The 59,829-nt window shown below is 43.7% G+C and overlaps 11 protein-coding genes across 11 annotated transcripts; 6 read left to right on the top strand and 5 right to left on the bottom strand.

The window, feature by feature from the left end:
- Positions 1-24,931: 24,931 nt before the first annotated feature.
- Positions 24,932-26,962, top strand: INS49_005943 (uncharacterized protein; the record flags this gene model as incomplete). The annotated part of the gene is made up of 5 exons (XM_043166718.1): positions 24,932-25,070; positions 25,156-25,237; positions 25,303-25,883; positions 25,966-26,678; positions 26,732-26,962. 5 exons carry the CDS (start codon positions 24,932-24,934, stop codon positions 26,960-26,962), a joined length of 1,746 nt encoding a protein of 581 aa, XP_043027862.1.
- A 599-nt stretch (positions 26,963-27,561) lies between these two features.
- INS49_005942 (uncharacterized protein) lies at positions 27,562-28,566 on the bottom strand (the record flags this gene model as incomplete). The annotated part of the gene is made up of 2 exons (XM_043166717.1): positions 27,562-28,120; positions 28,190-28,566. The coding sequence occupies 2 exons, from the start codon at positions 28,564-28,566 to the stop codon at positions 27,562-27,564; spliced, it is 936 nt and encodes a 311-aa protein (XP_043027861.1).
- A 515-nt stretch (positions 28,567-29,081) lies between these two features.
- INS49_005941 (uncharacterized protein) lies at positions 29,082-34,037 on the top strand (the record flags this gene model as incomplete). Its single annotated transcript, XM_043166716.1, has 4 exons — positions 29,082-31,433; positions 31,999-33,001; positions 33,065-33,131; positions 33,197-34,037. 4 exons carry the CDS (start codon positions 29,082-29,084, stop codon positions 34,035-34,037), a joined length of 4,263 nt encoding a protein of 1,420 aa, XP_043027860.1.
- A 1,361-nt stretch (positions 34,038-35,398) lies between these two features.
- On the bottom strand, positions 35,399-37,729 carry INS49_005940 (uncharacterized protein; the record flags this gene model as incomplete). The annotated part of the gene is made up of 4 exons (XM_043166715.1): positions 35,399-35,464; positions 35,673-36,357; positions 36,423-37,570; positions 37,640-37,729. 4 exons carry the CDS (start codon positions 37,727-37,729, stop codon positions 35,399-35,401), a joined length of 1,989 nt encoding a protein of 662 aa, XP_043027859.1.
- A 1,138-nt stretch (positions 37,730-38,867) lies between these two features.
- INS49_005939 (uncharacterized protein) lies at positions 38,868-41,116 on the top strand (the record flags this gene model as incomplete). The annotated part of the gene is made up of 2 exons (XM_043166714.1): positions 38,868-39,627; positions 40,536-41,116. The coding sequence occupies 2 exons, from the start codon at positions 38,868-38,870 to the stop codon at positions 41,114-41,116; spliced, it is 1,341 nt and encodes a 446-aa protein (XP_043027858.1).
- A 533-nt stretch (positions 41,117-41,649) lies between these two features.
- On the top strand, positions 41,650-44,882 carry INS49_005938 (uncharacterized protein; the record flags this gene model as incomplete). The annotated part of the gene is made up of 2 exons (XM_043166713.1): positions 41,650-43,366; positions 43,426-44,882. 2 exons carry the CDS (start codon positions 41,650-41,652, stop codon positions 44,880-44,882), a joined length of 3,174 nt encoding a protein of 1,057 aa, XP_043027857.1.
- An 805-nt stretch (positions 44,883-45,687) lies between these two features.
- Positions 45,688-47,018, bottom strand: INS49_005937 (uncharacterized protein; the record flags this gene model as incomplete). Its single annotated transcript, XM_043166712.1, has 2 exons — positions 45,688-46,864; positions 47,014-47,018. 2 exons carry the CDS (start codon positions 47,016-47,018, stop codon positions 45,688-45,690), a joined length of 1,182 nt encoding a protein of 393 aa, XP_043027856.1.
- Positions 47,019-47,711: 693 nt separating this feature from the next.
- INS49_005936 (uncharacterized protein) lies at positions 47,712-48,881 on the bottom strand (the record flags this gene model as incomplete). Its single annotated transcript, XM_043166711.1, has 1 exon — positions 47,712-48,881. The coding sequence occupies one exon, from the start codon at positions 48,879-48,881 to the stop codon at positions 47,712-47,714; it is 1,170 nt and encodes a 389-aa protein (XP_043027855.1).
- Positions 48,882-50,826: 1,945 nt separating this feature from the next.
- INS49_005935 (uncharacterized protein) lies at positions 50,827-54,618 on the top strand (the record flags this gene model as incomplete). Its single annotated transcript, XM_043166710.1, has 4 exons — positions 50,827-50,901; positions 51,326-51,382; positions 51,572-54,008; positions 54,065-54,618. 4 exons carry the CDS (start codon positions 50,827-50,829, stop codon positions 54,616-54,618), a joined length of 3,123 nt encoding a protein of 1,040 aa, XP_043027854.1.
- A 613-nt stretch (positions 54,619-55,231) lies between these two features.
- On the top strand, positions 55,232-58,343 carry INS49_005934 (uncharacterized protein; the record flags this gene model as incomplete). Its single annotated transcript, XM_043166709.1, has 6 exons — positions 55,232-55,504; positions 55,581-55,671; positions 55,747-56,110; positions 56,164-57,493; positions 57,559-57,629; positions 57,704-58,343. 6 exons carry the CDS (start codon positions 55,232-55,234, stop codon positions 58,341-58,343), a joined length of 2,769 nt encoding a protein of 922 aa, XP_043027853.1.
- A 172-nt stretch (positions 58,344-58,515) lies between these two features.
- INS49_005933 (uncharacterized protein) lies at positions 58,516-58,827 on the bottom strand (the record flags this gene model as incomplete). The annotated part of the gene is made up of 1 exon (XM_043166708.1): positions 58,516-58,827. The coding sequence occupies one exon, from the start codon at positions 58,825-58,827 to the stop codon at positions 58,516-58,518; it is 312 nt and encodes a 103-aa protein (XP_043027852.1).
- Between the last annotated feature and the right edge of the window lie 1,002 nt (positions 58,828-59,829).

Here is a 59,829-nt window from a genome sequence, read left to right as displayed (position 1 = left end):
TTACTTAATTCTTTTATAAGGCAATTATATAGCTAAGATATATAGTTATAGCTATTATAATAATAGAAATAAAGGTTTGAAATTTAATGTTTTTTATGAATTTAAGGTAAATTTATAGGGAATTTCTTTATTTAATTATATATATAGTGAATTTACCATAAAATTATATATTTACGGTGAATTTACTATAAAAATATCGTGAATTTATAAGTGCCTATAAATTTATAGCGAATTTACTGTAGATTTACCGTAACCCATCCATACTGCATTAATTAATATGCTTTAAGTTTTATTTATATTTATTATTAAGAAAGGTAAATAAAAAAGATCCTTATATATGCTAAGATAAGCATTTCTTGCTAATTTTAAAATATCTTATAATATAAAATTTAAGTTATAAGCTTATTTAATTAAAATTTAGCTTAATAAGTTTTAAATTATATAAAAGTTTATACCTTATTATATATTAAATATTTAAAATTAAGTTATTAAATTAATTTATATTAAAGGTATTATTTTCCTTATACCTTTTTTATAATTAATAATAATCTTAATATATTATAATTTAAATAATAATTATTAAATAATTTCTCTTTATAATAAAAGCTTATTTCTTATTTTAATTACTTTTATATTATTAATCTTAATAAAAGGAATTAATATAAATATTTAAATAGCTTTATTAATTTCATTAAGCTTTAATTAAATAATAAATATTTAAGTAATAATATTAATAGCAATTTTAAGCATCTTAAAGTATATAATTTTAATTAAAAAAGCCTTAGCTTAATCTTATACCTTTTAATTATTCTTTCCTTAGTTTTCTTTAAAATAGTTTTTAATAAACTTAGCAATATGCTATTTATAAAATATTTTATTAATTTATTTTAATTTTAATATAAATTCCTTATTAAATTTTTATATTTTATTCTTTAAGGCAGCTATTAAATATTTATAAATAAGCGCTTTAGCATTTTTATTTATATTATTATTTCTATTTCTTAATATAAGATTATTTTATAATAAGTAATAGTTTTTAATTTTATTAAAAATTACTATTATTTAATAATTAAGCATATAAATAAATATAATAATAAATTTATAATTTTTTATTAATTTATATTATTAATATTTTATAAATAAGGTATAATTATAATATAAAGATTTTTTAAATAAAAATGTAATATTTTAAAAATTAAAAAGTTATTAAATTATAAGGGCTATAATATACTAAGTTTTTAATTCTTTATATTTATAAAACATCCCTTTTATATTAAAGAAATTAAAAGTAAGAAAGGCTTAATATTATCTTATTAAATTTATTAATTTAATTAATTTTCTTAGCTTAAGGTAAAAATTAATGCTTAAGAAATATTCTTATATTATCTTTATAAGCTTATTATTAAATATTATTTATTTTATATTAAAAAATAATAATTAATTAAAAATTTAAGTTTATTAAATATTATTTAAGTAAACCTTATTTATAATAATTTTTATTTTAAAAGGATTTTTAAAAAAGTTAATATTTATTTTTTAAATAAAGTTTTATTAATTTTATATATTTATAATATTTAAAAATTATAATGCTTTGCTAAGCAAATTTTTAAAGTTATTAAAATAAGGAAGTTTTATAATTATTAATATTAAATTATCTTTTTTTAAATTAATAAGCTTAATTATTAAAATTAAGGCATTAAGGTTTTAAGATATTTCATAATATAAGGGTAATTAAAATCGCTTTTTTACTTTGCCTTTTTAATTAAAAGATATTTTAGCTTTTAATTATAAGGAAAAAAGGCAAAGAAAATAAGTAATAAAGTAAAAAGTAAATAATAAAAATTAAATAATAAAGAAGAAAGATATAATAATAAAAAGAGTTTTATATTCTTAGGAATTGCTATATAAGTAATTAAGGTAAAGAGGATTGGAAATAAAAAAAAATATAATTAATATTTAGCTATAGCTTAAGGTAGCTTTTATAAATAATTATTGCTTATCCTTAAATAAGAATTAAGTAAGAGAAAAGATTAATATATTAAAAGTGCTTTTTTATTAAAATAGCTAAGTAATAGCTAACCTTTAACTTTTAATTAATAATTATATAAAGGTAAGAAAAAAAAAAGAAATAAAAAAAAAGGGCTTAGCTATAAATAAATAAGTATAGTAATATATATAAGTTTAAAGTAATAAAAGCTAATAACTTACTACCCTTAAGTTAAATAATTACATTAATTAAAAAAAGGAGTAATAAGGAGGCTTATAAATTATTATTAAAAGCTATTAATTTATTATTTTATTAATAATTAAAGTAAAAGGGTATATAATTTCCTATTTCTCTTAAATAGCAGCTAATTATAAAGTATTCTTTTTTTAATTTATAAGTTTATTAAGCATAAGCTAAAATAAGTTATTTAGCTAAAATTCCTTTATAATAAAAAAATAAATAACTTTTTTATAAGCAAAAGATTAAAGGTAAGTAACTTTTTTTAAGCAATAAACTAATCTTAATTAAAAGCAAGGTAGTAAATTATTTCTTTTAATAATAAGATGGCTTATTATTAGCATTGCTTACCTCTTTTTATTATAATAACTTTATATATATAAATTTCCTTTTCTTCTTTAAGTTCTTTTTTTTTCCTTTTTTTTTAATATCTTTTTAACTTTAATTAGCCTTTAAATTAAGTTAAAATTAAAGCAAAATATTATAATCCTTTTATTTTTAAATATTTTTTTATAATAATATCTTTATTAATAAACCTTTTTTAATTAAAGTTAAGAAGTTTAATATAAAAGGATTTCTATTTTTTATCTTAAGCTATTTATTATAATTTATAAGTTAAGTAAGTCTTAATTAAGGGTATTTATATTTTCTTTAAGCTAAAAGGCATTCTTAATAAAGGTTAATTTATTAAAACTATCCTTTATAATGCTTTTATAAAAAGTATTTATATATATAAAATTATTAATATTAAATAAAATTAATACCTTATTTAATAATTTACCAATCCTACCTTTAAAAAGATAATTAAGAAATTATTTAATAAATTTCTTAATAAGCTATAAAAAAAATAGTTTTTAAAGAATATTAAAAATTTAATTAAAAGCTATATAAATATTATTATTATTAAGAAAAGTAATAAGGTTTTTTATAAAAAGTATATAATAGCAATATATAATTACTTTAATTATTATTATTAAGTAACTTTATTTATAGCTTTTTATAGCTATTAAAATGCTTTTTTTTTATAAATATTACTTAAAGCATATAGGTTACAACTTCTCCTTAATTATAAATAAAAACATCCTTATTATAATTTCCGTTTTTAATTACTGCTCTTTATATAATTTTTATAATAATACTTATATTAATTATATTTATTATATTAAGGAATTTAATTATACCTTTAATAAATATAATAATATAAAGAAGGTATAAAAAGTAATAATAATTAAATAAATAAAGTTTAAGGGTATGCTTAACTTAGTAATTATTATTAATAAGATAATATAGCTTAAAGGAATAATTAGCTTTAATATTATTTAAAATAAAAAGATTAATATTATTTAAAGCTAATAATTATAACCTTATAATATAAAATTCCTATTATATTAATTATATAAATAAGCTTTTAATAAAGTATAAATAGTAATTAAAATAAAAGGAAAAAGGGAAAAAGTAAATTAAGTTATTAAAAAGAAAAAAAAAGTTTTTAATTTTAATAAGAAAATAATAAATAAATATATAATAAATTTTATAATATATTTTTTAAAAATATAATATTTCTTATTTAAACCTAAAGCTAAATTTAATTAAGTAAATAAATATATATAAAAAGAAATTTTATATTATAATAAATAATATATATATATATATATATAAAAAAGATAACCCTTTCCTTTAAATAAATACTTAAGCTAAGATTTAAAAGTATTGCTAAGTTAATTATATTAAAAACATTAAGGGTTATTTAATTAAAGCAAAGAAATGTTAATAAATTATAAAGATTTATTTTTTAAGTTTCTTTACTTTATATATAAGCATATTATAAATTTAGCATTTTAAATATTAAAATTTAAAAAATTTAATAAATTTAACCTTATAAATAATTAATATACTTAAGTAATAAATAAATATATATTTAATTAATTTTAATAATAATTAAAGTTAAGATTATTTAAAATAGGGTTAAATAAATTAAAATTTATTAAAATATTTAAAAAAAAGTTATTATTATTTATAATATTTATAAGGTTAATTTTTTAAAATAAATAAGGTTTAAGTTTTTATATCTTAAAATAATTAATAAATCTTTTTAATTATTTTAATAAAAATATACTTAAAAGGTAAATATTATTAAGTATTTAATGTTAAGAATTGTGCACTTAAAGCCATAGGGAATAGAATTGCTTAATAGACTAGTTTAAACAGGCTGGCGCAACCTTTTAATGCACTATTCTTAATAAATGGTAGCTATAATGGTTATCTTGGCTAGTAGCTTGGCTTATTGCTATCTATGCTAAGGTTGCAAGTTTGATTTTCACTATGCATGGGTTTTAAGCGCCGTTAAGATAGTGTAACGGGAAGCACGTTGCGTTTATAGCGCGGAGACTAGGGTTTAACTCTTGCTTAGTGGTTATTTAGCGTTGCTAGTGGGAGAATATAGATGATAGGCTGTGTTTGGGGCGCGGCGGCGCTAAACTAGCGGTACCTGGAAGGCCCTATAATAGCTTATGCGGACGTAAGTTACTTTGTCCGTGGTGCCCTAATTGTTAGGAATTGTGCATCTGAAGCTATAAGGAATAGAATTGCTTAATAGACCAGTCTGGACAGGCTGGCGCAACCTTTTAGTGCATTGTTCCTAATATTTAAAGTTTATAAATATTATTATAATAAATTTTATAAATAATAAAAGAATTAAATTAATAATAAGTTAGTTTTTAAAATAAAGAATAATTAACCTTTCTTTATTTATTAATAAGCAAAACTAAGTTATCCTTTTTTAAGGAAATAAATTAAGGGAAATTATAATATATATTTTATTATATAGCTTTTTTTTTATAATTAAAGATTAATTTAATTATTATTTTTATATTTTATAAAAGATTAAAAAATAATTAAAGTTAAGAATTAAAAGCATTTTAAGTAAATATATTTAAAGTTTAGGCTTAAATATATTATATAAAAATAATAATCTTAATTAAAATAATTAATTTAAAGCTATAAAAAAGATAAAAGAAACTTTTTTTATAAAATTTCTTAAATAAAGTTTAATTAATAAAGAAAGTATAAAATAAGATTTATACTTAGCCTTTAATCCCTTTATTAAGCATTTTTTTAATAATAGCAATAATAATAAAATATTTATGCTTAATAATATTATTAATATAAGGGTTATATGCTAAGATTATAATCTTTTTAACTTTAATTATTAAGAGATATTAAGCTAATTAATTTATATTTTTTTATTTTTTATTTATTATTATTTTTATTAAAAGCCCTTATTTAAGAAGGAATTTTTAAATAAAGAACTTTTTAATGCTTTTTAAATTTATTACTTTAAAAGGCATAGCTTTAATTTATCTTATTAAGTTATATTATTCTTTAATTAGCTTATTATATCTTTAATTAAAAAATAAATATTAAATATTAATATAAATTTTAATAAATAATTAATTTAGCATAATTAAAATAATTTTATTATTATAAATTTAAGTATTTTACTTATTATAATAAAAATAGTTAATAATAGCCTTTTTAATATTAATATATATTTCTTTTTAATAATATATAACTTAAATTTAAAAATAAATAATATTTCTTTTATAATATTTAAAAGGAGTATAATAGTTTTTAATAATCTTTTACCTTTAATTAAAATTATTTATAACTTATTATTATAATAAATCCTTTTTAAATTATCTTTAAAAAGTTTCTTTATAAATAAAGAAATAATAAGTTTTTTTATAAAAGAATAATTATTGCTATAATATTAAGCCTTTAGGATAAGTTTTATAATAAAGATATTAAGTAATTTTAAATAATTCTTTTAATTAAAAATAATTATTAAGTAGTAATAATTCTTAATTAAATAATTAAATTTAAGATAATTAATTAAGGAAAGCATTATATTAATTTTTAATATTTTTTTTTAAATTTATAATTTACTTTATTAAATAGCCTTAATGGCTTTTTAAAAAGTATATTTATAATAATATTCTTAAAGCCTTTAATATAATAAATAATAAAATTATATATTTTAATTATTATTAGTTATTTTATAATATAAATGCTTAATATATTTAAAGTAAATTCCTTAAGTTGCTAAATTAAAATATTTAAATTTATCTTTAAGATAAAGTAAATATTATAAATATAAAAGCATAAATACTTAATTATATATAAAATAGCTTTGCATTTTTACTTTATTATATTATATAACTTTTTAGCCTTTATTTAAGTATTACTTTTATATTAAATTAAGTATTATATTTTATTTTTAATTTATATAAAGTATATACTTTATCTTTTAAAACTTATATTTATTATAAAAATAATTTTATTATTAAAATAATTAATATTAATTAAGTATGGCTTTAAAGTAATTATAATTTTAAAAGTATTTATAACTTTTTAATAATTTAAGGTTTATTAATAAAATATATCTTTTTTTAAAAGATTAAATAATAACTTAATAATTATTTTATAAAAAGGCATTTATTTTTTATAAAAGTTTATTAAGCTTAAAAAGAATTTAAGCTTTATTATATTTTTATAAATAATTTACTTATTAATTTTAATAATTTTTTTATTTAATAAAAAGTAATTAAGTATTTTATAAATATAGCTAATAATATTAGCTTATTGCTTATATTATTTTAATTTAATAATATTAATTACCCTTTTAACTAGCTTAAAATTATAAAGAATATTATTAAGATTTTTAATATACTTAATTATATATTTTTAAATCTTTAATAAGGTAAGTATTTCTTTATTTTTATAATTTATTTTTAAGTTTTTAATAATAATATTATTAAAAAAAAGTTTATATATTATAGGAATTAAGTTATAAAAAATTTAAATTATATATTATATAAATTAAGTAATAAAATTTATAGCTTTTATAAATAAGTTATATTATTAAAATAATTTAATTAAAATAAAAAAGGTTATAATATTTTAACTTTTTTTATTTAGCTTAATTTAATTATATTTTAAGAAAAAGTTAAAAAGAAATAATATTTTATATATTATAAATTTTTTAATAAACTTATTTATTAATAATAAAATAAAAATATTTTTAATTATAACTTTATTAGCTTTTAAAATATTATTAATAAGTTAATAATTAAAATTTTTCTTTTTTATAAAAAATATTAATTTTTATAAGTAATATAAAATTCCTTAATAACTTTATTAATTTATTAATTTTTAAGCATTTTAATAATTATTTTCCTTAAGGCTTTTAAGAGCTAAATTATTTTTATTTAATATACTTTATAAGGAATTATTTAAATAAATTATAATAACGCTATATTAATATTAATTTAAGCAATATAAAATTAATTTTATATTAAAGATTTTTCTTAATTAAGGAATAAATAAGTAAATATTTCTTTTTTTTACTTTAAAAAAAAGTTATAGTTTTTTTATAAAGAATTATTTAATTAATTAAGCATTAATTTTAATTCCTTATTAATTAAAAAGAATTTAAGCTAAATTTAAGTATTATATTTACTTTTATAATTCTTATTTATAGCTAGTTTTACTTTTTCTTTATAAGTAAGTTTTTAATTAATTATACCTTTAAGAATAATATTATTAAAAGAATAATTATTTATAAAATAAATTTTAATGCTTACTTATTTATAAAAAGTTTTAATTAAAAGTTAAATAGTTTTATTAATTAATTTAATAATAATTAAAGCAAAAAGAATTTTATTAACCTTTTTTTTAATATATATAGCTTTTTTTTATAAATAAGTGCTATAAATATAAGTTAATATTTATTAACTTTTCCTTTTAATTTAATAAATTCTTTAAATTTTAACTTAAAAGTTTTTTTATAAATATAAGGATTAAACTTTTTATATTTTTATTTAAAAAAATACTTAAAATATTTTTATCTTTTTTATAATAATATTAAAATAAGCTAATATAATTAATATATTAATTAATATTAAGCTTTAATTAAAGTTTAAAGAAAGTAAAAAGATATTTTTAAAAGTTAATAAATACTTTTAAGAAACTTAAGCTTTCTTAAGTAAAGTTATTTTAAAAAGCTTTTAATTCTTTTATTTTAAACTATATATTACCTTAATATTATTAAGAATAAAATAAGCATAAAAATATTTCTTTAATTATTTAAATATTAGGTTTATATTTAAGAAAAAAGGTATTTTTAAAAAAATATAATATAAAGTATTAAGAGCTTTATTATTAATATTAAAAAATATAGCTTTAATTTTATTTAAATTAATATAAACCTACTTTTTTATAACTTTAATTAAAAATAAAGAATCCTTATTATATATTATTAAGTAAAATATATAAAAATATGTTATATTTATAATATAATAAAAGTAAGAAATTTATTTTAACTTTAATATTTAAGAAAGCAAGCTATAAAAAGTAACTATTTATTTTTATATAAATTATTAAGTAAGGTAAATTAAAATATTTTTAATTAATTATATTTATAATAAATATAATAATAAAGTTAATTTAATATTAAATAATTTATAATAAATTAATTAAAGTATTAGCTTTAATATTATTTATTAAGAAAGTAATTATATTAATTTTAAAAAATAAATCTTTAATATAATTCTTAAAATGCATTAATTTAAACAATATCTTTAATAAAATATATACTTTAAATTATATTATTAATAAGTACTTAATTAAGATTAAATTAATATTATTAAGCATTAAGATATTTATAATATTTATTTTAATAATTATAATTAAAATTACTTAAGCTGCTTTTTCTTTAAGTAATAAAGATTATTAAATATATTTTTTTAATTTTAAGTTTATTATATTACTTAAGTTTACTTTTATTATAAGAAACTTAGCATTATTTTTTAAGTTTAATCTTAATTAATAAATAAGTTTTTTCTTTTTTTTACCTTTTTTTTATTTCTTAATTATAATTTATTATTAATAATTTAAAATTAATTATTTTTTACCTTTTTAAAGTTTTTAAGTTAAATTTAATTAATCTTTATAATTCTTATAATTTTATTTTAATCTTTAATATTTTTAGCTATATACTTTTTTTTAATTATAATAATATTTATTTAAAAAAGCTTATTATTATTTAAGGTTATAAGCTTTTTTTTAATATAAATTATATAATTTATAAAATTTATAAGTATTAAAATTAAGCTAACTTTCTTTTAATTATTAAGCTTTTAAATTACTTTTAAAACTTTTAATAAAGCCTTTTCTTTAAATAAAGAATTTATTTTAATAAGCTTATAATATTTAATTATATAAAGTAAATTAAATCTTTTTTTCTTAAATAAAAACTTTAATTAATTATAAATATATCTTTTTAAATTATAATTATTTTAATTATAATATAATTAAATATAAGTAAAATTTAAATACTTTAAAAGATTAGCTTAAGCATTTTTAAATAAGTTAAGGAATATTAATAATTTTTTTAGCTTTAAAGCTATTAATAAATTATTTAAGAAAAGTTACTTAAGCTTATTATATTAATATATATTATAATTTTAAAAAGTATAACTATAATAAACTTTAAGTAACTTATTTTTTTTTAAAGAAAAGCATTAAAATTATAACTTATACCTTATTATTATTAAAATTACTTTAATTAAGTTTTATTAAAGGCTATTAAATAAAATTTATAATTCTTAACTTAATTATTTTAAAATTACTTTATTATTTATTATAAAAAAAAGCTTTAATATTTTATTAAAATAATTTAAATTTATTTTTAAACTTAATTAAATTAAGCTTTAACTTTATAAATCTTTTAATAAGTTTATTTATATTTTATAAATTTAAATTATATTTTTTAATAAAATTAATATAATTAAATTTAAATAAAAACTATTAAGCTTATAAGTTTTTATTTTAAAGATAATTTAAAGAATTAAAATTATTTTAGCTTTTTTAAAGGAAATTTAGCTTTTTAAAATTAAATAAATTTTAATTAAAATTATTTTATATAAATAAGTATTTATCTTACTTAAAATATTTAAATTCTTAATTAATAACTTTTAATAAAATATACTTAAAGTTTAATTAAAGAATATTTTTTATTAACTTATAAGTAATTCCTTTTCTTATTAATTATTTTTTTAAATATAATAAAAATATTTTATAAAAAAGCTAAATTATAATAAAAAAAATATTATTTATATTATTAAGTTCTTAATTATATTTTATAATCTTCTTTTTTTATATTTTTAAGTTATTATAAGAATTATTATAAATAATATTTTTAATAATTATAATTAAGTTTATATAATAAGTTTAATTATTTAATTTATAAAAGGTAAAAAGCTTTTTTTTTTAATTTTTTTAAATATATTATTTAATAATAATATTTTTAATTATTTTTATTAAGTTTAAAATAATATAATATTGCTTAAGCAATTTTAAGATTTAATTATTTAAGTAAGAAAATTAATAAGTAATAATTTTAAGGCTATTTAAAATCTTAATAATATTAATTTTATTAAATTTTAAAGTATTTAAATTATAAATTATAAATAAAGTTATTTATAATAAAATTATTATATTAATAAAAAATAAAATTTTTAAAATATTAATTTAAGTTCTTAATTTATTATTAATAATAAATTATAAGATTTAATTAAAATAAGGTTAATATTTTAATTAATAATAAGTAAAATTAAGTTTTCCTTTTTTTTTAATAAATTTTTTAAAATTCTTTTTTTAACTTTAAGTAAAAAAAAATAAATAATTTTTAAGGTTTAAAAATACTTTTAAAATAAGAATAAGTTTAAAAGGGCTTTAAGCTTAAAAATATAATATATATATTATAATAATTTTTATTAAAATAATAATAAAATAAAGAAACTTAAAAATAATAATATCTTTAATTAAAGTAATTACTTTTAAGAAATTTATTTTTAATATTATTATAAGATACTTAAATTAAAGCTTAAAGAATAAAGGTATTAATAAATATAATAAATAAAATAATTTAATAAAAGAATATTTTATTAAAAGATAAATATTATAAGATTATAATAATAAAAGCCTTTTAAATTTATATTTAATATTTTATTTATTAATATTATATTAAATCCTTAGTAATTTAAATTTAAGTTTAATTAAAGCTTAAATAAAATTATACTTTAAATTTAAGCTTTTTATATAATTTAATTAATATAAAAATATATAATATAATATTACTTATTAAACTTATAAATAAGCAAGATAAGCGCCTTAATTTTACATTATAGCTCCCTTTACTTTAAACTTAAGGTTATAATAATAATAATAAATATTAATTAAAAATTTAAAGCATTTTTAATTAATATTAAATAATATTTATAAAGTTTAAATTTATTATTTTAATTTTAAGTTTATATTATTATTATATTTAAGTATAATTTTTTAATAAGAAACTTAAAATAAATTTAAAGCTTAATAATATATTAATATAAAATTAATATAATATTTTATTTAAATATTAAAAGTATAAAAGGTATCTTAAGATTAGAAAGTAATTTTAAGATATTTATAATATTATTATAAGTTTAATTATACTTAATTCTTTTTTATAATAAGTTAAAGATAAATATAGGCTTTAATTAAAGCCTTAAGTTAAAATATAAAATAATTTAATAATATTTAATATAAAAATAAAAATAAAATAAAATTAATAAATAATTAACTTATAATTAACTTTTTATTCTTTTCTTTATTAATTAAAAATGTATAAAATTAAAATTATATTTAGGCTAAATTATTAGTAAAAACAAGCCATTTAAATAAATAGGGGATAAGTTTTGCTAAACCCTCTTAAGGATAACTTAAGGAGGAGCTTTAATATAATAAAGAGGGAAAATAGAAATAAAAAGGAGTTAAAAAAAGGGAAAAGGTAAATATTTTTAAAATTTCTTAAAAATAAGAAAAGCTTAATTAAAGTATTAAATATATAAGAAAAGAAAAGAGTTGATTTCTTAAAAGAATGTTTAAAATAAGCGTAAAAGCTAGCTTTTTATAGCTAGCCGAAATTTAGCGCGGTATCATTTCTTATATATTTCCCTACCCTTGCCAACATTATAATAAATAAAGTAAGAAGCCTTTTATATATAGCAAATCTACTTATATATTTATGGGGAAAAGCTGTTATGGTTTGGGCTTTGCCCATTGTAATTAGTTAGTAGGCTTTAGCTTTATAAGAATAAGCTTTGGCGCGGGTATAAACGGGGAGTAAATCTTTTCCTTTATACTTTAAATATAAACCCTATTTAAATACTTTATAGCAAACAATTCAAGGCTAGCTTATAATATATATTTAAAGTCCTTTTATATTATAAATTTATAATGCAATTATATAAAACTTAATATAATAAGACTTAAAAAGAATAATAACAGCTTATTAAGCCCTTCCTTATTTAAAGAAACTCTTATTTTAAGAATACTTAGCAACTTAATTAATAAAGATAAAAGCTAAATTTATAATAAATAAGGAGGTAATTAGCATTAAAGGGGCTTAATTCTTTTATATATTTAATTAGCTAAAAACTTTCTATAATTAATTTTTACCTTATATTAACTTTATAAAAATATTTAAGAAGTAATTAAAAAGCTTTTTAAAGAAGGTTTGCTTTGCGCTTAAGGACCCTTTTAAGTAAAGGTATATTAAGCTTAGCTTAATTGCGTTGCAATAGCGTTATAAAAAGGAAATAATAAAATTTCTTGCTTAATTTAATTAATTAGCTTATATAATAAAGACTTAAAGTTAGCTAAATAAATATAAAATATTATTAATAGCTAATAGCTTAACCTTTATAATAAAAGCTTAGCTTAATTATAAAAAGTAGCTAAATATATTTAAGGCCTTTTACTTTATCTTATAGCAATATAAAAGCATTTTTAATGCCGTAGTAAGGGAAAATAATATTTAACCTTAAAATAGTAAAGCAATAAATATTAATATTATAGCGATTTTAATAAGCAAAGTTAAGTATTTTATATATAGCCAACTTAGCCATTATAAGCATAACTATCTTAACTATTATAAGAAAATAAGAATATAGCTTTTATTAATTAAGGTTAGCAAGGAAAAGGAGTTTATTTAGAGGAGCGTAAAATTTTTTTTATAAAATAAAGCTTAAAAGCAATGCTAGCTTAGTATTAACTTAAGCTTAAAGTAAATTAGCTATATATTAATTAATTTAATGCCATGGAAATATTTAAAATTTAAGAAATTCCCATTAATAAAGTAAATTGCTTATAATTAAATATTAATTAATTATAAATTATATAATAAATCTATAGTTTTAAGATTTTAAGTAAGGAAGCTTATATAAAAGGCTTATATTAAAAAATTATAAAAATGCTATTAATTTAGCTATTAGCTTATGCTTAAATAATTATCTTTTATTAACTTATTTTAGCTAGTATATTAAATTATAAGGGCTGAAATATGCTAATTATAAATAATAAGCTAGGCCTTTAATATAGTTAAAAGGCGTTAAGGTATAATTAAATGGCTAAGCAAAGAGCAATATTTAATTTATAATTAAACTATAATATCCTTTATTTTTTATTATATAGCTATCCTTTAAGGCTTATTATAAGGATTTAAAAAAGGAGGATATATTATAATTTAAGCTTTGCTTATTATAATTAATTAATGGGCTTTGGCTTTATAAAAATAAGCTTTAGCGTAAATGTAAATAAGGAGTAAACCTTTTCCTTTACACTTTAAATATAAACCTTATTTAGATACCTTACGGCAAATAACCCAAGGCTAGCCCATAATAAAAGCAATAAAATATGCTATATATTTATATAATATTATACCTTATAAAAACCTAGGGTATAAGTGCCTTTATAAGGTAATAAATAAAAAGAAGCCTTATATAAATAACTTAAAAATATAGGGATTTATCGTATATTTTCAAAATAATAATTATAAAACTAAATTAAAACTTAGAAATAAAAAGGACATATTATTAAATATAATCCCAGAATTAAATATATATTAAATATGGGATATAAATAATAAAAAGCCTATATTAGTTTGGGATGTCCGGATATTAAAAGGGTAATATATAAATAATAACGATATTAATAATAATAATAATAATAATAATAATGATAATATATATATATTTCCAGAATTGTAAGAATAAAGGGAAGAAAATAGGGAAGTAAATTCTCCTCCTATTTTAAATAAGATAATAGTTTAAGGGAATCCAGAAAATTATATATATATTATATAAGATATATTATTAAATAATTAAATATTTATATTAAATTCCCAAGAAAATATATTAAAATACTGCTTAATTGCAGTTAATATTAATGAAGTTTCTTCTTTAAAAGAGGTATTAAATAACTTAGAAAAACCCCTATGGGTTAAATTTATGCTAAATGAAATATATAGTTTATAAGAATAAAATACTTATATAATAATGGATTTACCACCCGGCCGTATGGCTTTAGGGGGGAAATGAGTATATAAAAAGAAATTTATTAATAACTTAGCTATTATAAAGCCTAGTTGGGTAGTAAATAACGAGAATAATATTAAATTTAAATTTAAATGGGTTATTCAGGGATATAACTAAAAATTAGGCGTAAATTATTTAAAGACTTTTTCTATAATTTGCCGCCCTAAGACCTATATTATGCTATTAATAATAGCAATAAATAAAGGATATTATATATATAGTTATGATGTGAAAAACGCGTTTCTACACTTTAATATTAATTTTAAAATATATATAAAACTACCTTTTTATATATATAATAAACTAAAATATAAAAATAAAGTTGCAAAATTAAATAAAGCTTTATATAAGTTAAAACAATCTTTTATGCTTTAATATAAATACTTAAAAAATATATTAACTAAGCTAGGATTTATTGTTTGTTTATATAATGAAGGGGTATTTATATACCTTAATAAATAAATTATATTTATATATTATATGGATGATATTATCGTTATAGGACTTAATAATAATAATATAAATTTAATAATTAATAAATTATATAAGAATATAAAATTAGATTTTTAAGGAGATTTAACAGATTTCCTTAAAAGCGATATATATATAATAAAGAAGTTAAATAAATAACTATAAACCAAAATAAATATATAAATAAAATATTAAAAAGATTTAATATAAAAGAAAAGGTTGAGAAAAAGAAAATAATCCCTTAACTTACATTATATACCCTTAATAAAAAACTAGAAAAATATATTAACTAAGCTAATAAAAATATTATAGAATTATATTAGCAATAAATAGGGTTTATATTATATGCTAGCTTAAAAATTAAGCTAGATTTAACCTATTTTATAAATAAGTTAGCTAAATATATAGTAAACCTAGGATTAAATCATATAAAAGAATTAAATAAAATATAGGGATATATATATAAATTTCCATATATATTTAAAATATATAATTGCTCTGGAAATAATTTATAATTAATAAGCTATATAGATTTAAACTGGGGTAATGATATATTTTATTAAAAAGAGCACCTTTAATTATATATTTAGCCTATATAATATTAATAATAATAATAATAATAATAATAATAATAATAATAATAATAATAATAATATAATAATAATAATAATAATAATAATAATAATAATAATAATAATAATAATAATAATAATAATAATAATAATAATAATAATAATAATAATAATAATAATAATAATAATAATAATAATAATATAATAATAATAATAATAATAATAATAATAATAATAATAATAATAATAATAATAATAATAATAATAATAATAATAATAATAATAATAATAATAATAATAATAATAATAATAATAATAATAATAATAATAATAATAATAATAATAATAATAATAATAATAATAATAATAATAAAATAAATCTTATAAGTTGGAATTCTTAGCTATAAAAAACGCCAGCACTTTCCTTTGTAAAAGCAGAATATATGGCTTTAAGAGAAGCTATAAAAGAAGGTAAATATTTATATAATTTACTTGAATATTTTAATAATAATTTAAATATTAACTTTAATCTTAAGCCCCTTACTATATATATAAATAATAATGGGGCTGAGAAATTAGCTAAAAATACCTTATTTTAAAAAAAAACTAAATATATAAATATTGCATATTATTATATAAGAGAAGTAATGAAAAATAATAAAGTAATATTAAAATATATAAATTTTAAGCAAAATCTAGCAGATTGGCTTATAAAACCAATAAATAAACTATATTATAAAGAGTCCAAAGAAAAGTGTAGTTTAATAGAAAAATAATATAAAAATATTAAGCCAGAGAATAAAGAGATTTTCCACCTATATTATAATGCGCGCAAAATAAATTTAGGTATTTACTCTTTAATAACTAGGGTTAAGATTTTTTCCTCCACTTATAAAATATATAAATAAATAAAGCGGATTCAATTATATATATATATAATATTACCCTAAATACTGGAGGTTTTCCCTTAAAAGAAATAACTAAAATAATAAAGGTTTTTTCCTAAAAAATAAGCATTACTTACACGGCCCATATATACCATATATATACATAGTTACAATATACCTACACTGCGTTTATATACGTCTAATTTTATACAGAAAACGTATTTCCATAGTATATATAGTATAAATAAAATGACGTGTGACTTTAATATGTAAAAATGCCGTGATATATCATAGCCATTATAAAATAACTAGTAAATCCCATATAAAACCATAATTTAATATGTAATACCCTATTAACTACAAGTTTAAGTCTAAGTAACAGCAAATTTTTGGGTTTTTTGCCTAAATATATAAACACTTAATAAGTAAGTTTTTCCCCTTTTATAAGGTTTTCTTACTATATAACTAAATATTCCTCTTTTATAAACTAAATCCCTTATATATAAAAAATAAAATAAAATAAATAAAAGGGAATTAGTTTAAGGGGGGCTGTTGGAATATTTTAAATATCTAGGCTATTATTAATACGGGATATCCTTTTCCCCATACGTTTGCCACTGTATGGAGGATAATAACTATAAATAGGGGCCTTCCCTCCCGTAGAATAGACGTTAGCTAGCCTAATAGACTAAGCATCCAACGCTATTATTCCAGAGGCTGGAGGAGACCGTCCAAGAATTCCTAGACTGATTACCGACGCGATCTGCCGATCAAGCTGACATACTTCACCTCTGGTGGTGTTCACTAAAGCAACACAATTCTCCTTGATGAAAATTTCTCTGATTTCATAATTTGAGAATTCCTTGATTCTCGCCGAGTGCTTTTAAATATGTTTAATCAATGGCTTGGAAGGACTGGTTCCGGGAATATTTTGTGATGGACGATTCGTGGACTATCCCGTATCCGGGGTTCTTGAAAGTTCTTGAATTGAAGCAATGAGTTTACATTAGATACTCAAAGCGAGAGTCCACGTAGAGAAATACGTCCCAAGATCCTGCCCGAGACTCGACGTTTCCACTCATGATAAAAAAGCACATGCCCGCAAGTGCGTAAAACACCTGAACTTGGTGTCTGGTGTCTGGTGTCTGGTATCTGGTGTCTGGTGTCTGGAGCATCTTTCCGGAAGTGCTCGTAGCAGGACGACATAATGTCTAGGCTTTCGAATTCTTTCCCCCCGCGCCGCCTGCGGGCTTACCACTTTTCCCTCCGGTAACGTGGCTCCAGGGATCATCTTGAGGATTCTCCACCCAACGCACAACTGAGGCGCTCATTTTGTCCTTCTTGCCAGCTGGACCGGTTTTGCCGCTGGTCTGCTCTGAGCCAGAGGCCCAAGTTCCAACCCCAAGCAGGTCGTTATTATCAGATGAGTCCCTGTGACTAGCTTCAGTCTTAGAACTCTAGATAATGCTTCTTCACAATACAAGAAAGATCTCGTGGAGACTAACATGTTTCTGACTTGTGTGGGATTTGTAGGACACAGGTGCCTCTGTCAGGGGCCAAGCTGCCAACTGCTAGAGATAAACTCGCTGAAGATGGATTAAAAATGGCAGAGGTCCTTGCTGCTTATAGAAATGAATGAGATTAAAATAAATCAAAAATGAGACATTGTAGCAATTACTAGTTGTACAGATTGTTGAGCGCAAGTTTTGTAACGTTATAACGACAGGTAAGTATTGGAGAACCATGACGATTCCTATTTTTTGCATAGATGATTCCTCCAGTTCTTATACAGTTGGGAGAGCCGTCATCAGCTCACCTTCGATGCTATTTTCAACAAGAGATCAGCCTGCAACTGACTTTTATCAGCTTCGCGTGGGCATTCTATAACGGGAATGTCGCCCGATGCAAAGACGCATTAGGGCCTCAGAGCACATCACATTCAGTGGCATGGGAGATATGCCGCCTACGCTGTGCACCGGCGAAGACAAATGTCGTGGCCAGTCCGCGGTATGCAAGCTAGTAGGTTGAAGATATTCGCCGTTTTGAAAGGGCCGGCTATTGGGTAGCGGGCGGGCTAATGCACTGTTGCAAGCTGTGGCCGCCTGGTGCCTTGCGGGGCTGATCTAGTTTGGGCCGACTGAAGGGCCGATTGGTTGCGATATGCGCCATTGTGTTGCGCGGTTAGAGATCTTGTTGCGCGTCGCTTCCAAGGCTGGTGTGGAATTTCTACCTGGGTGGGGGCCAAGTAAGGGCGTCTGGCTGCGGTGCTACGCGACGGGGGTGGCTGTCTTTGTGGAATTTCTCGTATCCTACAAAAATAAATCTAGCATTTTGGTATTTTCTGTGGCCTCATTGGTCGGCCCCTGAGCATTTGCTGACGTGAAGCTTGAAGGTGAGTGTACCGCTTCGGAGATGCGGGAGAAGCCCCTAAAGGCTGACCTCAGACATGACATGTGTAACTGACTGAAGACCTGTTGACGCTTATTTGAGTCTTTCCCATGATCAATATGCTCCTGAGAAGTTAGAGGAGTCTTTGTTTAATAGAATTATAATTGGGTCCCAGAATGATCATTGACCCAAAGTTTGCTCTAGTCACCCATAGGCTTTCTAATAGAGTCAGTACCGCAGGGTGCTGAAGCAAGAACGGACATGCCGAAATGTGACGTTACAATTACTGAGATCGAAATGAAATCGGCCATATAAGCCTGCAGTAGTCACTCCGTCAAAACACCATACACGGACCGTGTCGTTAGCAACAACGAATGCTTGCTCAGTTCACGAGGATCGGCATTCCATCGGTCCAGGTTCAAAGTCTATGCCAAGTATTCAAAGATTTCGCATGAAAAAAAAAGACCACATTTTGAGCTGGCAGAAGAAAGTCTAGATTGAACGATTGACTTCTTTTCAATGTAATAGATATCATTCTCTCGCCACTACTGGATATAATGCTCTGGATGAAGGGGTAGTCTAGCCTGGAATTCCCAACCAAAGATCATTACCCGCTCGCTACATTTCACGAACTAAGACGGTAGAGGCGCATTTGAGAATTTCATGATGGCTTGAGTCTTCTGCCAGAATTCGAGGTTCTGAATTGAAACAGACCATACTTAACTTTTTCTCCTATCACAGCGCGTTCAATCAGTTTGTAGATCGAGTTTTGGAAGTTGAAGTAGTTTTTGATATGTGAATCCCAGATGGGAATATTAATGAACATCCTTTATTCTGACCAATTGCACGGGGTGCTATTCGTATAGCTCGCCTGATTCGCCTGGTACACAGCCACAGAGGCTCTTACGAGCACTTGAAGGTCACGGGATTCCGTCTTGGAGCCGATGTCTTCCAGCTGCCCAGAATGCATGACTGTGCGACTGTAGTAAAGCCTGTAAGTCCAAAAGTCATGTCTCGAGTGCTGTGAATTAACTATGGACCGCATGGTATCAACATTGGTGACGGTACTCAATCTGGGATCGCGCGAGTTTGTCCACACCATACGGCTAAAACAATCAATGAGGAGGAATATATAGGTGCACTATAAGCTAAGCGAATAGCGGTGCGCCCTGTTAGCATACTGGCTATGTGTTTTCCCTGATAATTAATGCTGGGGATACTCGGTCCATGCATAGGGCTTGTGCAGCCTCGTCCCAGACATACACATGCATGCAGGTGAAATCGTCTGCCGGATTGGTCAAGAGCTGTTTAGGCATGAGCTGTCCAAGGAACAAAAGCATCCCATAAACTCGAGATATGAGTAACCTCCGGAATCACCTGTCAACTTCTGTACGTGTCGATTTCACTGCGAAATGGCCGCCGAAGAGCACAGTACATGACAAATGCATATTCCCGCGCCGCAAACTACGATCATTTGATTAACATTCTGCTCTGATCTGCTGTGAGCGTGTCGGAAGCTTTTGCTTGCCCTTGTGGTGTTCACCTGAAAGCTTGCCAACTGACATTCGAGGTGCTGCTTTCCACTCGTTTGGACCAAAGCAACGTCGCTCAGCTGTGGTAGAACCAGTGAAAGTCAATCGGAGAAAAGAAAGACGACCAGTTGTCCGAGGTTGTGCCGAAGGGTGAGGCCATGAATGCATGGGACGAAAGGCGTTTCGACGTGATAGAAACCAGGTGAAACAATCCCATTTCACATAGATTTGATCGGTCGACCTGGTGGTTAAGCTTTCTGCCGTTTGAGTTGCCGGCCTCATAAGCCCTGAGCGGCATTGGACTCCTGCGGGGAGCATTGCCTCGAACGACGGGACATGTGTCGGTTCTCAGCAAGGCGTTTCGGCTACGAAGTTATTAATAGTAGTATTGTCAGCTTCACCTTCTCTATAGCCACCAAAGAATCACGTGTCAGACAAAGTCTGATGTCGTACAAAGAAATACCGGTTCTTGCGTGTGGTGAGGCAGTTCCGGCTGTACAAAGCAAGTTGCAGCTCCCAAACCATCTTAAATATGGATCTAGTACTTTGGGGCCGACCCTGACATGGCTGACACCATCTGGTAAACAACAGAATCCCAAAATGATGATGTGCTCCGAAATACTCTGGACTGTCAAGTCATACCACTTCTGGCACCGAATGTGCCTACATTCTACGGCGCGTAGCACTTCAAGCTCGTGAATTGACCTGCAAGAGACCACCGAAGGACGTGAAGTCTCTCAAGGTCTCCAAGCGAGCCAGAGAAATTGATCACTCGCACGCGAGTAAACGTGCATGCTCACAGCTTCACTGCCTGCAACCCTACCCTCTCTCAAGCACAAGATGGGGGGAGGAGCATCATGTCAATGGAAACAGCCATCCTCACAAGCCGCCAAAGATAGTTCTGACCGTCGGCATCAGCACCGGCAGCGACTTCAGCTAAGACGATGTGACGCAGTTTGCCACCAAGCACAAGGCGCCAGCCGAAGAGTCTGCCCTCGATCTTTCAACCTTTCTCATTGAACTTGGACAAATGCATCTGGATCACACGACACGGCGAAGCCGCAGAGCCACGGGTGAGATGGTGTCGTACTCGGCTATGGGAGCCGTGGCAACCCCGTGCCCTGCCTGTTTGCATATTTCCAACAGCGCTGACGCTGTCATTCAGGATATGGAGGGAACATTGAGAATCATGTCTAAGCGGTTGTCTGGTCTGATGCTGTAGGCTCTGTGGCGGATCAGCTCGCCTGAGTCGGGTTCGCAGCATAGGAGATGTTCGTACACGGCGTGTCACTGAACTTTGAGTAAGAATGTACTTCTGATGAATTTCTTGCTTATGATCGCTACGCACACAAGTTGATTGAATAACCATGTCGCTAACCTTGCAACGAACACAATGCTAACAATAAAGGTTTGGGGGAGGGTGCGGCTGGACGGGTTTTTGTCTCTATATCAGGCCTGTGTTGCCTGCCAGAACTGTACGGCGTGTTGAACGTGTGCCAATGTTCCTTGATTATGTTCGCGGCCGAGTACACCACAGGCATGAGAGGTCTCTCACCCTGGAGCTGCGAGTAGTGCAACGTCACACAAGGCGATGGTGATGGCCCATCTCCTGGTTCCTCGAGTAGTCACGTGTCGAGCCTGTCTTCCACACTACACACGCTGATGCCGAACAAACGCCTTTTAGGGCAAAGGCGCTCAGACAGGAGGTTCTTCCCTACCATGGTGTCGCATTGTACCATGTGTCGGCTAAAGTTGGGATGATGAGTCGTCTGGTCTGGGAAGACGGGATGAGCTGGGCGGGAAACGACGTGTGTGGAGAGGTCGGCTAGTGCGGTCTGGCAAACCCTCTAATAAAACAAGGCCTCGGAACATTTTTGCAGTGAGCTAGCAGGTGCTACCTACAGTACAGAGCACCTACGTGCATGCTACCCCTTGGCTGACTGGTGTGCCCGACGGTTGATGGACGGATGGATGGGTGGGTGGATGACCGTTCGTCCGCGGGTTGACTACTTCCCTTACCCTCCCTCACCCTTCCCCCTCCGCCTGCAAGTCTTGCAGCTGCAGTCCCACACTGCAAAGGTGCCTTTTTAGCGCACGACGGTTGCGGCCCCCTTGTTTTGGATCCGCCGACCTCCACGCCCGGAGGGATTCCTTACGGTGGTGATACGATAAGCACTGTACTCAGTATGCACTGCCCGCCCTGCTTGTCCTGCCCGCGGTGGGAACTGGCACGGTGACATGTGCTGCATCCTGCGGTAAACCGCGACTGCGCATGCCAGCTTGTACCGGCGGTAGGCAGGCTGGACGAAGCTCAATTGCGTTGAGTGGTCCTCATGATCGATGTGTGCTACGTAGCTTCGTCTGCAATGAGATCACGAGTGCAACGAGTCCTGGGCCGGTGAAGGTCGGCCTCTGGTTTGGTCTGAAGTGAGGCGATCCGATCATGTCGAGCATGGCATTGCACGGCCGGGTCATTCATCCCAGCAGCTGGTGCGGCGAGACGACAGCGTATGAATCGACGCTCCTTCGAAAAGCAGTGAGTGAGACGGAGATGGAACAGAGATCTGATGTCGCGTGTACGCAATGCCGTAGCACCAAAACGAAGCACAGTCAGACTGTGTGCCGTGCTGTGCTGTGCTGTGCGCCGGTGGCTGCCACCAGGCCTGCCAGGCCAGCTTACATCGGTCCCATCTGGCCCCAACTTTATTTTAGACGCCGTGATGAAATATACTGCGAGCGCACAGACGCCAGAATCATCTCGAGCGCCTAAGCAGGCTGGGGGAGGGGGGAGGGTGGGCGCCGCTCCTGGCCTTCTGACAAGAAACCCTGAATCCCGACCTGCCACCTGGATTCGACTCGGTCCCGGAGGAGGTCTCTTGGGTACGTACCGTGCCGAGATACCTACAGAATGTACTTTCAGCACAGGCAACAGCCGAGCGTGCCTCACCCGCAAGAGCCACGTTTTCCATCGGGGCTTGCCCTGTTCAGGCAGCTTGTCCTGCCTGCCTCCTCCGTGTCCGTCCGGCACAGAAACCCTTACTTCTAGCCAATTCGGGCAGTTATCGCCCCCACAGACAAAAGTGTCACCTATTGCCAAATCAGTCCCACTCACTCCAACGGGCGACGATGATGTACATGTCGTAGCTGCAGGCTGGACAGTGTACTGTACGCCTTGGACACTCCGCATGCTTGTTCCCGTCCTTGAATACAGGCTTCGTGACACATTCCATCCTGGAGCGAGAGGGGAAAGAATGATATGCCTCTGTGACACTATACCTCTTACTACCTAGGCATGAGCCACGTACTTGTCAGTACGTTCATCGCACAAGAACCGGGGTGGCGGCAGCTACGGAAACCTCAGGCTTCTGCAGATGCGTGTTGTGTATTTCATGATGTGTACATGTACATGCAGCATACCCAGACGTCGGTTGTGCAGCACCTCGGAATACGTGTACCCAAGCAGTGCTGATCGGTATAGGGTACCTGCGGCAGGCAGCGCGCACTATTCGAATACATAGGTACTTCACCGCAGCACCAGAGCCCGAGAAAGGAAGGGGCACCCTTGGTGTGCATGGTTACCGCAGGTGGCCCGATTCGGCTGTAAGCAGGGTTTGTCTTTGGTGGGGACCCACTCGGTTGCGCTAGGCCGCGCCGCCCCATTCTTTTCAGCAACCAAGCGGGAGGTTAGGTGAGTTACTGTGCGCGCTGCCACTGGCAGGCTGGTGGTTTGCAGCTTGCCTTGCCTTGCCTTGCCTACTCGGTACCTAGGTAGCCCATCCATGCCCGTGCCCACCACCACCCCCCTACCCATGCCCCGTTCCCACCCTCACGCTACCAGGGCACGGCCGCCAGGGCCACCTGGTGCTCAGGCTGGGCTTGGCTCGGGTTCCCTAAAATCAGTCGTGCGTGCTTGCTTCTTGCTTCCTCAATCTCGCGCGCCTCTCCTCTTCTCCTCCTCTGCCCCTGCCTTGCTCCCGCCCTCCTCCACGACACGACACGACAAGACCCAACCCAAGCTAGGTTTGGAAGGCGTCTTCTTCATCAGCGACCATCTCGCCGCCGCCTAGCCTTTTCATCCCCCCAACGTCGTCACCAACCGACGGTGGAGCTCACCATCCCACCGTCTCCGCGAAAAAACACTTTAGAAGCCCGCGCTTGGATCGCAATCCCACAAAGACTCAGTCCCAAACCCACCACGACCAACGCTGGTCCGACCCAACCCTCGTGACCCGGACCGGCGCTCGATCCAACCAACCCAGCAGCAACACACGACATCTTTAAGCATCGTCAGCTGTGATCTTCGCTACTGCGTCGACACCAGGCCCTGTCGCCATTCCCAGACGTTGTCAATAGCAGCATCTACAATCGAGGTGTCGCAGCCATGTCCATGTATCCGCACCGAGGCATGGGAGGCGTCCCACCCGGAGGGAACGGCGCGTCCCGCTTGAACGAGCTGCTCGACAACATCCGCTCCGAGTTCGAGACCCAGGTTCGCCAATGCGAAAACTACGAGCACCAGAGTGAGCATGCCTGACCTCGCGACGAGGAACACTGGCGCCAGCCCGGCGCGACCTCCCCAGTCCCAGCTTCTAACATGCCTCACAGTTCAAACCCAGGTCAATGAAATGCAATTGGTTCGTGAGAAGGTCTACGCGATGGAGCAAACCCACATGGCGCTCAAGCAGAAGTAGGTCCCTCCCTCGAGCTCGCCATTGCGCCCGTGCAACGTCCGCTGACCATCGTGCCTGGCAGGTTTGAAGAAGAGGTCACCCATCTCCGCCGACAGCTCGAACAGGCCAGAGGTGGCGCTCCCCAGGGCGCCATGGTCGGCCCGCCTCCCCATCAGGGTCCTCCACAAGCTCCTCCCCCGGCCATCGGCATGGGCACCAATGCCTTCAGCGCCATCATGTCCGGCCAGGGTGGCCAGGGCGGTCCTATCCCCCCGCCCCCTCCTCCGCCTCAGGAGCAGCAGGGCCCTCCTCACCAGATGCCGCAGCCTCCCCCAGGGCTCCAGGGCCCTCCGCCGCCCCCTCCACCGCCATCACAGGCGCCCCCTTTCCAGCAGCAGTACCCCCAAGGCCCAGCTCCGGGTGGTTTCCCATCCCAGCCTCCCCAGAGCACCGCCAGCCCCGGCCCCGGTAAGCGCGGCGGCCCCGGTAGACCGCCAGCTGGTGGTCCCGCGACTCCTCAGATCAACACTCCAATTCCGTATCCGGGACCCGGAGGCCCGGGCCAGTCTCCTCAGGTCGGCACCCACCCGACCCCGGACCACGCCAGGATGGCCCAGCCGCACCATCCTCCCAACAACGCCCTTGGTGATCTCGATGTCGAGCGTCTGGCCCCTCAGCACAAGAAGGCAAGGGATGACTGGGTTCGTCGTCTTCAACCCGACTGTTCCACGCATGCTCGATGTAGACCTGGTCCACACCCTGGCGCACGAGAGCGTTGTCTGCTGCGTTCGCTTCAGCATGGATGGCAAGTACGTCGCGACTGGATGCAACAAGTCTGCCCAAATCTACGACATCGTCTCTGGAGACAAGATCTGCGTGCTGCAGGACGATAATGCCGACACTGGCGGCGACTTGTACATCCGAAGCGTCTGCTTTAGCCCCGACGGCAAGTACCTTGCCACCGGTGCCGAGGACAAGTTGATCCGGGTCTGGGACATCCAGAGTCGCACTATCCGAAACACATTCTCTGGCCACGAGCAGGATATTTACAGCCTGGACTTCTCTCGTGATGGCCGGACTATTGCATCGGGCAGTGGCGACCGCACAGTCCGACTTTGGGATATCGAGACATCCAACAGTGTGCTGACACTCACTATTGAGGATGGCGTCACTACTGTTGCCATCTCTCCCGACTGTCGACTCGTCGCAGCTGGTTCCCTCGACAAGAGCGTTCGTGTCTGGGATATTGCTACGGGCCACCTTGTTGAACGCTTAGAGGGCCCTGACGGTCACAAGGACAGTGTCTATAGTGTCGCATTCTCCCCAAGTGGGAAGGACCTTGTGAGCGGCAGTCTGGACAGGACCATCAAGATGTGGGAGCTTAGCTCCTCCCGGCCTGGACAAATGAACCAAGCCCCCAAGGGTGGACGATGTGTCAAGACGTTTGAAGGCCACCGGGTAAGTTCATCAATCAAGCGATACTTCAGGCTGTGCAGTCTAACATTTCTTAGGACTTCGTTCTCTCTGTTGCTTTGACGCCAGATGCCCAGTGGGTCATGTCAGGGTCCAAGGACCGAGGGGTGCAATTCTGGGACCCCAGAACCGGAAACACCCAAGTCATGCTGCAGGGCCACAAGAACAGTGTCATTTCCGTGGCACCGAGCCCCACCGGGAACTACTTCGCCACTGGCTCCGGAGACATGCGCGCTCGTATTTGGTCGTACACCCGAACCGGCCCTTAGTTGGACAAGCCGGCCAACTGTCACAGACACAAGCGACAAGACGTTGATTCGGACTGCGATCCTCCTGAAGAAGATTAACAGGAACCGGACGAGAAGTCTGCGAGCTTCTTCGATACTGCACGATCTTTCTGACAATATGCAGACTCGTCCTCGGTCTTCAGCTACACAATTGAGGCCCATGTGTTCTCTAGCTTGTGCTATGCGCTCGCATCGATTGGATGGCAGCAGATGACCTGGGCTGCCCACTCACACTTGGAGACAGATACTCCCAGGCACTCATCTTCAATTTGGGTAAAAGACTTGGTCGGGCTGTAGTCAAAAAGAAACCAAAAAAATTGAGATGGAAGGCGGGCATGGGATTCTTAAGGCAATGGAAGTCCACGCATGGGGGAAATGGGCAGGATCCTGGGGCAAGGTTCCGAGTGTGACTTTCGTAATGACTAGATGTGTAGTTTCAACCTGCAATGATACTTTCCTCCACTTTGGATGCGTGTTTGCGTGTGCGTGAATGGTCGGCGCCCCTTGAAGAGTGAGAGCACACCAAGGCTTCACGCGCCCAGGGCAGGGCACAGTAATGGCAGCTGTACAGTACGTCAATTCTACATGAGAGAGCTAAACAAGTCATCAAACTCGTCGCCTCCTTTCTTCTTTTTTTTCTTCTTGGCCTTCTTCTCGTCCCTCGACAACTCCGGCCGTGCCGGCTTCTCAGGCTTGGCTATCCTCGACGAGCCAGTGTCATCCGCTCTGGGCCTCTTCTTCCCTTTACTCTCACCCTTCTCGGGCCTTTTCTCCTTGGGAGGCGGCGACGGACGCCGGGGCCTCCCCGAGGTGACGTCCTCTTCCTCGCCCTCGTCATCGTCGCCGAGCTCGTCCCTCGAGATGGCAACCCCCAGGTCGTCCTCGTGTCCCGCGCCCAGGCTGCTGCTTGCGCTGCCGCCGACCTGCGACGCAACTGGGCCGTCTGCGCGCCGTGCAGCCATCCGGGCTACTACCGCCCGGGCGGGGTCCTGTCCGGCCGCATCGTTCTCGTCGTCGCCCCCCGGCGGCTCGGCTGGCCTCACGAACGGGGCCACGGACGCCTCCACTTGTGCCAGCACGCCTATGAGCATCAGGCCCAGCTGGGCGAACTGCCTGTCTGCCAGGAGCTGCGTGAAGGCCCTGTTGTTGGGACGCGTCAGTAAGATGCACTCTCTAAGAAATAAGAAAAGGAAAAAAGAAGGAACTCACTCGAATGCCTTGATGGCCACAACGTCGTGTACCCACTGCGCCCTGGCCTCCACCTTCTCCAGCTCCGGCTGCTTGGCGCCGGCGCCGGCTCCCTTGTCGTTCGTCTTCCTCCGCTTAGCCGACGCTCCTCCTGATGAAGAAGAAGACAGGAGCTCAGAGCGCTGCACCGCGCCCTCCAGGTCAGGCACGAGTTTGCGCACGCTGCGGCGCAGCATGTCGAAGGGCGCCCACCATCGCGTGCCGCGGTGCTGGTTCTTGTTGCGATGGACGAAGCCGTCGAGAAGGTGGGCGGCTGTGGATAGGCGGGTAAGAGAGGACTGGAGGGTGGGCAGGTCTGGGGGTGTTTTGGTGGTGGCTTTTGTGTTGGTATTGGCCATGAGAAATGGGATCTGAGGTGGAGGTGGAAATAAATGGTGGAGTTGAGGTTTGCTGAGAGCCATGGAAGTTCTCAGGGATCATCATGTAAGTCGGATCATTGTATTGGAGATATTGCAGTTGAGTCCGGTATTGATTTTCAGGTGAGTCAGGGTTGGACCCTTACTGGGCTAGTCCAGAATAGGCTAGATTATCACGTCGGCCTTGCAATCTTGGAGAGTTGGACGGAACCTTGGAAACGGCCCAGTGCAAGGGTTCCGCCTTCCATAAACAGAATCTGGTAGGGACTGGGCTGGACCGTGTGGGCAGAATCCAGAATTGCGGGGGAGGGGTCCTGCGGGCAGCTAAAATTTCGCGACTCGTTCCTGCCGCGTTTTCCCTCCGTTTCGCGCAGGAAAGAGAGAAAAGATGTCGAGGATCACTTTCACAAGGACGTGGTCCATCCAGTCCCAAGTTTCAGACTGTCTCAACCCCCCTTGAGCGATCTTTTCGTCTTGAATTGATTCTCCAACCAGCAATGGCTTCCCAGTCCCTCCGCATCCTGCTCATCGGCAACGGGGGCCGCGAGCACGCCCTCGCCTGGAAGCTCAGCCACTCGCCCCTCGTCGAGTCCATCATCGCCGTCCCAGGAAATGGCGGCACCGCGACCTGCCCCAAGGTGACCAACAACTCCTCCGTGTCTGCCGAGGATTTCCCCGGCCTCGTCGCCCTCGCACAGAAGGAGAAGATTGGCCTTGTCGTCCCCGGTCCCGAGGCGCCTCTCGTCGCCGGTATCGAGACCTTTTTCACCAATGTGGGCATCCCGTGCTTCGGGCCCTCAGAGGCCGCTGCGCGCATGGAGGGCAGCAAGACCTTCTCCAAGGACTTCATGAAGAAGCACAACATCCCCACCGCCGCGTACGAGAATTTCTCCGATTACGAAAAGGCCAAGGCCTACATCGACTCTGTCCAGCACGATGTTGTCATCAAGGCTACGGGCCTGGCTGCAGGAAAGGGTGTCATCATCCCCACGACCAAGGAGGAGGCCCACCAGGCCCTCAAGGAGATCATGGTTGACCAGGCTTTCGGCTCCGCCGGCAGTGAGGTCGTCATCGAGGAGTTCCTGACTGGCGACGAGCTCAGCGTATTGTCCTTTTGCGACGGCTACACCATCAAGTCGCTGCCGCCCGCTCAGGATCACAAGCGCATCTTTGACGGCGACCAGGGCCCCAACACTGGCGGCATGGGCTGCTACGCGCCAACCAACATCGCCACGCCTGAGCTGGTGGCGCGTATTGACAAGGAGGTCCTCGAGCCTACCATTGCCGGCCTGAGGAACGACCGGATGCCCTTCAAGGGCTGTCTCTTCACCGGCCTTATGATCACACCCAACGGTGTCAAGGTCTTGGAGTACAACGTGCGCTTCGGTGACCCCGAGACGCAGACGGTCCTCCCCTTGCTGTCAGAGGACACCGATCTGGCCGAGATCATGCTGGCTTGCGCCAAGGGTTACCTGAGCTCTGTGGACTTCAAGGTGCAGCCCAAGTTCAGCGCAACCGTCGTCGTCGCTGCAGGCGGATACCCCAACAGCTACGCCAAGGGAACCCCCATGAACGTGGGCACCCCTGCTGCGGGCAGCAACATCACCATCTTCCATGCTGGCACCAAACTGGCGGGCTCCCAGCTACAGACAGCAGGCGGCCGTGTGATTGCTGCCAATGCCATCGGCTCAAGCCTCGAGGAGGCCGTGAAGAAGGCATACGAGGAGGGCATCAAGCTCATCCAGTTCGAGAACATGTTCTACCGCAAGGATATTGCGCACCGCGCATTCAGGAAATCTGGCGCCGCCCCAAGCGCAGGACTTACCTACGCCCAGGCTGGTGTCAGCATCGACGCAGGCAACGAGCTTGTTGAGATGATCAAGAAGGCTGTGCGATCAACTGCCAGGCCTGGTGCCGACGCCGAGATTGGTGGATTCGGTGGCGAGGTCGACCTGTCGGCCGCTGGCTATCGCAATGCGCCCGTGCTGGTGGGTGCCATTGACGGCGTCGGCACGAAGCTGATTATTGCGCAAAGAATGAAGAAGCACGACACCGTTGGCATCGACCTGGTGGCCATGAACGTGAACGACCTGATCGTACAGGGTGCCGAGCCCGTCATGTTCCTAGATTACTACTCCTGCAGCAAGCTTGAGCCGGCTGACGCGGCAGCTTTCGTCTCTGGCGTGGCCGAGGGCTGCCGGCAGTCCAAGTGCGCGCTTGTAGGCGGCGAGACGGCAGAGATGCCGGGTATCTACCACGGTGACGACTACGACGCGGCGGGCGCTGCCATCGGCGTCATGCGCAAGGAGGCGAGACTGCCGCGGCTCACAGGCATGGCCGAAGGTGACGTCCTCCTTGGACTGGCGTCCAACGGCGTGCACTCCAACGGCTTCTCGCTGGTCCGCCGCATTGTCCAGCGGGCCGGGCTGAGTTACACGGACGCGTGCCCCTGGGACAACTCCGTCAGCTCCGTGGGCGAGAGCCTGCTGACGCCGACGCGCATCTACGTCAAGCCGCTGCTCAAGGTCCTTGGCCAGAACCTCATCAAAGGCCTGTCGCACATCACGGGCGGCGGCCTGACCGAGAACGTCCCTCGTACGCTGCCCAAGACGCTGGCCGCCGAGATCGACGTGTCCAGCTGGGAGGTGCCTGCCGTCTTCAGGTGGCTCCGCAAGGCAGGCGACGTCGAGCCCAAGGAGATGGCGCGGACGTTCAACAACGGCGTCGGCATGGTCGCTGTGGTCTCCGCCGCGGACGCGGATCAGGCCGTTAAGGTGCTAGAGGCAGAGGGTGAGAAAGTTTACAAGATCGGAAAGCTCGTGAAAAGGAGCGAGGGTGGGGAGGGATGCGTCCTCAAGGGACTGGAGTCTTGGGCTTAGATATATAGATAGAGAGGGAATAGGGGTCTGCTTTGGCGCTTGGATTTGGGATACGGCAAAGGAAAAGAAAATTCGAAATATTGCTTTGTTGACGGTACAATTAGACGGAATGTCGGACTTGTGATGGCTACCACCTGGTGTTTCTTGCGAAAGGCCCGAATTGATTTCATCTCCATTTTTAGGATACAACCAATCGGCCGACTGCATCCAGATTCCCAGCTCGAGTTTCACCACTTAGAGCTCAATCACCTTGGTATGATCGAGAAACAAACCATTTGAAGGACTTAAACCAGGAGTTGTGGTCCAGAACGCGAATGAGCCTTCATTATGCGGAGATGGTAAGCTTCCTGCCGTTGCGCAGTACCTCGTACCAAGGCACCCGCATCCTTCGAGGACAGAGCTGAGCTTATGCTCACTTCAGTCTCTGTCACCATCACAGCTCGTGTCCCCGAACCAACCAGCCCCCATCATGCTGTCCATGCACCACTTCTACTGGCATCCCCAGCGACCGAAAACCTCTGCTGACGTATTTCAGGTAGAGCAAGAACTATGGGCTGTTCTTGCCGGGCATCGCGCCTCGTATTGGCGTAACCGTGGTATCGAACCGCGAGGACCAATCTCGCAGGGAGCTCCTCTCTACACCTCGTTAGAGAAGGAGAAAAAGGAGATCCGTCTTCTACAAGTCACGCGCCTAGTACAGTCTGATGGCCAAGAAACGAGTTTTGTCGGACAGCTGGTGCAGGTCGCCCTGGAGGACAACCCAACCTACGTTGCCATTTCATACACATGGGGCGAGCAGTCGGTAGTCGGACACTTTCTCGATTCGGATGGCGTTGAGACACCGCTCGGGTACAGCCAGGTGATTCTCGACATCGTCAGCACGCTTGTGCCGCCGGGGGGCACGCTGTACCTGTGGATCGACGCGATCTGTATTAACCAGGAAGACCATGATGAGAGAGCAAGCCAGGTCACGATCATGAGCGATATCTACAAGCAGGCACAGCAGGTCGTTATCTTTCTCGGCGTGGCTGACGATGCGTCAATCCGGGCGATGGACCTACTCCAGTTGACCCGGGGCTTCATCCAGGCCAACGGCGACGTGCTCCCCCCTCTGAACATCGAGGAGTTTGAGAAGAGGTCGCTCGGGGCAGGACTGAGCCCCGCGTACTGGGCGGCCGTCGCGCAGCTGCTCTGCAGGCCGTGGTTCACCAGGTGCTGGGCCGTCCAGGAGGCCGCGCTCGCCTCCGACGCGGTGGCCGTGTGCGGCCGCCACGCCGTGAGGTGGGACGAGCTCTGCCAGCTGTGCCGGTGGGTCGTGGACAACAACGGCCTCCTGTTCCAGGTGATGGAGAAGCACCTCGCGGGGGCGAGCCGGATGGCGTACCTCGAGGCCCCGTTCAGGAACCCGCCGAGCATCGCGGTCGCCAGTGGGCTGCAGCGTGCTGAGAAGGACCCGTCCATTTTGCAGCGGCTGCTTCTGCGTTTTCGCCACTTCCGGACCACTGATCCTCGTGACAAGACATTTGCTCTTCTAGGCTGTGAGTGAAGCGACCGTCCTTTCGAGGAGTGTGGAAGCTAATAAGCGTGTGATGTTCCCTCAGTGGCACTACCCACTGACAGAGTCGACCAAGACCTCCGGCCCAACTACAGGATCGCGGTTGAGGACTTGTACATCCAAGTCGCACGGCGCATTCTTCTGAGGGATGCGGAGGTTCTCATCCTTGCTGTAGCAGGGTTGGTCACCGCCGGTCTCTGCATCTTCCGTCCTGGGTGCCGGACTGGACCTCTCTGACGGAAGGCATGACTCTGGACGAGATCGCAGCCGCTGGCAACTACCACGCAACAGAACACGGCACGAGACCCATGGTGTCCTACGACTCACAATTTCCGAAGGTTCTTACTATCAAGGGGTGCATCGTTGACACGATAACAAAATTGAGCTCCGAGCGCCTACCCCTCGGGCGAGACGGCCGCCTGCGCTACGTCCAAGACACGGCTGCCTGGATGGAAGAAGTCATCGGGATGACAGAGCTCAACGAAACCCCTGAAGTCGAGCAGCCACAAGACTGCACACGCATACAATCTCACAAGACGTCCCTTTGGAAGACCCTGACCGCCAGCGGGCCGACTACGCCACCAGCCACCGGCCAGAAACGAGGCCAGCAGCAGCAGCAACAGCAGCGCGGGAGGGGCCCACCGACGGAGCGCGGCTTCGACAACTGGCTCGCAGAGCGCCGCGAGTGCGCCGCCAAGGGATCGCTGGACGGACTGAGCCTCGGCAGGGCCGCGAGAGAGGAGGTCTCCGGGTTTGCGTACCACTGTGACCGTGCCACGCGGGGCCGGCGGGTGTTCGTGTCGGCCGCCGGGCACCTTGGGCTCGCACCTGCGGGCGCGGAGGTCGGTGATGCCGTCTGTGTGTTTCCTGGGATCCGTACGCCCTTTGCCGTCAGGAGGGCTGAGATGGGGGATCCTGCGGAGGGGGACTATGTTCTCGTGGGGGAGGTGTATCACTATGGTGTTGTGTCAGGGGCATTTGGGCCGCGTCTACCGAGCGCACCTATACGGCTTGTCTAGATTTGAGGTTTGCTGTTTAGTCCCAACGTGTAGTGCGCTGAACTTTATACTGAATAGTATATTTTTTCTCTGTGCCCGTAGAGGAATGCTACAGTTTAGTGATAATAACTTTCTGCCGGTAAGGGCCTAAAGTCAAACCATTTCGATGAGCTGCCCCAGCTATAGTGAAGCGGTTGTGTGGACCAACAGGAATGAAACTCATGGCTCTGGACTATGAAAACCGCAGAAAACCGGCAAAGACAATGAGGATTCGGGTTTGACGCTTGGACTAATTCAACCCAACGTAGATTAAAAACAGGAATATACCCATTAGCAGACAATAGGGATAAGATGACGGGAGAAAAGGTAGTAGGCGAGCGTTCAGTCGTTCCTATTCTCACCCATACGGTGTCTGGCGCATATCTCCCCAGAGGAGACCAGATCTCCTTCGTCCAAGAAGGCCGTTTTGCCAAGACAGCGAGGCCTTCTATGGGGTTGAGCGGCGTTCGCAGAAGGCTGCTGATATGACCACACTGCGCACCGAAATGTGTCAAGGAGACGTATCCGCGCTTGTTGGTACGTACCTCTGATTCGCAACGGCTCCGGATCGTCCCAACTTCCAAATCATGACCGACGCGGTGCGAACACATGAGCGGTGACTCGACATTTTCGGACAAGAATAGATGTGGTAGCGATGCTTCAATTGAAATTTTGCAGCCACTCTTGTGGCCAAATTCAACCAAAGGTCGTTCAGGACAGAATCATCCTGGAACACGCATGATCTCCAACCACTTCACCCACACCTACACACCCACACCTACACACCTACACATCTAAGATTCTAATATCTTTATCAATGATAATATCCTTATTAACATAATGCATACGTCTACTATATTTCCATTTTAATCATATCAGAATAGTAGTATTTTGTTAGTATCTCACTATATTCTCTAAATTTTGATTGAATATCAATTCGTGATTGCATAGCGTGACCTATTTAGGAACCCTCTTTCCTTCGGGTAGGTTTCAATGTTCGACATACCCTCGACGTTCACGGGCATATGTTCCTCGCTTCAATATATCGTCATGGGGAAACATTTCTCGCTCCACTCTGTATAGTTCGTGGAGAGCGTATTGTTCCGTCAATACTCCTCTTCCTTCATTACAAAACTGAAGTATATCAGCGGCAATTTCCTTCATTCTCAATGCATTTGCAAGCTCCCCAAGCTTTGCCCACATCGGAATGTCCAGTTTCGGTCGAACATCGGTCTTTTGAAGAGCCAATAGGTAGATGACAACGCCGCACAGGGCCTTCAATGCATGTTTCCCCTTCAGTTGAATTGAGAGTAAGCCCAAATGGGAGTTGGTGATGGCCCAAATTATTTCAGGATGGAACTCACAAACAACGTAGCGTACTCTGCCGCGATATACGTCCGTCCAATATCCTAGCACTCGATCAGGTTTCTTCTCCCACACATCAAGAACTGCAGCTTCCACACTGGCAGAACGGCGAGTATCCATAAGCATTTCTTTGGCGAAGACGGGGTGAGTCAACAAATTTCTCCACAATGAGAAGGAAACGGACTCGGAGCTGATCGTTCTGGTATGAAAAAGCCAATATTTGCGTGCATATTCCAGGAGATGGAAAACTACCTGGGCCTCGGAGCTCTTCTTATAGGCACCACTGACTTCTGTGATTGTTTTCCCAAGATCTGGATCATGCTCACCTCGGAGGCGCAACAATCTCAGGGCCGCAGTCTTTTTCCACGATCCGTCCTTCAGAACATGCTGAACCACCGTAGTTGGTGCTTTGCCGACCGAGATGTTTGGAACTACCGTGGTGGATAACTGCCGATCGAAAACCCCGTAGCTCAGATAGGTCACTAGCAACTGGCCCAATTCCAAGCTTGCTTGATGAGAGGTGAAGTGCCAATCTAATGGAGTCTCGTTGTCGGCACCCTGGAGTAAGAATTGTGACACGCTCTGATGTACGAAGCGAACAGTGCCTTCCTCTTCATCAATGGTAACTAGACTCCCGCAAGATGCCAGGGCATGCGCGATGTTGTTGATTTGCTGCTGGGGTCTCCATGTGGCGTCTGCGGGTACAATACTGAGCGCCTCTCTCATCTCGTCCAATGTCAAGGGGCGTTGAGCGGCGACAAGAACCTTTAGCACTCGACTTTGAAACGAGGGACCTGTAACTTTCACCCTTTGAAGTATGCGGCTGAAAAGAGTATGCAAATCCCTAGGCATATCTTGGAGGCTGCGTCGGATAGAGTCATCTGTCTCGATGTCGTTGTTGCAGAGACAGTCGAGCTGCAAAACGACCCAGAGAAACCTGTGGAAAACCAACACCGTTAGCCGTCATTTCCGACCCACTGAGAGATGAACTAGTGTACAAACATTCCGTCTGCCCCTTTCAAGAGTGCATCTCGGATCGCTACAACAATTGTTGGATCACCGAAAACGAACTGATCGTCTTCTATCCTTGCAGCCAATTCCGAATCGATGAATGACCCTATGTCGGGATTGTCTTCCAATATGCTCAAGAGTCGTTCTGGGCCCAACCTTCGATACTTGGAATGTACGTTGTCTGTTTGTGACCTCAGATATGCAAAGACGAGCAAGACACAGTCCGTGGTCCACCGAACCATGTCACGCAAGGTCGAAACAACGATGTGTGTATCATTGTCGTCACAGTCGTCAAGACCATCCAACACGAAGAATACTCTTTTGCTGAGCTTGATGAGAGATCTGAGGAGGCCCAGAATAGCATTGTCGTCCAAGATTGGATTGTCCTGAGCGCAAATCAAATCCACAGCGTCGTCATCTACATGACGCGAAAGCAGCTGGCGACAAAGAGACCTCAAGATGATACTTGATTGGGAGCTTTTGCTGATATCGTGACGGATGAAAAAGTAGCAGACGGTACTGTTGCCGGAGAGAATCAAGTCGTCCACTACGTTCGCTGCAAGGACTGTTTTTCCGGACCCGACTTTCCCGGAAAGGACCATAATTGAAGAATGTTTGCTTGACTTGAACTCCATGTATTCTTTCTCAGTGGCAAACCACGTAGCATTCCCACGCTTTCGGGCTTGCTTCCAAGGTGTTTCGTGGTCGTAGTCCGTACAGGCGCTCAGGTAATCCGACCGTCTCTTGAGTTTCTGTTGGTTATCTCGTTTACGGTCCTTTCGGTCAATAAGAGCTCTGATTCTTGAATTTTCGCGAGACTCGTATACTAGAGTCTTGGTGTTCAGAGTGTCGACTTCCTCCTTGACATTTGCAGCGTATTGCTTTAAGTCCGATTCCGATCGTCGAAGTTGTGTATCAAAAGCAGAGGTTGTGAGCTGGACAAACTTAGACTTCTTGCCGTAATTCACGAATTGCTCACAGATGTTGACGACGATAATGAAATACTCCGTAAGATCTCGCTTTATCTTGTCGGAGCAGGAGTACAGCAATGCCAGGTCTTGATAGCGTGGGGAAGAGCGTCCAATTTCCATGAATAGGGACGAGAACTTTTCTAAATGCGAAGAGAATCCTATCAAGAGCTGTAGAAACATCAGTGCTGATCGGCCAGGTGGACAAGGAGTATAACGCACCGCTAAGCTTGTCCTCACCACGCACCATACGCCGCAGGCAGGGAGATTATGAGAACCACCAATGATAACGTCACCAATGGTAGCAAACTGTTGCACCGCCATCAACATATTCGTGAATCGGGGCCCTATGCCAGCTCTGGGAGTGCGCTTATTTATTTCGGCAGTCACGGTCATTACATCTTGTACTCCCGGGGTGCTGTTCTGTGCTTGTGACTTCAATGTTTTGAAGTCTGCCTTCGCCCGATCAGAGAGAGAAGCCTCGAACTGAGAAATGGCTTGCGCGAGCCGAATCTCTGGGGTCAGCCTGCCAGCAAGTCGAAGCGCAAGTGCCATGTTTCTCCAACAGTCGGACACTGCACTTTCATTGAATGTAATGGAGTCCTCGATGGGCACGATGTAGGTGGGTGGGAGCAATTCTGGTCTCAGTTGAAGGAGGAAGGATACAAGCAAGCCGAGATCGAAAAGTGGTTCGGGGGTAAAAAGGTGAGGAGACCCGGTTTCCCATGCACCATGCTGACTGCACACGCAGTAACTAGTTGCCTCTTGTGCGACACCAGCGACAGGCATTCCTTCTCCAATCAAATGCAGGTAAGCAATAGCAATATGCTAGCAAAAGTTTCTAGGCTTTCTGTTAGGTGGATTTGGCATCTCTCTGCAGCAAACATGCAGCTTACTGGTATATGCTACACTTTAGCCGCCACGCGCAGGAAATCCAGAGCCATGCCGTGCCAAGGGGTAGCCGTAGGGAGCCACTATGTCCCCTACTGTGAGAAGACTATATAGCATGTGGCCCTTGGAGTGACCATTGTGTAAAGCCCCTCTTCGCGCAACGGAGGAGTACCAATATTGAAGATTTTCATGGAGTATCCTTTGGACGGAAGAGTTAATTCTCCCAGAAAGAATTGCCAGGAACGGAAGGTGGTGGCTGGCGGGCAGCTGAGGATACCAAGACAGCCGTGGCTCAAAGTCCAGCAGTCAACGTAAATATCTGTGCGCTCGTGGTTCTAGCAAGTACTGAACAGTATAGAGATTTCTACACAGCAAAGGGTGGTGCAATTGCAAAGCACCATAATCGCCCCACCCCAGTGCCACGTTGCGTGCATGAACATGAAGGAGACGCAGCAAAGCTTTGCTCATGTCTCAATCCAACTTCATCCTGATGCTTCTCAGCGGCCACTTTTCGGGAACACTGAATCGAAGTTGCTAGAAAACTTTGCAACCCATCCCGGGTGCCTTGATCATTCAGATGGAGAAAAACACTCTGGGTGCTGGCGGCTCACATAATCTGCGGGATGGCCAGTACCAGTATGAGCCGCTGATCGCAGAGGACGCAGTACGCATCCTGGTTCTGGAGGCAGCCGACGATTTTGAGTCACCGCTTCGTTGTTCCATTATCCAACGCGGGCGAGATTCCCAGTCACGCAGTGCGAGTGGTTGCGAGTACTCGGCTGTGTCGTACACATGGGGTGACTGTGAGCTCTCCCATCAGCTGTTCGTCAGACACGACGCTCAGTCATGGCACTGTCTTCACATCACAGCAAGCGTCGACTCACTGCTTCGTCATCTTCGGGTGTCATATAAGCCAAAGCTTTTATGGATTGATGCCATATGTCTCAACCAAAAGGACGAGACTGAAAAGACTCAGCAGATTCCCCTGATGGGACGCCTTTACAGCGACGCGAAACGGGTTCATATATGGCTGGGCGATACCGAAGTCGAAGAGGCCGCTCGAGCATTTGCTATCTTCCGTTCCATCGAGCGTGAGCAGGAACCGAAGTTTGACGAGGCAGAGAGAATGTGCCTGGCCGAATTCTTCACACGACCATGGTTTAAGAGACGCTGGATCATACAGGAGGCAGTCTTCTCGCATGATGCTATATTCCGTCGCGGATCCCATACATTGAGCCTTTCGCGGGTGATGCTCGTTCTGAGGAAGACCTATGGCGTCGGGGATGATGCCCTGATGGCATATGGCTCGCGAATGCTCTTGTCAAGCGACGGCCTCGGTGAGACCTCACAAAAAGGGCTCCTTACCCTGCTGGTGAGCAACCTCCGAGACTCATTCTCCACTCCACAAATAAGCACACCTACCATTTTTCCCCCTTGGCGCCGGCTGCCTTTTCTTTTGCTCCAGCTGCCTTGCCGCTTGCCTCAAAGCTTCTGGCCAAAGCAGCTTATGGGACAAGCTGCAGACACTAGGCACCCCTTTTGGCTCTCTCCTGTGGAGTATTTCTTTGTTTGTGTCCTGACAGCTGACCCCGGAGAATACAGTGGGATTTAAATGAGTCTGAATGCTCCGACCCTCGAGATCGAATCGCTGCGGTGTATGCTTTGGCTTCAGGTAATCGGTGGCCACTGCGTCAGTATGACTCACGAGATTGGAAACAGATGTACATGGATGTGGCATCCTACCACATCAACAGCCATCCCCATGGATATTTTGAAATCCTTTGCCATCTCTGCGAGTTTGGGTCAATAAAATCAAGAACGGGCAGCATACCAGGGTAGGTTCCTGATTGGTCCACACGGCGTCAACAGCTACTTCCAGATACGGTTGTAGAATTAATGTCTGATTTCCTTTCGGGTGAGTTCCGCGACAGGGAGCTGGATAAATGGGGTCTCACTAGGCAGTTCTTTGGATCGACGGTCGGTTCAAGAACACGGGCAGAGGAGGCGTTTCGTTGGTTTAAGACCCGCAACTTCGTTTCGCCAAGTATCCATGCTTCAAGCAAGAGACTTCGGATTGACTATAACCCTCTAACTTTCTTGGATCGTGGTGGAATTGCAGACCGGGTCGTCTGTCCTTCTACAACATCAGATTTCTTGCAGGAGCCCCTTGCCGGCCTTGAGCCGTCACCCAAGTCAGCCGAGACTTATGAGCTGCCTCAAAAAGACTCACTACGTTTATTTCTAGCCAACATGCTTCGCAGGCGGGACCAAGCAGCCGACAAGCCCTGGAGAGATATGTCATCCTACATGAAGGAGATTGACAAAGTAGTGCAAGCCCACCGAGTCAATCCCGCTGCCTTGAGCGCTGCACACGAGATGGTCATCCAAGATATCAGCTCCAGCCTGCGCCATGCAGCAATATTGGAGATCCAGACGATGGCGGGATCCTACTGGGCGACTGGACCGCCGAATTCGCGTGTTGGCGACTGGGTTGTACCGATGATGTTCAGAGGGGCAAGCCAATTTGTACCAATAATGTGTCTCAGGCCGATCAACTTGACGAAAGCCGAGGAGCCGCGGCAGATCCCTTCTACCACTGATATGAACCAACGCTGTCTACGCTTCTTCTCGAGCGGAAGCATCGCGGAAGTTGGTTGTCTGCATGTTATTGCGAGGTTCGTTGGGCCTGCGAGCCGTGATAAGGAGCGACGTTATACGCTCGGCACCGGGGCAGACAATGAGATCATGCTGGATATAATAATGCGGGCTAATGAAGTGGCCAGGGGCAAAGGTCTACCAGGTCCTATTGTCTTCGACATCGTCTGAGAGGGCTACGCTGGCGCGCTGGGATCATTTGGTTGAGATGAGAGCTGTGCGCCACAGTACTGAGAAAACAAGTGATTGATGGTCATGAATTACCTAGGTATTGTCAAAGCAAAATAGCGTTGAGATAGACTGGCAAGGCCGAAGTGTGGCATAGCAATTGGGTGACAGTGTGATAAAGTCGTAAGCCTGTCCTGACGACATGGGATGGGATCTTGGGTGAAGTTGGACCCCACACGCAATTCGGTCCCAGCACAGAAGGTGCCTGCCGTGGGATGAAACGTGGGGAGGAGCTGCAGCCAAGTGGGCCCCTGGAGCTGCTGTGACAGACAGCACTTGAGCTCAAGGGGACCTCGGGAGCTCCAAAATCTGGGTGGAAATGGGGTAATCTGGACCTCGACACCGACTGTCCATTTGCAGTCCTGACCTCTTCTTGAGCGATTTAATTCAATTCTGACCATGTTTTCTTAATCTTTCCGTCCCATCAATCAACCTCTCCACTCTAGTCACCACCCCGACTCCCTCGACACGGCACAATGCCTCCGCCGAATCCTGGGCGAGACAGTGCCCGGTCGTCCGGTCCTCCTCCCGACTACAAAGCCATTGCCGCCCAATTCGCTGCAGCCAAACGCCGCCAGCAGGCTGCAGAGGCGGATAGCAAGAATGAGGAACCACGTGAGGAACAAAAGAAAGCCAGTCTCCAGCAGAGGCAGCGTGAGGCCCTCGAGGCCCGCCGAAAAGCCGCATACGAGCGCCGCTGGGGATGGACGCTGGGCTTCTGGGTCTGGATGCTCTGCATACACGTAATAGGCATCGCGTACTTCACGTCGGGGTTCCTGTTGACCAGATTGGTCTTGGACGAGAAGTCAAGCTGCGACGCCAATCCCGTGGATGGCACAGACGGAAAAGACCTCAGCATTCTGTCCGATTGGAAGGGACGGGGCACTGTGGACGGCGGGTGTTGGCACCCCAAGACCTTCGACAAGGCAGTTGTTGTCCTGATCGATGCGCTGCGGTATGACTTCACCGTTCCAATAGAAGACGACGCCGAGTTCCACAATGCCTTCCCCTTCCTGTACGAGACGGCCGTCAAGTCGCCCAACAACGCCTTCCTGAGGCCTTTCATTGCGGACCCACCTACAACGACGCTGCAGAGACTGAAGGGGCTCACGACCGGAACGCTGCCCACGTTCATGGAAATGGGAAGCAACTTCGCAGGCACCGCCATCGAGGAAGACAACCTCCTGATCCAACTCCGGGACGTCGGGAAGAAGATTGTGCACCTTGGAGATGACACCTGGGATGCCTTGTTCCCGGAATACTTCGAGTCCAACACCAGCAGGTCGTATGACAGCTTCAACGTCTGGGATCTACACTCCGTCGACAACGGAGTCCTGGACCATATATTCCCACTACTGCAGACGGACAAGAAGGGAGATTGGGATCTGCTTATCGGGCACCTCCTTGGGGTCGACCATGCCGGCCACCGCTACGGACCTGCTCACGCTGCTATGACGGCGAAGCTGCGCCAGATGGATGACTTTATCAGGAATCTAGTGGATACCATCGATGATGATACATTATTGGTTGTCATGGGTGACCACGGCATGGATCCCAAGGGTGATCACGGAGGTGAGAGCGATGATGAGGTCGAAGCTGCGCTCTGGATGTACTCGAAGAAGGCTATTTTCGGCAGGACGAAACCTGAGTTCGTCGCCCCGCCTGCGACGGCCAAGATACGACCTGTGAACCAGATCGACCTTGTTCCGACCCTTGCTCTCCTACTGGGAATTCCAATCCCTTACAACAACTTGGGCGCGCCCATTGAAGAGGCATTCGCAGGCAAGAAGGGTGATGCCTGGAACAGCCTGGCATCTGCGGCCCGTGTGACCGCTGCAGGAATTCATCGGTACCAAGCATCGTACTTTGCTGCTCGTGGCCTCGAGCAGACAGCTGAGGCTGCTGCGCCGGCTGCCCTTTTCGGCAACGCCGAGAAGGTCCTCAAGGACGACACGAGAGGGAAGTCTCGCGAGCTTGTGTATGCCGCATTCATGGACTACCAAGCAGAGACGTTGAGGATATGCAAGAGCTTGTGGGCTAGATTCGATGTGCCAAGCATGTTGATCGGCCTCGTCATCACTGGGCTCGGCTTGGTAGCACTGGTCCTCTACGTTACAAAAGACGAAGATGACGACTTTGCTGCTTTGGACAATATCGAGCTCGATATTGCTGAGAGAAAGCTCGAAGCCGAGGGTGTTGAGGTGAACTCGGAAGTCCCCTCGTACCAGACTCACAAAAGACTGTGACATTAGCTGCCCTGATTGGCGCAATACCGGGAGCTGTCCTTGGAACCGCATATGCTGCTTTTACCAACGCACAGGACTACCGACTCGCCGCTGCGGCAGCTGGTATCACGAGTACTGTCCTAGTTGTTGGCATTCTTGTCCGGACTTCCTTCGTGTTGCCCATTCCGTCAAGCATCTGGGGCTGGATGGCCGCCGTGTTTACTATCAGCCAGTCCATCGGCTTTGCATCAAACTCGTACACCATCTGGGAAGACAGTATTCTTCTTTTCTTTACCACCACGTTTGGCCTTGCAAGTGCACTTGCGTCTCTGAACATCGAGAAGCTGGCAGATCGATACTTCGCCGTCTACCACTCGATCCTTTTTGTCTTACTTGGTCGGGCTGTGTCCTTCTCAAAGCTCTGCCGGGACGAGCAGTACCCTTACTGCATGACTACCTATTATGCGTCCTCGGCCTCTTCCACCTCCGCAACCTGGCACTTGGCCATACCTTTCTCTGTCTTTGCCATTCTTCCCTCGATCATCAAGGCATACTACCTGCCTACCCGCTCCTACCACGGCCTGGCACCAACATGGGTTGGCTACGCCCTTCGCGCCGCGCTCTTCCTCTCTGCCGTGTACTGGACCATGGATACAGCAGACAACGAGAACTGGGCTACCGGTCTTTCCGAAGGCACGCTCAAGATCTTCAGTGTATACACCGCACAGCTGGCCCTGGCCATCGCCGTCGTCGCTGGCACGACTGCATTCATCTGGGCGCCGCCTTGCATATCCGTCCTAACGACCTCCACAAACGCCAAGCGCGCCCAGATTGCCGTCCTCGGCTACGCCAACGCCAACGGCGCCCGGTACCTATTCCTGCCGCTCAACATCATGACTGCTTGTATCATACTGTCGAAGCCGATGGGCGGGGGTGCCATGGCGATTATGATGTGGCAGGTCCTGTCGCTGATGGAAATCCTGGACCTCAATGAGCTCACGGGCGAGACCATCGGCCCCATCATGTTGGGCCTGCTCGGCAACTTCCACTTCTTCAAAACGGGCCACCAGGCCGTCCTCAGCAGCATCCAGTGGGACGCGGCCTTCATCCCTCTATTCTCAATCCGATACCCATGGACGCCGCTGCTGGTCATCCTGAACACGTACGCGGGGCAGATCCTCGCGGCAGCGTCGGTACCGCTGGTCGTGCTATGGAAGACGGGCCCCAAGCGCAAGGGCGTGCTCGAGAGCGTCAGCCGGGCCCTGGGTATCTTCATAGCGTACTACGCCGTCGAGTCGCTGGCCACGATGGCGTGGGCCGGCTGGCTGAGGAGACACCTCATGCTGTACCGCGTTTTCAACCCGCGGTTCATGATGGCGGCCATGGTGCTGCTGATCGTGGACCTGGTTGGGATTTTGATCACGTTGACGGGCGTGAGAAGCAATACCCTGTCCATCGCGGAGGTCTTTGGCATGGCGGATTAAATGTTTCGACTTGGGACGTCGCACGGTATTCAGCATCTGTCTCTCAAAGCATTGCATAGTCATCAAATCTCAAACGGGCGGGCGTTATGCTTTCATCTGATGCAGACTGGGGATAGAAGGGTTGCCATGTAGTATTATGCTCTTTATCTAGTAAGGTGTATAAAATCATAGCATGCAGCAAAACAAGATATTTAACGCAGTGTTCTCCCAGATCAATCATGGCCCGCTGTATTTGTCGAAAGCTGGCTCATTACACGGAAAAGAATTGCAAATGCAGGTCAGTTGGTCGTCCTTCACTACAGCATCGCGGTGTACAACAAGCAAAAGAAGACGGGCCAAAAAATAATTCGGGACCCAAGCTTGGCTGAGCTGACAACTACCGTTCTCCAGCGACGAACCACGAAATTCCTCCCAGGAGGAGAGCTGACCTGCACGCAACAGAGTCGGTCTCGTTACACCATCCTTCCTTGGGGCTAAGAGCTACCAGTCGCCCGGTAGAAGTCAACATTTGGGTCCCTCGCCGGGAATTGAACCCGGCCTGTGCTGCAGTTTGGGTGGTGGGCAAGCCTTGCGGTAGGAGGGCGTGGGACTCACCCCTGCACTAGCTGGTCTTCGTTTGTTCTTGTTTTTGGTGCTTCATGTAGGTTGTTGTTGTTGTCGGCGGGGGAGGGGCAGCTGTGTGGTTGACTTGCTATGTTGTGCGGCGCGGTCCCACGCGTCGACGCCCTGTTGACGTGAGGGTATCGTGATCTATCTGTGGCATGCAGCTGCCTCGTTCACGTTGCTCGAGCAACCTGCCCACCTGTCACAGCCCGTGCTGCTCCCATACTTGGTAGATCCTGTCCCTGATGGCTTCGTGGCCGAGTGTCCGTGGGTGAAACGTCTTGCCGTAGTAGGTCGGCACCCACCACATGTTCTGAGCCGTGACGCCGTCGTGCGCCGGCCGGAGTGAAGGGTCGCGATGCTTCGCCATGGCCATGTAACACAGCGCAAGCTCGCCCCAGTCCCCTCCTTCCTGGGCCCGAGCCAGGCAGGTATGAGGGTCGACCAGGGGCGACAGGGGCGATAGCACCTTCTCCGTCTGGTATCTCGTCGCATCTGGATCACCATTCGTCCCGTTCGGCCACGTCGTCTCGTTCCTCGCATTATCTGGGCCACCAACGAGGAAGAACCAGCTATCCGTCCGGTTGTACGCAGGCTCAAGCACGCCGGGCTCGCAGAACCGGTGACCCTCGAAGAGATCATCGTAATCGACAAAAACCACCCTCGGCGTGGCGCCCCTGAACCCCTCCTGAACCGACTCGACAGTCCGCCGCAGCTTCGCATTGGCAGCATCGACCAGCGCGTTCATCCGGCCCCTGATGTCCCGCGACAGCTTCGGCCCGCCGTACCACACGCCCAGGGACATGTCGTCGCAACCAGGCGTGTCGGCGTCGAAGAAGCGCGCGTACCCCGTGACGGTGATGCTGAACCGCGGCCGCTTCTCCCAGGCCACCTTGTCGAGCACCTCGTGCAGGATCACCGCGAGCCGCTGCTCGAAGACGCTGCTCTTCACGGCCGCGTCGGCGGCCTCGAGGGCTGCCTCGCAGGTGCCGCTGTAGAAGGAGTAGAAGCGGAAGATGCACGCGTTCATGACGTCGAAGAAGCCCATGTCGTTGCCGCCCACCGACAGGGTGGCGAAGTCGAGCGGCAGCGAGGCGTTGAGGACGTCGACCTGGCCCCCATCGTGCGCGCTGTGCTTGCCCCCGCCGCCGGAGAGGATGTCTGCCGTGACCGCGCCGGTGCACGAGAGCCACTGGAAGGTCGTGTTGGGGCCCGTGGCGTTGTTGAGGTCGCGGTGGATCAGCTCCGGGTAGGCGTGCACGCCATGGCGGCAGTCGCCCTCCGATGGGAGCTCCTTGTCGTCTAGGCCGGTGCCTATACCGGCGCTGTAGCTGTCGCCGAGGGCGACGAAGCCGCGGGCTTGTCGGTTGATTAGTCCGCTGGTTCCGAGGACTTGTTGTTGGTGTTCATGATGTTGGATGAGGCTTCCGTCCTGAAAAGGAGACGATGCCCAACAAAACGAAATCAAAACAGATATGATGAAAACATAAGCCGGCATGTTTGCTATCGGGCCGCTCATCGAGCGAACCTCATATCACCGGTCGATTATGAGTGAGACTCTGGTCTCTGCCGCGGATGGCTTCCATCGACACTTGTTGTGTTCTGGATGAGAAAGCCGAGGAGATAGGAGGCTTGTTGCCCGGGGCTCTTGACAGAAAGGAGCCCCGAATGAGAGATATGCATACCGGAATGATGCGAGGTTCACGTTTGCCTGGATGGCGGCGCGCGTGACGAACTACCACCGAGTAGTGGCGGCTGAGGTGTGTGAGATGACGAATGGCTTGAGCCAATCGGCTCAGCACATGTTGTCGTTCGGGCGGCCCAGCGGCCGGATCGAGACACACCTCGTTTGCTGGTAGGGCTGCAGGTGGCCACGGCATGCAGGCAACTTATCATGCCCAGAGTTTCCATGAATCTACAACTCAGGATTTCTTTCCCACCAAGTGCCGGGAATTGGGGCCCGAGTTGGTTTGTTGAATATGACTTGGAACAATAACCGTTACAGGTGAATGCAGGCAACGAATGACCTCAGTCGGTCATATCATCTCACGGAGTGGACTAGCCCTGCTTTGGTATTTATGAAGACGCATTGCCGATCAAGGTTTTGCTGCATGTTTTGCCGTTCAGTATCGCCGAAGATGGAGATGTTGCTAACGAAATATCGACCACAGATCATTATGTGAGTATTCATGCAGCCCACAGCGGGGAGGAGAAGTTCGCCGTTGTCTACTTCAGCGGTGGTTTCACTTCTCCGTTTGGCTTCAGGATCGTGTAAGACTTGAATCGTCCCCCGTCGGCAGCATGCTCCTTCGCACCCTCCACGTCTTCTATTGTGTCGAAGGTCTTGAACTCGGACCCGCCAGACTTGCCTATCTTCAGAACACCATCGTTGATCAGCTTTACGATCCTGACAAGCGTGTCCCGCGTGTTGGCCCATCGTGCCAGGATCTGCCAGTCAAGATGGAGAGCCGTCTTGTACGGGGGCTCGAGCTTGCCGTACGGCGCGCCGCTGAGGACGATCCGGGCCCACGGGTTGGGCGTCTTCAGCGCGGCAGGGAGGTACAGCGGCTTCTCGAACCAACCCGGGGTCCAATCGTTGAAGACGTCCACTCCCCCCGGCGCCAGCCTCCTGATCGCCTCCGCGTCCTTGTCCTCGTCGCCGCTCATGGCGATGTACTGCAGCTTCTCCGGGCTGCCCAGCCTCTCCCTCATCGTCCTGAGCGTCCCCTCGGACCGCCCCAGCATGATCACCCTGACCCCGGACAGCAGCGCCAGCTCGACCGCCGCGCCGCCGAAGCTCCCCGTCGCCGGGCCTATGACTACCGTCTCGCCGACCTGCACCTTGGCCGTCTCGAATATCGCCCCGCCGGCGATGTTATACAGGATGATCGGCGTGAGCTCCTCGGGCGCGTGGCCCTCCTGGCCGAAGAGGTACTCCTTGTTGATGAGGTGGCACGACTCCAGCGGCGCCTTCATGACCTTCTGCATGCTCCCGTCCCGCCACTCCCCTTGCATCAACTTTCTTCCCTCGGGGCCCTCCCCGCCATGGTGGCCCTGCACGATCTTGACGAGGGCGTCGTCTCGGGCATGCACCGTCCCGTCGACCCACACCCAATCCCCCGGGCGGATCCGCGCGGCGTCGGGCCCAACGTCGAGCACGCGGCCCACACAGTTGGCGTTGGGCACGAGGGGGAGCGCCAGGTTGAGCTGTGGGATCTCGCCGCGGTGCACCTTCGCGACGTAGGGGAGGATCAGCGTCGCCACGACCTGCACGACGGCGCTGCCTGGCCCTGCCTGTGGGGTCGGCAGGTCGACGACCTTGCCTGGCTCCTTGAAGGAGGAGAGCCAGTAGCCCCTGTTGGTGAACCCGCCGGGTAGCAGTTGCGGCGACGACATGGTTGGTATATCTGGCTCGGGAAGCTACCTAGGTAATACGGATACCTGCTGGTGGCATGGATTTGTGCGTGTGACTCGTAAGTACCATACCAGATGGTGCGTTGCTATTCATATATCGCCAGCTCGTCGCCTTCGCGCTTTTCGTCCTGTCCGAAGTGCCCCGGACGGAAGTCTGAGCTGGCCCATGGGAATGTGTTGAGGAAGGGAGGCCGGAGTTAAGAGGCGGAGGCGGGCCCGGTGAGCTCAACGTCGACTCGGGCTGGGTGCATTCGTCAACGACGGACGGGCCACTGCAATGTGAGGAAGGCCGGGTTCCGCATCGAGTTCCGCGCTCAGTTCCGGGTTCTTTCCATCCCATGGAAACTCTTTGCTTCTCCCAATTTGACACAAGGGACTTTTTTTTTTGTTGATGTACATGACCGTTGTGCTGTACTTGAGCCATTTTTTTAGAATAGAAAAACGTCCCGGACTTGAGAACGCCTGTTTAAGCAGTGGTGCAGCACGTGGGTGCAAGCTGTGCTGTGAAACAACTCAAGAGCCTGATACTCATTCCAGGAGCTCTGTCGTATGAACAAAGTTCTAGGACTGCTGTAGAGGTCATTGCATGGTTGGCTTCAGTTTTCTATTTTGAATGCTTGCTGAATTCATTTTTTGGTTCGGCTCTTAGCCAGAATACTCCATGAAACCTGAATAGGGTGGCTACTTAAAAGAATCCCTACAACTTTCGATCCCTTTGAGCGTCGGAACAGCTCCATGAGCCTGCACTGGTTTCCAAAAGCGTGTTAGAAACTCTGATCTTTGGACCCTTTTCAAAAATGGAGCGGTTTTGGCGCCGTCTCATATGAAATCCTCTCGACGTGGACATAGGCAAGACTAGAGTTGTACTAAGAAAACAGCAGTGATGATTCGAAGTTAGTGCTTGAGCGAAGATTGTCCCCGGCCATCAAGTGACTTGGGTAGTGTTTCCAGTGACGTGGCCAGTGCTGTTCACAATGTTTTCCTCTGGACTTGCAGAGTCTGTGACATGCCCTTCTAAGTGACAAGTCTTCGTAGGTGACATATCCTTGCGTGTGACAGGACGTTGTACTTGAAATGACCTGCTGTGTGATGTGCCATCACAGATGAGATGCTAATATTCTTGCACGACAGACGCATGAGGTCGTGGACAGTCATTGTGAATCCGGTTCAAACTTTGTGTTTCAAATTCTTGGGTTCACATCCTTACACGGCTGGCTGTCGGGCTCGCTGGGCAGCTTGTCATCCAAGAACTTATAGAGCACGAACAAATATGTTGCTTCGGACTCCTGGAAGCCCAGGCGGGAAAGTTCATCTGAAGAGGAAAAGAAAATGATGCAGTTCGTCCGTGACGAAGATGAGCTCTTTACAAGGGAAGCGCCCAACTTCGAACAATGGATGGCAGGGTTGGCTTGAGAAGGCAAATGAGAGGACAGAGAGAAAGGAAACATTCTAATATGGTCTGAAAATCATTCGTATGAGAGTGGGGGCCCAATAAGGATGTTGAAGGTGACAGCAGCGATGGTGAAATTTCAGACCCGCACCCCTCAGTGTATGTATTCAGCAATTTCAGAGGGGGTGCCTGAAAAGCAATGAAATGAAAGACTAACCCAATTGGGAAGCTAACGCTTACCTAAAAAGGTTAGTATAGTTAAACTAGATAAGCTTATCTAAATAAGATAAGATAGTCTTATTTAGGCCTTATTTAGGCCTTATCTGGCCTTATCTGGGTCTTATCAAGCCTTATCAGGCCTTATCAGCGAAAGCGTTTCAGACCCACCCAACTGGGTGGAAGGAAATTTCACTCGGGCCGGTGAAAGAAATCGAAATGAAAAATTCACCACCCATCGCTGGGTGACAGTCTCCTCCAGTGGAGCTTACCTGATCCCTGTCCTTTTGCATCACAGCGGTCCAGCTGCACAATCGATCAATGCATGTCAAGCAAGTACCGCCATACCGCGTTGGCCCCTCCGCAGTCGGAAGAGGTGCATCATTCTGGACAGGGGTTGGAATTTCAAGATCTGCAACGGACTCTTGCAGGCACACACGGCATGCAGGTTAGTCATAAGCTTTTGGGACGAGGCCATAACAAATTTTGCCAGACCTTCTCAATCCCTCTCAACTCCACTTGGACTTACCGACAGAAACCCAGGCTACAAGGAGGACTGTCCAAGGAGAGCACCATGTCGTCCCAGCTTCCCGATCCCACAGAAGACCTGGATTGGTCGGGCTTCGTCGGCCCAATCCACGAGCGCTTCAGAGCCTCCGCCGAGGCTCACCCGGACAGGACAGGACGTGCATCGTCGAGACCAAGACGTCCACCTCTCCCAACGGTCCGTGGACTTGGTCGTGTGCATCATGGGAACCCTGGTAAATAACTGCAAACTCACTCAAATAACGAAGAACTCAAGCTAACGCAATTCCTCAAGGCATCTGGTGCTACCATGACCGTGCTTGACCCGGCGTACCCTCCAGCCCGCCAACAGGTGAGTCACGGCCCAGGGGATGGGATGATGGCCCCCCTGCAAGCTGGTTCAAAGCTTGACCGCAGGACTTGTTGGACAAAGCGACTGAAATAATTCCGTTAAGTCTATCTTGAAGTGTCTCAACCACGAGCGCTGATCAGAATTGGCCGGGCAACAGACGAGAACGGCCCCTTGGCTCCTCTTGTCCAGAGCTACATCGACGAGTCGCTCCAGCTCAAGGCCGAGGTGCCCGAGCTCCGCCTTCGTGACGATGGCTATCTTTTTGGAGGAGAAATTGACGGCCAGGATGTCTTCCAGAGCGCAAGGCAGAAGGCGTCGTCACCACCCGACGTTCTCGTGGGGCCAGACTCGAACCCCACACTGTCTTTCACGTCAGGGAGTGAAGGGCGGCCCAAGGGTGTACTCGGTCGGCTTTACAGTCTGACAAGGTACTACGGCTGGATGGCAGAGCGTTTCAACCTGTCTTCTGAGAGCAGATTCACCATGCTCTCTGGAATTGCTCACGACCCTATCCAGAGAGATATCTTCACGCCACTCTTCCTTGGAGCACAATTGCTTGTCCCAGCCAAGGAGGATATTCAGCACGAGAAGTTGGCAGAATGGATGAGCGAGCACAAGCCAACAGTGAGCCATCTGACCCCAGCTATGGGTCAGATCCTGGTCGGCGGTGCCACGGCCCAATTCCCTAGTCTCCAGAACGTCTTCTTCGTCGGCGATGTTCTGACAACGAGAGACTGCCGAGTGCTGAGGCGACTCGCCGTCAACGCAAACATCATTAACATGTACGGAACGACCGAGACGCAGCGAGCAGTCAGCTACTACGAGATCCCAAGCGCCTCCAAGGACCCTGATTACCTGAACAAGCTCAAGGACACCGTTCCTGCCGGAAAGGGAATGCAGAATGTCCAGCTCCTGGTGGTCAGCCGAGAGGATAAGACCAAGATGTGCAAGGCTGGCGAAGTTGGCGAGGTCTACTGCCGCGCTGCAGGTCTGGCCAAGGGCTACCTCGGGGACGAGGCGAAAAATGCTGAGAAGTTCCTCAACAACTGGTTCGTTGACAACCAGAAGTGGGTAGAGCTCGACGCAAAGAACAGCAAGGATGAGCCATGGCGGAAGTACTACAAGGGCCCTCGGGACAGGCTCTACAGGACCGGCGATCTCGGACGATACCTGGAAACTGGAGACGTCGAGTGCACGGGACGCGCTGATGACCAGGTCAAGATTCGCGGTTTCCGGATCGAACTGAACGACATCGACAGCAACTTGAGCCAGCACCAATTGATTCGTGACTGCAAGACGCTGGTGCGGAGGGATCGAAACGAAGAGCCCACGTTGGTGAGCTACATCGTTCCCGAGGCGAAGGAGTGGCAGCGCTGGCTCTCTTCTTTCAACTACGAGGATGTCGAAGACGAGGGTGTCGAGATGGGCACAGTGAGGGTCTATCTGAAGAAGTACAGGCGGATGCAAACCGAAATGCGAGACCATCTCAAGTCTCGCCTGCCCGTCTATGCTGTGCCGACCATCTATATTGTGCTCAACAAGTTGCCTCTGAACCCGAATGGAAAGGTCGACAAGCCCAACCTGCCTTTCCCTGATGTGTCTGAGCGTACCGAGGAAGCATCAGAGGAGGACCTGAAGAACTGGGAGTCCCTGACCGAGACAGAACGTGCTGTTGCCCAGAAATGGGCAGAGCTCGTCCGCGGTCTGAACCCGAAGACCATCCGACAGGATCAAAGCTTCTTTGACCTCGGTGGACACAGTCTGCTGGCTCAGCAGCTTCTCCTCATGACGCGCAAGGAACTTGGTGTTGATATCTCCATCAACCTGCTCTACGAATTCCCGACCCTGAGCGCCTTCAGCGGCCAGATCGAGAAGGTGAAGGGAGGCGCAAGCGTGGATGTCGAGGAGGGCGACCCGGAGTACGCCAAATCCTATGACGAGCTTGTTGAGATCCTGGCCGATAAGTATCAGGCGGCAGACGCTGGAGAAGCCGACAACTTGACGGTCTTCCTCACAGGAGCCACTGGATTCCTGGGCGCCTATCTCATCAACGAGATTCTTGGGCGGGCGAAGCCCAACATTAAGCTGATCGCACATGTGCGAGGTGCCAAAAACCCTGCTGCAGCACTGGAGCGGCTACAGCGTTCGCTCCGCGGAAACGGGGTGTGGAGGGACGAGTGGAGCTCAAGACTGAGCTGTGTCGTGGGAGATCTGTCCCAGCCACAACTCGGCATTGACATCCTCACATGGAAGAGGCTGAGCAAGGAAGTGGACGTGGTTATACACAACGGTGCTTCAGTGCACTGGGTCAAGCGGTATCACGAGATGATGCCACCGAATGTTCTCTCGACCATTGACGCCATGAGGCTCTGCAACGAGGGCAAGCCCAAGAGGTTCGCATTCGTAAGCTCGACGGCCGTGCTGGACTCGGACCATTACATCAAGCTCTCTGAAGACTTGACCAGAACGGGGCAAGGCTCGATCACGGAAGAGGACGACATGCTAGGCAGCCGGACGGGCCTCGGCACGGGCTACGGCCAAACTAAATGGGTGTCCGAGCAGCTGATCCGCGAGGCGGGCAAGCGCGGACTACAGGGCACCATCATCCGACCAGGCTACATCCTGGGTGACGCCGAGACCGGAGTGTGCAACGTGGACGACTTCATGATCCGCATGCTCAAGGGCTGCCGTGTATCATCAACACGGTCAACGCCGTGCCGGTCAAGCACGTGGCGCGGGTGGTGGCCGCGGGCGCGCTGAGCCCGATCGCCGGCGGGGTGCACGTGGCGCAGGTGACGGCGCACCCGCGGCTGCGGATGAACGAGTACCTGTCGATCCTGGAGTTCTACGGGTACAAGACGCCCGAGGTGTCGTACGACGCGTGGAAGGACGACCTGGAGCGGTTCGTGTCGGCGGGGCCGATCGAGAAGGACCAGGAGCAGCACGCGCTGATGCCGCTGTTCCACTTCTGCATGAACGACCTGCCGGCCAACACGAGGGCGCCGGAGCTGGACGACCGCAACGCCGTCGCGGTGCTCAAGGCCGACGCGGACCGGTACACTGGCGTGGGCGAGAGCATGGGCTACGGCGTGTCGAGGGAGGACGTCGGGCGGTACCTGAGGTATCTCGCCGAGACCAAGTACATCGGCCTGCCGTCCGAGAGGGGCCGGCCGCTGCCTGAGATCAAGGCGGACATTGCGAGCGCGAAGGCTGCTGGCGGGCGTGGCGGCGCGTGAGCCGTCAACTGGGTTTGATTTTTCAGAGGTTTAGATAAAAGAGAAGATAAACAGAATCGAGGATCGGCTGATTTTTAAAGATGCAATAGATTATCTCGCAGTCAAGGCTCCCCTAACCCTTTGTCGGGCTTGCGCCTTCCTCCGCCCTGGTCAGCAACGATTTCGGGCAGTAGCCCTGAAATCGCGTGCTCGGATCCAAGTCGGTCTAGCGTTTGCAGGCAGATCCCCTCGTGTTGGTCGGACTCAGCAGGAGCCTGCTCGACAACCGCTTCCCCCTTTCTGCTGTCGCCATAGACTAGGCCTTATCTAAAAATTAGCGGGCGCTTGAAGCACGACCACTTCTCTCTGATGCTCAAATGGAATATCGGCATCTCCTCGGTTTCCACGCGCTCAAGCTCTTGCCAGCCTTATTTAATCTGTTCTTTCCCCTTCGCCTTTCTATTTGACACCTTTGTTCAAGGCTGTCATGTAGAGTAACCCTTTAGAGGAGCGCGTCGACGAACAGGGATAAGCATCTGGCGTCACACAAGCGCTCGTTCTAAAGCTTGCTGCTGTTCCCCACGTGCCACGCCAACCCTCCTCTAAGTTTCCCCAGTTTCCGCCGGATCTCGCGATGGACAACCGCTTCGGAACCTTACCGGCAATAGCGACAGCCGGACCGAAACCAACTGCTCCTGATGATGCTGCTGCTGCCCATGCTGCTTCTGCACTGCCCTCGCCGTTCGCCCCTGACCCAGGCGGGGGCGACGGGCGGCAGCAGCCGCAGCATCAACGGCAACGGCAACGGCAGCAAGCGGTGCTGCCCCTCTGGGAAGCGCCTGCTGCTGCGAAGAAGCGTCGCGCAGGGGGTCCTCGCGAGGGCTGCACCATGTGCAGGCTGCGCAAGGTGAGACAACAAACGGCTCTCTTCGTGCACGCCTGCTGTGTAACCCAGCCCCTTACTAAACTGCTTGTTCGTATAGGTCAAGTGCTCGGGCAGACCGGTGGTCAACGGCCCCTGCGCCAACTGCTCGAGGCTGGAGCTCGAATGCAGCTTCGTTGACGCCGAGCAAGGTAAACAGGCCCTTCTATGTTTTGACCTCCTTTCGACGAGGACAGCTTCTCACACCGTACTTACCGCCTGAGCAGGCAAAGTATCTAGGGTCGCACCGTCCAGGGACCGCACAGAGGCTGGGACGGCGAGGAAACGTGCCCAGAAGGCCTGTAAAGAATGCCACCTCCATAAAACAAAGTGCTCTGGGGACCTCCCACGGTGCAAGCGGTGCGAGGCGAACGACCTGGCGTGCGAGTACGTGGCCTCGAGGAGGAAGTTCTCCCACGCGCCTACTTTGCAGTCAACGTCCCAGAGCGACGGCCAGGAAGTCGAGGACAGGCCTAGTTTAACGGACGTCAAAGACGACGCAAAGCCACTCATATCACCTGTTGGTTTCTCCATCTCTCCGGCCTTGACGTCCCAGACTAGGCGGTCCTCGGTGGGGAACCTGTACGGGGAGTACGTACCTCCAAGATCGTTTGCACTGGTTTTTATAGCTCACAGACTTGCAGAGACCTTTTAGCTCAAAAAGATACCCTGGTTAGGCATTTTGATGTCTTCTTCCAGCTATGGGCGCCCCAGCCCTGCATGGGTATCATGCAGCGGGACTCGACCTACATCGAGATTGATGAACGACGGCTCCATCCCATCGTGGCCGCAGCTGTCTGTGCCATGACCTCCCGTATCGTCCACCCCGGCCGAAAACAGATCCCGTTCGCGGACCGGTGCGCAGACCAGGTCGACTTCTACCTTTTCCGCGCCATCGACTCGTTCCTGCGCAAGACCGCCCACGAAAACCTGGTCGTCCTTGTCTGTGCCATCTGCCACTTTTGGCATGAGAACCAGATGAGCAAGGTCTGGATGTACATGGGCCTTGCCGCCCGCCTCATCACGGCCCTGCAGCTCAACTGGGACGGCGCGGGTGAGTCCCCTGTCAAGCAAGAGACTAACCGCCGGCTGGTCTGGGTGTGCTACATCCTAGATCGTCTGTTGGCAGGGGGGTTCGACGAGCATCTTGTGCTGCGCGACGACGATATGCACCTGAAACTGCCTGTAAGTAACGAGGTGCTGTATGAAGCCGTCAGTGCGGCAGAAGCATCCGGGCAGGCCCCAGCCGGGTTCGTAGGAACGCGAAGCATCTCAAAGAAGCTGTCCATGGATGGCTATCATCTGAGGCTCCACCGGTTGAGGCATCATATACTGGGGGTGACCAAACGACTCACGAGCCCACCAACTCCGCACCCTCGAAGGCCTCGCCTGGAGGCTTCGCAGGTCATCAAGCTGGTCAATGGCCTTCAGAACCAGCTCATCAGTTTCAGCCAATCACTATCTGAAGATTTAAAATTAAATGATGCCAATACGAACCGCTTTCTTAATTCGCCAGAAGGCCCAAGCTTTATCATGTTACACTCTCTCTTCTGGATTCTCCATGTCGATCTGTACCGCTTCACGATCCCAGGGATCCGTGAGGAAGCTAACCCAGAGCTATCAAGACAACTACCCAGAGACTTCGTCCTCAAGTCGCAGAGACAGGCAGTTGGCTACGCAGTCAGTCTCGCCCGGTTTTGGCGGACGCTACAAGGCATCGTGGCCAAGAGACCACCCGGGGACGGGACCGAGAGGCTCCTCACGGTGGACCAAATGTTTGCTATACACGTCATCCAACCTACTAAGATACTGCTAGCCGCAAGGCAAAATCATCTGTTCGACGATCTAGAAGATAGTACCGCACCCCTCGTGCGGCAGGGGCCGGTCGACGATGCGGCTCTAGCGGCACTCGTGGATTCCAACATGCAACTAATCCCGCCATTCGCTCGCTTCTTCCCTCGCATCATGGATATTGTAAGATGATGGCGTCTTTTCTTTACGCTCTGACGATGGTTACTTGTCGCTAACTGTGCCGCCAGACCCAAGACCTCCGCCAAGCGGTCGCCAACTTCACGCACGACACTCGTTACGATCAGCCGGAGGCGATAGGGTACGTAGACTCGCAAGGATTCCCTGCACAAGTAATCATACTTTATAATGCTAAGAAAATACTTCAATATCTAGCGCGCCCGCGGTCAAGCCTCACGCGGAGTTCAGGCTGCCCGGTCCCCATTACGTCCTCGAGAATGCCCTCGTCCAGCGCGTGCCGGGCCCGGACGACAGAGACAGGGAGAAGCAGAGGAACATGTCGGCCGCTGATCTCTGGTTCCGGTCCAAGAAGAGGTCCCGGGAGGAGAGCCCGGTGCTGATGACGCCACCGATGATTAGGCCCCCAGATGAGGTGGCTGTTATCCCACCAGTCAACGGCGCGCCCGAGATCCCGATCTGGCTGGCAGAGGCGCGCGGTTGCGACCCCCTGCCGGACACGCCGCCGCAGGACGGCGGCGCCGATGACGCGCAGGCGTGGATGGGCTCCTCCTCCCAGTCCGGAGGGGTCGGGCTGGGGCTTAGCAATGCGTACCTGTTCGACGGGTCCTGGTCCATGCAGCCGTCGCAGGCTGACTTTGATATGATGGCGGGCCATCCGTATGGGCAATCGGGCCCGACGACGCTTCTGTATGAGCGAGCAAGGGGGAGTGCAAGTGCTGCCATCCCTCCTGCGATGCATGCAGGTGGTGTTGGGGGCGATAAGAGGATGTATTATGAGAGGACGGGTGGTGCACAACTGCCCTATCCACAGCATCTCAACGACTTTGTTGGCTAAGGAAGAAAGGCTCAGTCACTACGGTGCAGGAAGCTGCGTAATAATTATCAGAAAACTTTCTAGGTATACAAAAGGAGCAGGAAAAAGAAAATCAAACTTTTTACACGCCTCGACTTTCCCATTAGCTCTTGGAGCTTTCCAGATCAACCTCTGGTATGGGAGAAAGTCGCTGCTATCCATCGTGATCCGCAGGCACATTCGCCCCCGCCCTCTTCCTCACCCCAGCGCGCTCGGGCACCCCGGCGAGGTTATGTAGCTCCCGCAGGTCGTCCCTCCGGCTGTACAGTTCAGGCGGCTCATGCAGCGGGTACCGGGTACACAAACGTCCACTCCTTGTCCTGGTGGCGGCCGACCTCCCGAGTAGCTGGAGCGCGGCCTTGATATCGTGCGGAAGCAGCGCCTGCTCCAGCAGCGGCTCCTCGCCCAGGAGGAAGCCGCCATCGCTGAAGGCGAACTCTTCATGCCCAATCACCTTTCCCACCATCGTCCCTACCAACCCCCCCCTCCCCCCTGGCGCCAGGCTGTCGGACAGGCCCTCAACGGCCACTTCTCGACCAGGCCGTGATCGCACAGGTACTCGCCGTGGCCTCGTGAAGAACATGGCCACAGTGCTGCCATGCGCCCTGGCCGCCTTGTTGCCACCGCCGTCACCCTCGAACGCCGCCACTGGGCCCCGCGCCACGGCGGCAGCAGCCCACGGCGCCGTAGCGCAGCTGGACTGGCATGATAAAGATGATGAACTTGGGCCTTTGGGGGTCCTTCATGCTGGCTGGCTTTTGGGACAAGCGGAGGGGCGGGGCTGGGTCTGATTGGGGGGCGCTCGGGCTGGCGTCTTGGGGGCTATATCTTGGGGGTTTTGTGTGTGTGAGTACAACTATCTATATTTAATGTGGCTCAATATGAATGGGCCGTCGGTGACTGTTCATTTAGTATTCAATCCCTAATAAGTTGCTCAGACAAAGACTCGACTAAGTAGACAACTACCTCTCACCCAGCATGTCCTTCGGGCAGGTTAGCTTTACTCTCATACACTCCCAGCACAAGACATATCCACCCCCACGCTGGCAACTTTGATTCGTGCGCAAGCAGGAAGCTTATCAAGCTGTTAATGTGTCGCTCTTCTTGGGGAACTTAAAGTATAGAGAAGATAGAAGCTAGTCTAGGGTCCAAGCCGGGCGAGACCCGGACAAGACGTCAAGCTGCACGACATGCCGCAGTCTGGGCAGCATAGGTCACCAATGAGGGCTCACCCACTGACGCCCTCCGCTTACCCGTCGGCGGCTCTCTCGCGGGCCGTAGCCTCTCGCGTTTCGGTTTGGTGGTTGCAGCGGCGGGAAGAGGCAGGAGGGTACCTACCACTCCCAGGGACTTGGACGCGCCTGGCCTGATTAGTACATGCGCGACTCGCCGGTGGACAGTATACCTGGTAGGATCTCCCCCCCCCCCCCCCGGGTATCTAGGCAGTCCCCCGTCCGCCGCGCTGCGG

This window comes from Diaporthe citri, assembly GCF_014595645.1.
Source record: "Diaporthe citri strain NFHF-8-4 chromosome Unknown scaffold_2, whole genome shotgun sequence".
In the NCBI taxonomy this organism is placed as follows: Eukaryota; Fungi; Ascomycota; class Sordariomycetes; order Diaporthales; family Diaporthaceae; genus Diaporthe; species Diaporthe citri.
Note: the sequence above shows the minus strand (reverse complement) of the source record. Positions and strands in the feature narration are given on the sequence as shown.